The sequence below is a fragment of the Leptidea sinapis genome, chromosome 2 (genome assembly GCF_905404315.1).
Source record: "Leptidea sinapis chromosome 2, ilLepSina1.1, whole genome shotgun sequence".
NCBI classification, from domain to species: Eukaryota; Metazoa; Arthropoda; class Insecta; order Lepidoptera; family Pieridae; genus Leptidea; species Leptidea sinapis.
The window spans coordinates 16,065,155-16,137,243 of NC_066266.1; the positions used below are offsets into that span (position 1 = coordinate 16,065,155).

General features: G+C 38.9%; 1 protein-coding gene across 2 annotated transcripts; it reads right to left on the reverse strand.

Annotated features, from left to right (window-relative positions):
* Window positions 1-507: 507 nt before the first annotated feature.
* On the reverse strand, window positions 508-37,952 carry LOC126977275 (uncharacterized). Of its 2 annotated transcripts, XM_050826036.1 has the most exons (7): window positions 37,894-37,952; window positions 10,613-10,838; window positions 6,604-6,708; window positions 5,328-5,555; window positions 4,999-5,174; window positions 4,699-4,771; window positions 508-2,066 (listed from the first exon to the last, which is right to left on the reverse strand). In XM_050826036.1, exons 2-7 carry the CDS (start codon window positions 10,778-10,780, stop codon window positions 1,839-1,841), a joined length of 978 nt encoding a protein of 325 aa, XP_050681993.1. In that variant the 5' UTR covers window positions 10,781-10,838; window positions 37,894-37,952; the 3' UTR covers window positions 508-1,838. The 2 variants fall into 2 exon arrangements, with proteins under 2 accessions (XP_050681993.1, XP_050682002.1); XM_050826045.1 differs by lacking the exon at window positions 5,328-5,555.
* Between the last annotated feature and the right edge of the window lie 34,137 nt (window positions 37,953-72,089).

The following is a 72,089-nucleotide window of genomic DNA, read 5'->3' on the forward strand; positions in this document are numbered from 1 at the left end:
GTTATTATTGTGCTATTAACTGAAGCCCCACATACATATTATTTACCCGACTTCAAATAGAAGAATATTATGACATCGAGTGGTTTCTTTTAGATTTACTACCTCAGAACTCGCCCGATTAAAATCGATTTGTAAATTAATGTCAGGCTTTTTATGCCATCAAAATGTTTAAACTTTTTTTTTATATAATTAAATTTATTCAATGTTGTTTTTTACGTCTCTATTGGAATTAACCTCAAAAAGTTGCAGAGAATATGAATTTGTAAGAACCTTGTTTAAAAGTTTACCTTGAAAGTTGGCATTTTTTGTAAAATATTTTTGATTCAAGAATTGTTTGTAATGTCAAAAAATATGTATAAAGTACCTTTCCTGGGTCCACCCAGAAATAAGATACATATACTTTGCCTTAAAAAGGAATTGACAACTCAACTTGCCGAGGGGTAAGAATAAAAATACTTATATATAATAATGATGAAACTCATGATTAAATAAATAAGAAAAACAGAATTATAAAAACTAACCGTTTATTCTATACAAATTTCCGCTATAATACATATTTACAAAAGTAAAAACAGATCGAGAATGTTAAACATAATAATAATAATATTATAAAAGCTTGAGCAAGACGGCACGGCCGCCCCATCATAAGTCCGAACCTACTTAATGCTATTTTAACCTAGGAGAGGAGAAGAGGCGCTACCGAGCGACGCAGTGTCAAGTGTCAAACTGGGTGGTGCACTGCGGCGTACACTGACACATAGTGCGACGCATTGTGTAGTATGGTGCGACGCCGTGTATTCTGGGTGGCGCACTGCGACGCACACCAACACTCAGTGCGACGCATTGTGTAGTATGGTGCGACGCCGTGTATCATGGGTGGAGCACTGCGACGCACACCAACACTCAGTGCGACGCATCGTGTAGTATGGTGCGACGCCGTGTATCATGGGTGGAGCACTGCGACGCACGTCAAAATACAGTGCGACGCATTGTGTACGATGGTGCGATATCGTGTAACCTGGGTGCGCACTGTGACGCAGTGCTGAGTTGTATAGCACTGCGAGGCGAGCAGCAGTGACCACTATGAAAACTCACAAGATACTCGCAGCGAGGATCACCACGTGCGTGTCAGAGGTTACGGAATAACAACTACCAGACGGGACTTGTTGCACATTAAAAAAATTCAGCGCATTTTATAAACAATTATTAATCATCATCATAAGAAGCATATAAGTGAAACTGTTATATCTTCTTAGGGTCCATAAATATGCTTGTAGGTAGCTAGCCTCGCAATAAATATAGGTTTTATACAGCATCGCAACCACTTCATATTCTAGACAAACTTTCTCTTCGATACATCAATATTGTGTAATAATTAATTTCCAGTATTCTCGTAACCTCACAAATAAATTAGCAGCTAAATGACCTGCTTTCTACCAACACCACTCGACGTGACATTCAATTATTTAAGCGTTGTACTTCGGCAAGTAAATAGAACTCACTGCTCCCAGTTGCAAAATGAAGCGAGAACCTTGACCCCGCGCGCGATACGTACGGATACGCCGTACAATTTACTAATAATAATAATATTTGTAGAAGCATAAATGCGCTCGGAACACAAGCTCTATTTATTTGCACTCAGATGCAAGATGTTTGGTTACAAGTGACGCTGTACGGTGCCGTCGAGTGGTGGGTGGACCAGCTCGGGCGCTCGGCCTGTCGGTCCGGCGTCGGTTGCTCTGGCGGCGAGCACGAGACGCCGCGGCGCCGCCCGAGCACACACGAACATAGCCGAACACAACCGGACCCTCTCGAGATTGTTCTAAACGCGAGCACATTTAAATGATGGAGGTGATCAGTCGCGCCTTGAAATTGACTATCCTCTCAGACGTCTGCGCGATGCGGAGGATCAGATCCTGGATGAGATTGGCGATACCACGGTTGGCGATGATGAACAGTCGCGTTATGGGCCCGGGAACACCCTCGGTCAGGTTGTCGCCCTTAGCTCCCTCTTCGCCCTCTCCGGCGCCTCCCGACGACGCGCCCGAAGACGATCCGGCCACCAGCTGTAATCATATGGCGAGATTAGCACACAGTCGCGACCTTCACCGGGTCTACTACTCCCGGCGCCACTAGCTACATATCTATTGTCTAAACTATGAGTGCAGAAATATCGCCGTGCGAAATACAATGTCTACTAGTCCGATCTACGCCTATCTATCTAGTCCCACAGCAGCGTCTACAACGAGGGCTAGCGATCTCAACAGAAGCAGCGGGCGGTAGCGACAGTACTTGTGGGTCAGCGGGGTCGAGCGTGGCCGAGTGCGACGCGGTGAGCCCCACGTTCAGCGAGTCGGTGCCCGCGAACAGTCGGAAAGCCGAGCCCGCGGCGCGAGCCACCATCTCTGCGGGCCGCTGCAACAACCAACCCAACCTCACTGTGGCGCTGTCCTCTATTTGGCAGCCGACATTCACGTGCAGTTTCCGCGTCACCATATTGTTGCAGAGTTTCGACCGCTGGGTGCTGCTCAGCTTTGTGTGTATCTATAGCCTAGTAATCGACTCTGTTTGTCTTTGTTTGGCGTTAGAATTTGTTAATCTTTTTAATCGACTTCATAAAAGGAGGAGGTTCTCAATTCGTCGGTATTTTTTTATGTTTTTGACATCAAAACTTTTGACTGGGTGAACCGGTTTTGATAATTCTTTATTTAAAAGCTGGTGCTTGCCGTGTGACAATAGCTACGATGAGAAAACCATAAAAGTCTTAAATTTGCTATAAGTATGTCCGTGACAAATTTACGAATAACTCAATATCGAGCCAACCGATTTCGATTATTCTTTTTTTATTAGAAAGGATATACTTCAAAAGTGGGATGGTTAGGTTCTAATTATGGTATCCACGACAAAGTAACGGAACTCTTAAATTCTTAGGAGCAAATTAACGATACTCGTCCGAAATTTGTAACAACTTTACTTGTGAATGTTTCTGGCAAATAAAGAACTTTGACTTTGAATCTTTTTTATGCTATCCGGATATTTGAGTCACCTACCGTAACGTCGTTATGGTCAAGTAATTGTCGCAGTCGAACATGATGAACAATGGAACTCCTTAACGACTTACAGTAAGGGTGCGATCTGTGGCAGAATTTATCACTGTATGTAATCAAATTGTAAAGCGTTTACGTTCATTGCTGCATTGCAAAATTAAGTAGATCTACACATATTTCGACAAATTATTAGTTACTGTACTTAGGATTCTTCTTGAGTAGCCTCCAAAGTTCGTTATTTGGTCCTTTGTTACTTACAATCTTTAATAATGATATTTCCATCTGCTTTCTAAGCCCTCGCTTGCTTTGTTTCGCTGATAATATGAAGATATTTAGTTGAATCGTGTCACTCAATGATGTCGAGAACCTTCAACCTGACCTAGCTCGACTGAACAACTATTGACTAGCCAATAAGCTAGATAACCTTCCCGGTTTGGAACCATCTATATGATACGTAATATATTAAACGAATTGAGAGTAAAATTTGTTAAGTATATATTTTTTCGACTAATAAATAACTTAAAATCAGAAAAAATCCTACTGAGGTGAGTCAGGAAAAACTTTCACAAAATTGATAAGCCAGACAGCTCTTGTTAAGTAACGAATTCTTTGAATAGATTCTATCAGCATACTTTTCTGCTAGCGCTGACTGTATTAAGTGTTCGTAACTTGTTAAGATTTTATCAATTTGCTATCCGTGAGGACCTTTAATTGTTAACAGTTACCTGCCTGCTGATCTTCGTATGATTGTATTTTTGTCATAATTTCTGTTTGTAGTAGTTACGTTAAGTTTCAACAGCACGCAACGATAGTCCAGCTGGAGTGCGAACACTCACTTTGTATGAGATTATGTGAATTGATGTGACCCTTATTTTATATCATGTTTAAATAATAATACGGGCGTCGATACGATTTGGGAACCTTCGTAACGTATTAAAAAAAAACTACTTACTATGTACATCATATATTTTTTTAGTTTTATCATTCTCTTATTTTAGAAGTTACAGGGGGAAATAGGAAGTGTCTCTCACGCAAACTATTCAGTTTAGAAAAAAAATATATTAAAAACCTCAATATCATTTTTGAGGACCTATCTGTAGATACCCCACACGTATCAGTTCTAAGTAAGGTTTATTGTTTCTTTTCTTTGTGTATAAATCTTAATGCAGTTTACAGAATATATCTACTTACCAAGTTCTAACGGTATAGTTCTTATAGTTTCGGATAAAAAGTCTGTGACATACGGACGGACAGACGAATCTATAAGTGTTCCGTTTTTGCCATTTGGCTACGAAACCCTAAAAAGCGACATTATGCTTGCCGTGTTGTAATCAGTGACGTATCCATTTCGTTTCGTATAGAGATTCTAAGAATTTAATTTGTATATTTATTTGTCTGGTATTGAATTATATAAGTACTACAGGGTCTTCCACTCTGCGCTTTCAAATTCCAATATAATACAGTTAAGAAATGGTAATGGTATAGAAAGTTATTTGAGATAAATTTACCAAAATATTAAAAATAATTGTCAGAGTTAAGACTGAAACGATCATTAATTAAAAAAAAAATAAAAAAGTGGAAGTGCGTCGGAGTCTGTTGGTCATTACTGTCCTACTCGGACGAGGCTACGAGGCCTGTGAGATATACGTACTCTGACGACGTCGAACAAGAAGTTCCCGGAGCCTCCGCCAGAAGATGAGTCACCTCCTCCGAAGCTCAAGAACCTGTCCACAAAAAACAATGGTTAGTGGTTGCGTCACATCGGTTGTTCGATAATGTGGAACAAGCGCGCACGTTACTCGCACAGATAATAACTGGTTACGTGAGGTGATCGTTATTGTTGCTGACAATAAAAGAAATAATTGTATCGTGCGAATAGAAAACTGTGTAAAAAGATAGCGAGTGTTAGCCAACGTGTCGCCGAGCTTACAGTACGGCGGAGGCGGCTCACCTCTTGTTCCTGCTCTCCTCGCTGTCGTCGGCGTCGTCGAGCGAGATCTCGTCGACGGCGGCGGTGTTGGTCTGTGCGGCGGCCTGCTGGTCGTCTCCCTCGCCGAACGCGACCCTCACCTCCTCCTGCTGCGACTCCGCGCCGGACAGCAGCTGGTTGTCGTCGGCCAGGGCGCTCTGTAACCGAACGGGGCCGTCAGCGAGGTCGTGGCTCGGGGAGGTCGTGGGGATGGCCGGGTGAGATGGTGGTGATGATGAAGGCGTGCGGTCTGCGCGCGCCGGCTCTGCCGTCTCCAGGCAGGCTGCGGTGATGTGCGGCGTCATACCGACCGGCAGGATGATCAGCGCGCGCCTGCGTCGCTCGGGCGCGGCGGTGCTAGTCGTGGTCGAGCTCGCTTCGTCGTCGTCGTCTTCGTCGTCGTCGTCGAGCTCGACGGTTCCGCCGCCGCCGCCGTTGCGTCCGCCGCTGTTGCGGTTCCCTAGGAAAGCTCGGAGGAACACCGGACCGAACACCTTGAGCACCATGCTCGTGATCTGCTGGACCTTCTCTTCGATAATCTACAACAGGCGCACCTTGCAATAATTACGAGCGGCCGGACGCCTCGCTAGCGACCGTTATCGCTATTATCATATACGTTAACAATTAAATAATTTTTGTAAATGTTATAATTTATTCTGTTTTTTAGATTCTAAAACGTAATCTTCGATTATATATTTCATAATACATTTCTAATTATAGTAATATAAAAAATATTGCTTTTTTCTTTTACATTTATTATTTTTCATATATAATAGTAAAATAATTATTGCAAAATACAAATAAATTTATCAGGCCACTGAAAATATAAATTCAATATTATTAATAAAGTTAAAACATCCATCAAGCTGCTCGAACTAAAATGTTATCATGCTGAAATCATAAAAGCTAAATATTATTTGCCGATCAGCTGACATAAATGAGCTGGATCACAAAGTCCGTGTTCCTCACGAACTCAGACTAATATTTCATATTTTAACATTTCTACCACAAGGCGAGGTTATAATTTATACGAACTTCAACTACTTATAATATGTTTGTTCTACGTTTATAACAAGAACATTCACAAGAATATATGAGAGGCCTATGTCGAGCGGTCTCTTTAAGCTGTAAGCTGATATAATTTTATCTGTGTATAACAATATTTTATTTTTTTGTAAGTCGACCTGTTATCCTGACTCTATCAGTGTTCTACTATTGTCCCCAACGAATTTTGCCAAAGATAAATAATTTTAATTAAATAGGACTCTTTGAAATGTGATTTGACTTAGTGTTCATGAAGTAAATATTGTTTTCATTGGGAAGAACAATAACTTGGGCGGGGCTGTGTTTCAATTGTTAACAGCTCAATATAATTATGTGTTTGCATAAAATGTAAATGTAAAAAAACAGTTGTGCTGTTAAACACACAATTCGTGTATAAATGAGTCTATTTTAATTGTATAGCGTGGTATACGCTGCACAGCTACAGTACACCTCTCTGGTGTAGGCAGCGATAGTGTTAGCCAATTGGGGAGACATCAGCACTCCACTTGTCATGACACAGGTCTGATTGTGCGCGTGTGTTACCTGTGTGAGCTGCGGGAACAGTTGTCGCAGGATGCCGATGGTGCGCTTGTTGCGCTCGCTGAGCTCGGAGCCCGGTGCGCCCAGGTTGAGAGTAGCGAGCGTCTCCTGGAACCAGAGTAACACATATACATACATACATGTACTGTCACTTGATCTATGACAATACAATCCCTGGCTGTTGCGTCATAGGTAAGACAGAATGATATGAATGAAAGGATTAAGAAATTGTGATAATTCATTGATTTTATGCAGAGTTAACATTAATGTGGTAACACGGATCATATCAGATAAATAGATACATGTGTTACGTCGTAGTGAGCGGCGCGGGCCTCAGTATTTAGAACAGTTTGTCTGCAGCGCTTCCTTTCACTTTAGCCGTCTCAGTTTAAACTTATAGGACAGTTTATAGACATATATATCAATCTATCCTATAAGTATATATACAGTTTATATTAAATTTAAATATATAATTGTAAAATTAATTAACAGCTTCAACTCATAGAAAACTATCAAGAAATTGATCCTTGCCAGGGTACCACATAACTTATCGAATAGTTAATTGTTTAGAGTTTTAAGTAATCCTTACAGACATGTTGCCGCGCTCTTTGCATAAGTTTCTCCTCCATACACATTTTAATATGCCTGATGGAAAAGAAATAAAGTATGGCTGGCAAGTACTTATGGAGCAGCGAACAAACATAATAAATTTTCCACCTTTCCGCTCCATCCGTGATAACACAGCTGCCCATTATAGGGGAATACACTTAAAGATTGAATGTCTCGTGAGGAATATCCTTTGTCTCTGTCTTCTGTGAGTGAGTGTTTTTATGAGCCTGCACGACAAGGAACCGTTGGGTTCGCTGATCACTCAGTTATCTACCAAGTGATCAGCGCCACCCACGGCACACTCCTGCCCTGCTTCACCCGAGGTGTCAAGAGCTCTGCCGACTTAGTAGCTGAATGTGCGTGAATTTTAGTAGTATTGATCATTTTGAACAGTTTTCGTATACACGTCCGTGAGTGCAAGCAGAACTCTAAAGACCACAACTGTCGATGGAAACAAACAACAAAAGATGGCGGTTGACGGTCGACTTAACCCGGCGGAGTTCAGCGCTAACGGCTAGCAGCCATTACCAGCAATTAGTACCGCCAGGGCACCGTCACCTCTACCACGTTACAGTCACGCGATATTATAATCTGCGGCGACCCGGCGACCCGGCCTCATTGTGTCTGTCGGTAGTGCGAATGTGTAAGTCGGCGGCAGTACGCTCTTCCCAATCTTATGTTCAGCCTATGTATGTGGCGGGTAATGTGTAGAGCTCGCGGCCGCGCTCGCCGCTTGTGAAACTGTTTACATAACAGCAGATGTTGCGTTACGTTCTGTGATATATGCGCTCGTTGACGGACAATCTTATTTCCATGTCGTAAACACACTTAGATACTTAAGCCGACCATTAACTGGGTTTTTTGGTCGTCGCTCATTAATTGGGGTCAGTTATATAACTTTATGACTTTTATTTTGGTGTCAGTCAATACTATTGACAAAATATTATTATCTTCATCTTTTTGGTGACGAGAATATAAAAAACTCTTAAGCAATTTGTTATTTTAAAGTGATAGCACTCACTTCTGCGATTAATAATCTTTATATATATATCTTGTGTGCGTGTAACGGCTGTACCGATTTTTCAAATTTAAGACGTGTGTACAGGACAACGTTTGTCGGGTCTCAATTTTAGTTACAAATTTAATGACATTGTTTGTTTTAATGTCAAGCATTTCACCCAATAAGTCTAAATATGTAATGTCGCGGCTTAGTTGCCGCTCAGTTAGATAAGAGCACAAGGTGCGGAGGACGGCCGCTGTGGCTGCAGCGCTGTTGGATTACAATCTGTTGGAATCCAAACATTCACACATAGTTGTGATCCATCATGAGTCATAAACACAACTGTCTCCGCTGCAGCCTCACCTGCCACTATTCTTACCGGGTGTTATCATGGTGAGATCATTGCTCGAAAATTTAATTCGATGTCTTATTGTATCAGACCGTTCCATGGCATCTTTGACTCCTTATTGTATTGATTTAAGTTGATTTAATTTTCCAATAAATAAATACTTAAGTGGTAAGTCTCAAAGGGTCATCACAAACACACATGTTGAAATAACCCATAAAACTATAATGTCCAAATTTAAATTGATTGCTTATCAAAAACAAAGAAGAAGTATTGGTAGTTAGTTTGTATGCATATCAGGAAGAATATATATGTTTGGGCATCCCTAAAGTGCAGCTGTTTGCTGTTCATGGATATTGTTCAAGCCCACAGGTCCTGCCACATATGTATTATTGCTAGATGTTACTTCATTGTATGTCTTCTTGCACAATTATCACGTAAAATAAATATATCCTTTATATTTATATATTTCTAGACTTTGAAAATAATGCAATACATGCATGGCTTGTGATCACTCAAAATAATAATAATTTTCACTCAGTTGAGGTTGGAATGCTGAATGTTTCAGCTGATGAATAACTCGGGGCATGAGTGATTAAAAAAATATTTTTAAATAAAAATATATCTAAACTGAGAATATGTAGATTTTGTAACGTCGACACAAGTACTGAAAATTATTAATTGCCCAATTAGTACAAAATTTATGTCCTATTATAAAATAACAAGGATGTGGTAAGCTGGTACCAGTTCATCGTCACTCATCATTCACCATGATCGTACTGTTGCTAAAGTATCGCAGATGTTTGAACAACGTTTGAGGAAAACTCATTGAGGAAACATCGTGCTGTCTTAAATGTTGGTACTAAACTACTCACGTTGTCGTTTCAATAGTAATAATAATCATTTATGAAGTACCAGACTATCAAACATCCCCCCCCCCAACCCTCCCTCTGCCTTTTCAATTGGATACATTCAGTGACACGTCATATAATTATTTTACTCCTTATATAATTATTCATCTTACTTAAATTTTTCCATTCCGGGATGTTTACCAATAGGATCGATTAACAAAATATCTTCAAATAGTTATAAATCTAGATAAAATGTGAAACAGTGCATGCGGTTTGCTCAGTAGACAGGAAGCATCTCAAATGTAGTGTTAATATTTTCTTTGGCGTCTCAAACACACTTTAACAAAATCAACGACATTGACATTGACATGTATCGTCCTGACAGTTGACACATGCGTGAGTACGATGTACAGATAAATGACGAGCACGGTTGATAAATGTTTATGATGTGATTGTTAACTATATATACATTGTTCACTTTAATATATCTCATACTAATTATTCAAATTGTATAATGAGAATTAAGATTCATGTTACATAAGCTTTTCTTTTTGTTTTTTCTTTATGTATAATGTAGAATAACGCAACTTGCAATTATGAAGTTAATGTATTGTTAATGTTTACTTGAGTTATTGTTGGTTCGTGTAATTAAAAACAATGAACGTAGTATAATATAAATTAATATATAAATACTTGCTGACCCGACAGGCATTGTCCTGTTCATACTAAAAAAAACTTTAATGAACTTTTAATTTAGTAAATTCCGTTCTTAGGTGAGCTGTACTCCACGAAAGGAATATTTCTACGAAATTTCAAGGGCCAACCCCTTTTTTGGGTTGGTTCTGGAGATATCGTGATGAGTCAATACGCAGATGGAAATGTTAGGTATATATATATATATGTCGGAGAATTAGAATATACAAGTTATATGGCCTGTATGATTATATTCTACTCTGTGTTTGAAGTTGTCACTGTGTACGTCAATGTCGGTGACGTTATTGAAGTTAGTTATTATTGTCCATCAGTAGAGCGATAATTTTGAAGTTGCATTCGTCTTTAAGCTAGCGCCCGCGCCGGTTGTGGGCACTGATCGACTTAAATAACATGGTGGATACCAACACCGTGACGCCCGATTTTTAAATCCAAATGAATCTCCGAGAGATATATATATATATATAGATATAAATAAATAGTTATAACGCGTACTTGTGCGCTGTTGGCGGGCGCTATAATCTCTATGATCTCGGGGGTGTTGTCGTCTGCGGCGGGCGCGGGGGCAGGGTCTGCAGCCGGCTCGGGGGCGGGGGCGGCCCCACTGGTTGCCAGCAGGGCCAGCGACACGAGCGCGGTGAGAAGGTGTGCGGAGCTCCTCATGGTGGCGGGGTGAGTGTGGTCTGCTGTCTGCTGCGGCTCGCTGGCTCTCAAATGATATCTGATGGACAAACAACACCACAATGTAGAATTGTTCAAAGATTGTTAATATGCTGTCACGTTTTTGTACTGGAAAATAGCCGAATTATAACAAATTAAATTTTTCAAAAACATTGGCTGGCGTTGAGCGGGGCGAGTATAGTACTTCATTAATAAAATTGTGAATTGAACAAAATTTCTCAATGAATTGCTTATTAGGTGATCATTTCTTGATATTGTTTTTTATTTTTCTTACAAATGTGTTTAGTTATGGTAACCGATGAACCTATCTATGTATATGTAACCTCCAGTTGCCATCAGGAATAAAGAGAAAACTGGATAGCTGACGTACCTTCACTTTCAAATGTAATAAAAATAAAAATTGTGTTTAGTAATAACATAATGTGGTATATTATTAATACACAATCACACGTAACTGATGTTCTGTGATTGTTTCAACGTAAGCCGCTTGCGTCAGTCATAGATGTTCGTAACAGTTTAATATATATTAAAAATCTCTTTAATAGAGTACCTCTACATTCAAAAGTGGCCCATGCTTACTGCTACCTTTATCCGCATCTCACTAAAGATAATGGTAACATATGAAAATGTCATAATATAAGGTTCAATGGTTATCGAACAGCAAGAATTATAACTTCGTTCGATGACTGGTCAGTGGTCAGTGCTGGCCGCGCCGCCGTGGCGACTTTGAACTCAATCCAAATGGAAAGTAAAGCGAACAGCCTTCACGCCTCCGTAAATTATTTTATTAAACCACTTTTATATTTTTAAATAACAACAGTAAAGTGGAGTGTGTACTGTACTGTAGCCAATGTCCTTATTGGCGTACAGAATGTCGAGGTTGGTTTGTGATTGGTCACTATTTTGTCGAACAAATTGAGCGTTACTGTGTACATTCAATAATGTTTAAAACTCATCATATGTCATATTATGACATAATTATATTGTACAAATGTGATGGTTTGGAGTTGTTTAGACTTTACGATTCCGTTGTAAATAATAATATACCTAAATAGATTATTGTTATAGTTAAGATACTTACATATTTATTAATATCCCCAAATACTACTTTTTATATAATATATAAATATAAATATAATGTCAATTTTAAAACATTTTATATTCAATTAAGGGGCTGTTTCACAATTTACAAGGAAAGTTACGAATATGCTACTTGCTGCTTATCTATCGAATAACGATATAATTTGCGTTTGACAATGTATTAATAGTGTTATGTAGCAGATAAACGCCCTTTAAATTATAGAATGGATCGAATAGCAAATATCATAGTTATCTGCTGGATAGCCTGACAGAGCGACAAGCATTTGACAAAATAATGTCAATTTATATAATGGTAGAGGAGCTCAAGAGACTAAACATGGTGTTACTCGAACGTCGTGGGCTCCTATTGGATTGTGTAGGTAGAATGCATCTAGTAAATAAACATAGCGGTGAAGTGATTGTGAAACGCAAACTATTTTATTTAGAACTTCTATGTAGCCATCAATTTATCTAGCCTATGACAATCTTTATGAAACACCCCTTAAGACAGACTTAAAAAAAGATAAGACATTCTAGCACACGAAGTAGTCTACGTGGGCACTACAGCCACGCCTTCTACTGCCGTAAGAAGTAATAATGTGCAAACATTATTGTTGTTCGGTTTGTAGGCCGCCGCACCTACTGGACTTAAGTACTAAGGTTACTGAACTAACAAGACTTATCACTACTTATCAAATGTCTCAGAATGACGACTATATCGATGCCACTCCACTCTTTTGTTTAAATGAAGAACCCTGAGCAGCTGCATGGTGATGGGCGGCCTACCGCTAACTCGAATGGTCAGCTTTTCTGATAAAAAATAAATCCTAAAGTGATCCTAAAGTGATGGAGGGGATAATTATATTTAAGTTGTCTAGATCTAAAAAGTGACTAATGAGCTCAACGAGGTCATTGGTCATTGATGGCGTGCTGATGTGGAGCTGATAGTGGAACCGACTCCAACCAGGCAGCCGCAGCGGTTATTTCTTAAAGAGTCGGTTATCGGAGCGCAGTTCCGTTCCTGTTGCGAGCTACGGACGACCATGATCCACAATAAATATATCCTGTGTGTTGCTAACACTCAATATAAGCTTAAGAAAATTTGTATCAGTAATTGTTTTCAATTTAGCAATCTTACGCCACCGTCCCCGATGTTGCAAATTATAAATTAGATTAGTGTTGCATGGATTAACATTTCATTACAAATTAGAACGACTTGTGCCAACATGGCGGCCTGCGCCCCGCAACCCGACGGCTTACGAGATCTTAACATATAATATTATAATGTGTCAAAGGTAAAGCATTTCTTAAACGAGGTGATGGTATATGGCTTCGCACATCTTTATGATTATTTTAATAAAAATTATTGAGAAACTTGAAGGTGATAAAAAGTTGAAAGGAAAAATTGCAAAATGTTATTTTAAGTGAAGGTTTATGTTTTATGTGTAGAGGTCGCTACATGGTAATTAATTAACACGTCAAATAATTAATTGCGGACCACTGGGTTACAAAATGTCATAAGTTGCTAAAACTATCCCAGCAATAAACATACTCCGTGGGAGTGCCACTTGAGTCTCTCTCTCCCCAAGAGAAGGTAGCCTTCGATGAAGGCTTAGAGGGCACTTGCCCAAAGCCAACCTCAGGTGGTGTTTAGTGGGTAGGGACTTAGATTTAAGGTGAGTCCCACATAACCAACGCAGCCTTACTTCCTTTGTCTGGGCGCAAAAAAATAGTTACTAAAGTAGTACGGAACGCAACACGACAACCTGTGTGCGATCACGTGAGCGTGTCGTGCCACTCTGAGCTGCTGTCGAATGAACCTCATAATTATGTGAACAAAAGTATAATGTCAAAAGTTGGATCACTGTTGTCCGCACCCCCGTTGTCTTTCTGTCAAGACCCTTATTTCAGGACCACGTGGAGGTATCGAGTTGAAATTAAAATGGTCGAGGTATACAGTCTCTTGAAGCTGTATTAAAATGAAACTTCTAAGTTAACGTAACCAAAGATACGGCCGTATATGCTGCAAACGTATACATATACACTCTCCAGGAATCAAAATTGCTTATCGATAATTGGCAAGTAATACTGTCATATGCTACAAATATAGGGCAAAATCTGAAAACTATCCATCAAAAATAATTCTAGTCGGTGTCGCACCGTGTCGATCCTCGCACGACACTTAACAATGTGTTTTCGGATTTCCAATTCATATTATTTACGTTTATATTATTTATTTCGTATATTTAAAAGATCATCAAAGCACTTGTAATTCCTCTGTTGTAACAAGACAGTATGAGATGCGGTGATCACTTACTATCAGGTGACCTCACAATGTTATGTCTCCAAGAGAAGTCAGCGGCCTGACTGCTATGTATAACATATAGCGTTACAATGTTGTCATCACGTCAGATTTGTGGCGGAGTGTGAATGTTTTGTAAGCTCATAATATAATGTTTTGATGTCGACATTCACATTTGAGTCTTAATACGTGCAACGAATTTTACTTTTTACCGAAATGGAAATATTACAAGGCTGCCTTGAAACTGTTGCGCAAAAATATAAAATACTTCCGCCAAATCTAAAGCTCGCAGAGTGAGCTGTCGAATAAAATCAACTCGAATTTTTAATGTTTCCATTAACATACTAATTAACGGGACCTTGCATGTCAATGGGCGCTAACATGAGGTCTCTCTGAGGTTGACTCACGGACAACACAAACATCAATGAGTTTTGTAAAACTGTCTAAGTTTTAAATGTTTATTGGCGAGGAGTGATTTACAGATAATACAATAATCTTTTGTCAAGTAAATTTTTAAAACACTTCTAAAAAAACAATTACCACGGAGTCAGAACTATGCATATTATTTCATTGAAATTGATTGATCCACAAGTCAACCATCGCGAATCCTATCTGCTGCAGGGATCTGCATGGAAAACTCAGTTTTATACATATAACGATATTGTCAATACGTGGGATAGTGAGATATTTTAATCAAATCTTTTCAAACAAATCTTAAGAGGCCAAATGAAATGGAAAATAGGGCCGTAAGGAAATCCTAGAGTTCAAACAGTGTGCTGTCCTTTGTTTTAAGGGCTGAGTTTTCATGATGAAAACGTCTGGCAGGCTTTCATTCAGCATTGACATACGTTGGAAGAGGGTACGTTAGGGTAGGGACCTATCGTCGTGGAGATCTTTGGGGGAGGCCTTCGTCCAGCAGTGGACGTCTTCTGGCTGATGATGGCACTGATGATTCGGAATTTAAACTATGTTGATTTCATGGAGGTGTTGAAACTCAGTACTAGTCAAACTAAAAACCTAGCTTCCATAGCTTCTAGATCGCTTCAACTTGGTAGGCGTTGGTTCATGTTGAAACATCCATTTTGTCGATTGGCGTTTCGTTTCTGTTTCCTATTGATAAATCCAAGATTGATTGCGTTTGACGATGACATAAACAAGGCGAGAGATGCCAACTCCATGTTTACAGATCAAGTATCGACCAATCAACGCGGGCGTTCTACTGAGCACCGGTTAACTTGTGCAGCACCCAACGTGACACTGTCCTTCTTACAAGAAGATGATCGTGTAGAATTTCATAAACACTTCCTGATCTAATCTGAAGTATGCGCTCACTCTCCTGACATGTAATGCGCCTATTTACTTGAATAAACTCAAAGTGTGTGGACCGCGGTCACATTATACCAGCGGACCCTTTACGTGACAGCTTACAGTTTAATATTTCAATGACACTCGATAATTTATACGAGCTCGTCATAATTGACCAGTGAAACATAAAAAACTTTTCTGAAAGCTTTCTGTGTATCCTGGTAGAGTAAAGTTCAATAAAATCCTGAATAATTACAAACCAACCTCGACATTTTGTACTCCAATAAGGACATTCGCTCAATTAAGGGACCAACTTTACTTTACTTTGCTGTTGTTATTTAACAACGATACAGTTGTGGAGTTAATTTATGGAGGTGCGGGCCACAAAGGCAGTAATAAAAATATATAAATATAAAAATGACCACGCCTTTTTAATACCAACATCGGGCTTCTATTAAGAGCTGTGATTTTACCTTTTGATTTGCGGGAAAAGTTAAGAATATAAAAGATTTTTATTTACACCAACAGACTGTCGAAACTCTCGTAGAACTTGCTGTGTGTCGCAACAGATAGCGAATGGTGTTGCGAATGTTCGCTGTGTGTGTCCGGGGTTATAACAGTCAGCACTTGTGACAATGTTAATACAATTTAAAGAACTCAAAACAAATAATACAATTCAAACCAATTGAAATCTGAATAAAAATTAAAATACTTACAAAACCTTTTAAAAAGAAGAGCAAATATTTGAAAAAGGAGTCATTTAGGTTATTAATATCACGTACATTATAATATTATCCATTTATATGTAACAGGTAAGTCGTAGTTATTGTTGTTATACCATTTTCATTTTCATTTTCATTGGTAAAACTTAAAGTACAACTTGGTTAATATATCCAGCAGAGATCATGAGCGCATGGAAAACAATATTTACTTTATTTAAATGTTAGCCAGCAAACACTTCAGATATTATGTTTATTGGACGTCCTTCTGTCTAAATGTCACAACGCGACAAATAAAGACTCTAAATAAGTGTTGAGTGCTGTTGGATCATGTTTGTTAATTGTTATATAAAGGACGTCGTGTAAAACATAAAGCGCTGAGCCTGCGAGCAGAACGACACATTTCGTATTGTTGCTGACTGTGAAATAAGTGTGAAGCGAACGGTCATTTAAAATGCTTAAAAACTATGTTATTAATTCAATTGAAAATAATTATTTTCAATTCCTTACTGCAGAAAATCAGTGTTCAGAAATACAATCCTGAATATACAAATCTAAATAAAGAGTTTTACAAATGTTACGAGGGCTTAGTCTTGTGGCACTTGGCAGCAATGTGTGCAAAGTGACGGCAACGCGAACCTTCTGATCAATACTAAATCACAAGTTACTTGCGGGTGGTCTATTAGTTCTATTACCGATGATATGAGACGGCGTTTTTAACGCTGTTTAACGCAACGCAAACTATTCTAATATATCAAGTCGTGTCGACCCACGACTCATAAAGTAAAACACATTTCTAAGAATATTTATACGGGACTAAAACGAGTCGTCATTATCAACATCAGCCGAAAGACGTCCACTGCTGGACAAAGGCCTCCCACAAAGATCTCCACGATGGTCCTGCGCTGCCCTCTTCCAACGTATTCTGGCGATCTTGAACAGATCATTGGTCCAATTTGTGGGGGGCCTACCAACACCAAGTTCACATTCCCATTACAATTTATTTGATTAATACATTGTAAAAGTGATCTCCGAAAATAAAACAAAAATGCAAAATAATTTACCAGCCATAAACTAAATGAATAAACAGACAGACAATAGCAGGACTCAATCAAAGAAATTCAGCATGGACAGTACAAACTAACAGACACCGCAGTAATAAACGTTTAGTGCAGTAGGAATAAAGGTGTTGTATATATAATATTTATGGCGAGATCGTCAACATCGGTGGTGGTGTGGTCTCTGGTGTCCTCGGTAACAATGCGTCGTAATCTCCGAAGTGTTTCTGTTTCAACCACACCATCTCCCAACTGCAACGATATTGAACAAAAACAACGAGGAACCTTGTTGTAATACACGCGTTACATTATCTCGAGCGCACAATTACCTCGTGTGGTTGCGCTCCGCGTGCTGCATAACAATTTAATATGTACATTCAATATATATTGATACTAGGTACAATTCTACATATCCCAAAACTTTATAATAAAATGTTAAAAAATTCAAATACACTGGCCTTCAAAAGTAAGTATCACACTTTTAAAATTGGGATAACGTTTAAAGTTCACAAGATATACTTTCGAAATAAAAAGGACTCCAAAGAGAATTTAATTTTGTACATAAAAACTTTACAGTCGGTAACCTTCTTTTAAGAATTGGCTGAAAAAAAACTTCAAAAACAAAACCATTCCTTTTTCAAAGTGGACGTTTCCGAATTACAATTTTACCATTCACATTTTTCTTTCTGTTTTAAATTTTTTTCAAGATCGATGGGTCTTGTTTTAAAAATTTATGCCAAAAAGCACATAACATTTATTTATCATGCCTCTTTCCTTTGAAGAATGTGCTAGGATCATGGCTTTTCTGGAACTAGGCATCAGTATGCGTCGCACTGCAAGAATAGTGGGTGTGACGGTACGAACGGTCCAGAAGGTAAAGCGAAGGTACGAAGAGACTGGACACCATCTGAGGAGACCTTGTAATGGCAGACCCAGGTGATGACCTTGTTATGTGACCAAGAAGAGTGGTCAAGAATTTTGTTTGCAGATGAGTCTCGATTCTCCCTTTACACTTCTGATGGAAAGCGAAGTGTTTACAGGCGACCTGGTGAGCGATACCTTTAAGCCTGCATCTCAGAAAGAGTCCAATACGGTGGAGGCAGTGTACATGTATGGGCTGGCATATCTTCAGAAGGTCGCACAGAGCTAGTAGCCATAGAAAATGGCACCCTCACTGGGCAAAAATATGCTCAAGAGATTCTCAATGAGTATGCAGGGCCGTATTTAGCAAATATGGGTGATGGATCGATGCTGATGCATGATAATGTCCGGCCACACACGGCTCATATCGTACAAGAGTATATTCAGGAGGTCGGTATCAGCGGGATGGCTTGGCCATCAAGAAGTCCTGATCTCAACCCGATTGAGCACGCCTGGGATGAGCTTGGGAGGCTAGTCAGAAATCGCAGACCACCACCTACTACCCTCAGGGCACTATAGTAGGCCCTGGTAGAAGAATGGGAGAATATTCCCCAACATCGGCTCCGAAACCTAGTGTTCAGTGTGCCAAACCGACTCGAAGCTGTAATCAGAGCTCGAGGAGGCAATACCAGTTATTAAAAATTAAATAACATGTAATACATTTTAGTTGAATTTTTTTACACTAAACTAAAATGTCTATTTTCATTGTTTTATCTTTTTTAAGTTAAAAATGTTACTAATATATAATTTTAGTTTCTAATAATTAAAAAATTTGCAACAAAACGTTTTTAATCTTAAATCTCTACCTTCTATAGTTAAGAAAAAAATTTAATTTGAAAAGTGTGATACTTACTTTTGCAGGCCAGTGTATTTAATAATTGGCATAACCCGATTACCAATTCAATGTCATGATTGAAGAGAGCATTGTTTACTTCGTTGTACTTAAATTGTTTTGTTTATAGCACATATTTGTCACTAGCTGACCCGGCAAACGTTGTTTTGCCATAAAATTTCTGTATGAATCTTGACTTCGACTGATTTCTCTCCGACGTACTTTACAAATCCGACTACTACGAAAGTCTTTTTCAAATATGCGTTAGAAATAAATTAATAATTTTTATTGTATTGTTTATTGTTATATTTGGCGATAATGGGTTACACTTAAAATATAGACATATGCTGTCGCGAGCTTTTTTCTAGGACTATTTATGATAAATAATTATATTATACATTATAATATTTATAGCTCCTACAGTTTTTTGCAGTGCATGAATTGCTCGCAGAATGCTATTTTATTCCTACATACTGACACTTATCGTATTATTTTAGATAATTCATAATTTAGTTTTATAAATTATAGCCTATGTATTATTCTGATGTGTAAGCTATATTATTCTAAAGTTTCATCAAAATTCATTTAGTAATTTTTGTATGAAAGAGTAACAAACATATACACTCCTACAAACTTTCGCAATAATAATATTAGGATGTATGTTTGTAACTGTTATTTCCGACTTACTTGACACTCATCGTAATATTTTGGATAATTCAAACTATATCTTTATAAATTATAGCCTGTGTTTTAAGTGTTATTCTGATGCATAAGCTATATTATGGTAAAGTTTAATTAAAATCCATTCAGTAGTTCTTACGTGAAGGAGTAACAAACATACATCCATAAATTCTTACAAACTTTCGCGTTTATAATATAAGTAGGTTCCATACATTCTTACAAACTTTCGCGTATATATTAATATTTCTAGGTACTTTAAATACCAGATCCGATAAAAGCATTTATTTTTATATAAGGATCAAAAATTTGTTGCTACCGAATGTGCGTTAGTAATAAATTAATAATTTTTATTGCATTTATGTATCACTATTTCGGCGATAATGGTTTACACATAAAATATAGATATATGCTGTCGCGGGCTTTTTTCTAGGATTATTTAAGATACATAATTATATTATACATTATATATTATTTGTAAATCCTATAGTTTGCAGTGCACACATGAATAGCTCGCAGATTGCAGATATTTTTCCTAGAAATACTACACACTATATCTTTATAAATTGTAGCCTAGGTATGTGTTATTCTGATTACGATTAAGCTACATTATTATAAAGTTTCATCAAAATCCATTCAGTAGTTTAAATGTGAAAGAGTAACAAACATGCAATCTTACAAACTTTCGCATTTATAATATTAGTAGGATAATTCTGAGTTACTTGAAGTGTCACCCGCAAACAATACTACACATAAATGTGAATAACATTATTGATAAGTATTGTGAAATAATATATATATATATATATTACGTCGAATGTAGTTCCCCAGTGATCTATCAACAATAACATTTATGTTTGTTTCTTGAACTTAAGTCACCCGTACCTACATTGCTATATACGTATCGATGTTGGTAGGTGCGGTCGCCTCCTTCTGAATTAATATTCTCAATGTTTATGTTTCAAAACACCACAAGAAAGGCTGGCTTAAACATTTTGCCTAAGTTTGAAAAGCGAGAATTTGGAATAACATTGTCGTTCGTTTGATTATTATACTTGCACGCCTGCATTAGTTAAATGATCATTCTGAATTAGATACAATAACAAACAATCAGTTGCTCCACGTTAAGATAAAACGCCATTTTACTTTATATCAGCAGGTACTTATTGTTTATCAGGAAAATGTAATATTGTTGTACTAACCGGCACCATGCCGAAATGTCACTTGAACAAATGACCTGCACTTCGTTTGGCAAACGAACATAATTTATATTTAATGAACGTTTTATTCCGTAATGAGAACACTTGTGTGACGGCTCGCGTGTTGCGTCACGAGGATGGCAGGTTTAACACGTGCGAGCATCACATTAGATTTGACGCTAATTAGGTTGAGGAGCGGCGAGGGTTCAGCCAACCATAGTGTACCTACTTATGTTATAACTAAAGAAACAATGCTAACAGTGTCACTCGAACCGTGGAAATAAAATTAGTTTAATGTGATCAGAAGATTGCGACGAGACAAGTGACAAGCGACATCCGACAGACGAGGCCGCGGAGCAGGCGGCTGCGGCGTGTAATTACCGCCGCCGACTGTTCTATTATCATAGTAGCATTGATCTTGATGAGGATTCTACTTCCACAGTTTGATGATATAATAATGAAGTAACACGGACAAGTAAAAAAAGGACTCCGCGCCGTGATATTAGCATGTGAAGCACCTTTATGCTGGGTGTGTGCGGTTACGGGGTATACCAGTAACACAATTTTTTCTTCCTTAATAAATCATATATCCAAAAATACTTTTATATTACTGTGTTTACACTTTTTCACAACGCACGACGGCATTTTTAAAATATTTTATTGCAACGCAAACTGATCTGTCACAGAGGATGGCAAATCTCATAATGGCGGCCGATCGGCGTGTATTAGTGTAAGTCTATGCGTGGGGCTGTGTATTTACATGTTTACTGGCTTGTTTTGGTGCCTCACTGTTATGCAAGGTGACATGGACCTTATTTTTTTACTCGTCCGTGTGAAGTTATAATATTGTAGTAAAAGGATGGACTACAGAAATATAATGAATAAAAACTATTAATTTTACATTCATTGATTATTGCAAAGCATTTTTTGACAGCTTTATACAATTTTCCAAGTCTGGAGGAACAAAGTATCGGTGGATTGTACAGTAACATCATAAAAAACATCTATAATAAAAGCAAGGGCTGCATAAAGCTAGAATGAGAAGGAAACTCTTTTCCGATAAAAAGAGGTGTCAGACAGAGAGACCCTTTCTCCCCAAAGCTTTTTTCAGGGTTACTCGACAGCATATTTCTAAAAATACATTGAAATGAGTTTGGCTTAAATATTAATGGTCAACCACTAAATAACCTCAGGGTATCTGACGTCATTGTTTTGTTAGAAGAATCCAAGAAAACTCAAAATTTTGATACAACAGCTTGCGCAGGAGAAACATGATGTGAGACTAAAGATGAATCTAACAAAGACAAAATTGATGACCAACTCAGAACAAATAGGAGTGGAAATGCGATGAGACACTAACAGTGTATGTTAAGGAATATGTTTATTGTTTACCGTGGACAAATCACTAAGGAAAATTACAAAAAAATTGTAACATGTGGAATCAGAAAGTATTGGGTACTAAAGGATATTTTGAAAAGCAAAGACCTAAGCATAAATATCAAAACGAAGACTTACAACACGTGCATCATACCATACATAAATTAAAGCTGCAAAATATTTTCTTTCAGTCAACAACCAGAGAGAAACTTGCAATATGTCAGCAGGTAATGAAAAGGAGTGTGTTGGGAATAAAGATTAAGGACAGAATCCATAACACAGCCATCTGGCAAAGTATAAGAGTATATATCATGACATCCTAATCCGAATAATGATCACCAAAAATGGCTATGGATAGGTCATTAGCTGCGCTACAACCTGAAGAAATGCAATCCAAGCAGGATTCAGGAGGAGAACGGTTCAGAGGACGGCCCTCAAAAACTGGGAGGTCGAAATACACTAGACACTGGGCCCATATTGGATCAGGGTTATTTTGGACCAAAAAAACTGGAGGGGATTGGAGAAGACCCTTACCAATAGGCATTTCGACGAGTCAGGGACACTTAAATTTTTATGTTCCAATCGGAACCAGTTTATTAAAGTTTATCTTTTAAATATTCAAACTTGTATAATTATTCTTGTACTACACCACCCATTCTTGTACCCACTTTACTGAGAAATAAAATATTGAATTACAATTATTGTAATGTTATAAATAAATAAAAAAGTAACCAATGTAAATTATATGTGACTGCAGAGGTCAGAGACTGCTTACATTAAGTAACATTAAGTGGTATTATGTCAATCACTACATTTTATTTTTTATTGAATAATTTATGTACGAAACTAACGTCAAGTGATTTGATTGACTGCTTGTTTCTTATCGCTGACTTAATGATTGGGAACCGGCAATAGATAATAATTGTTACACAAGACACAGCGCAGCAGCCACGAAATGGAAATATATCACAGGACATAACAATGTTAACTTATTGCACTTTGGCTGACAAGAAAGTAATGCCCACGATATGTTGCAAGCGTACGATTGTTGTGGGGGTTACATTTGCATCACCAGTTTGAGCTGCGCCTTGCGACACGCCTGCGTCCCCCTGCCCGATCTAATGTGTTCTACAGCGGCCTTCTCCTGGCCAAGCTATCATCATTTCTGTATTATTTTATGCAACGTGTGTTTTCCGAATATAGGTTTACGAGATATTTTCTTTATAGATGATATTTCACAGAAAAACACGATCGGCATCACGAGTATTTGAGCAGATTTGCATTACTGCGATAAATTGTTTGAGCTTCTAATGATTGTACCCTAGACTTGAGTGCAATATTCTGTCGGTGAATATACCTACGCTATATAGGTAGTACGCCAGCTTGTGGGCCTATGTTGTATTGTCTCGATCTGTCTATCTCGAAACTTAACTTACTTGGAACCACTTTGGCAACACTGATTTCCGGAGTGCTGGGAGGACTTTAATATATGTCAATACAAATTGCCAAAGAATTAATTTTGAAAAAATATTTCATTACCTTTATGACTTATATTATAATAAAGTCGACGAACATATAATTATTGTTACGGAGAAGTAACTGTGTCGGAGATGGTATTCCAGAGTTTACAGGCGCAGGACTATTTATTGATTTATGATTTTAGTGGAAAGTGGAATGGATGACCTCCGGTACCCAAACCTAAAATCCTCTCTCAAATTTGTCATTAAAGTACAAGACATAATAATGCTTTAGGTGTATATCAAGTCTAAACCTATCAGCTCGTAATATCAATGTTGCGTTTGGAGAGTGGACTGCTAATGAACGCACCGTGCAATTTTGGTTTAACCCGTTCGTGATGTTACATTGATTTGAAGAACAAACCACGTGGAAGACCGCCCACAGACCACAGGTGAATAAAAATGAATTGAAAGAGATGATGGAAGCCGATCGGAGCCAAACCACTCAGGAATTAGCAACGCGTGTTGAAACTTGAGTTGCCTTGTTGATTCGATACAGAAATGAAGGAATATTGGATCGAATTATGTATTCGCCAGATCTTGATACAACAGACTGCCATCTTTTCGTGATTTGAACAATTTTCTACGTGATAAAAAGTTAGATGGCAGCAATGTACAGATAATAACTGTAATTATTTTGGTTCAATATATATGTTAAATTAAAAAAAACAAATTTCAATTTTTTTGTACAAATCGGGAATTTCATTCTTTAACCCATTATATGTCTGTAAGTAAGTAAATGAAATTAGAATGATGAGAGTTGAACAAAGCATACAAGATTTTATGACGATACGTCACTTGAACGGTTAGTTGTAGTATATTATTATATTATTACGGTGGTGGGTTCGAGTCTCGCATCGTTCATAAAATTTCGTTTTCAAATTTTGTGTATAAATCCTATAAGTGAGGGCTATCACTTTAAACAACATAAGAAATTGTTAAAAATTAAAAGTTGACAGTGTTTGAATCACTCAATGTGGAACAGAAAACAAAGATTGTCAAAAGATCACAAACTGCATTTTTAATTAGTATGCATTAAGTTATGGGTGGTTTATTTACCAAGAAGACACAATGATTATCGAATTATGTTAAGTATAGAATCATTCACTATTATTAGTATTTATATTAATATCATATTTATTGAACAAAAATATGATGAACAGAACCTTGGACATCATTTGAAATTAATTCAATGTCGGCAAACAGTTTGACAACCTTCATTGAACGCAGACGGAGCCTTCGTTGTCGTATGCTATAACCGTTCACTTGAACACTGCAGTGTCTGCCTGAAACTATTTGTTATATTTGCATATTTCAAACTTTACTACTACTACTTTTAATAGTTTAGAATCTCAATAAAACTAACTAAAAATAACAAATATAAAATACAACAGACATTATTGCTATTATTCTCTCTGCCTCCATCTTTTCGTTATAAAAGACATCAACGCACTCGCAGTTATACGTTTAGTAGTTTCATGCGAAATCTAAATGATCCATAGGTATATGTCTATGTCTGTTGGTGGTTGTCTACGAATATAGATGCGAAACAAATGTCCAAGTGGTAAATTAAAGACAAGTCTTAGCGGAATTAACACACAAAAAGAAACTCATAATTATGGATTTGCTACAGAGACTATGTGTAAAATACAAGCGGGCAATTGATTGTATGATCGGCTCGGAATTCCAAATCCGGTCAGTAACATCTTGTTTCTTTTGTTTCAGCGAAAACGGAAACGCAAAAACCCGAGTCGCGACATTTTTTGTCGAGCGATAGGTCGCTATTGACGCGACGCGAACAGTTCGTCCGTTGCTTCATTACATTTATCATTTATTCTCGAAATCTAACAAGCGCGGGTTCATTGAACAACAGTCTATTGCTTAAATACATTTAACACTTCCACAAGGTAAATCTTTTTGACATTTTGTATTTGAGTTCTGGTGGCATAATATAAAAGAGATCCGCCTTCAATCATATAGGAAAAAATATTTAAATATATTTTAGTTGACAACCATCGAACTCAACGTTAATAGTATAAGCTAAAGTTAACAATTTATTACATAAAAAGTAAATAAAATATTATGACTGTGACGGATTGTCATGTCAATTCAGCACTGTCTTAAAGTATTCATATATCGCTACTCCTTATTTTATATACTATAGTCAATCTAAAGTTAATTGTGACTTATAAAGTTGACGCAATTAAGGCACAGTGTTATATAGCTTTTAAGCATTATTATCTATAAAATTTTAACTTAATGCTTACCTTTCTCAATTTTTTTTAATTAATCTGTGGTTAACGGTGCTGGTGGCACATTTAGTATTACCTTAGACAACCTGTATATCCGAGTGGTTAGCGATTCTACATACTATGCTAGAGGTCCCGGGTTCGAATCCCGGTAGATGCAAGCATTTATATGATGAATATGGATGTTTAACATCCATGACTCGGAAACAAACATCCTCAAACAAACATCATATGTATTTATGTATGTTTAAGAAAGTATATTGTATTAAATATATCGTTGTCTTGCAACCCATAACACAGGCTATATATGCTTAATTTGGGGCAAGATAATTTGCGTAAAAAGTAGGTCAATATTATATTATTAAACCTTATAATGTACTTTAGTTAGTAAGATCTAATATATCACTGTTTGTTTACCCCAATAAATAAAATAAAAATAAGCAAGACTTTGTATTTTTATTGTAATTTAAATAAATTTTGAATAAATTGAAATTGGTTTGACAATTAAATACAGACAGTTATTTAAACGAGAACATCAACATAAGTTAAAGCTTAAGATTTACGAATCAGCAGAATTAGCTTTAGTGTGAAAACTTTCGTATGTTTTATGATACAAATTAATATGAAATATATTGTATTAATTTAGCTAGAGCTTTATAACATAGTAACTAAAATAACTCTATTGTTTAATATCCATCAGATTTTTTGCTTTGGTTTGATTTTATCGATCCATTTAGATATGAACCGACGGAAATGAGCATGTTTTAAATTCTGTCAATTAAGTGTCAAGTTTTATAAAAACAAGTTTAGGTTACAGGATCCCACAAGAGTTCAGGTCTGGTATCAATATTATTTAAACCAATAATATTTGTAACACTAATAATATATTGAAACAAGACTCAACTATTACGCGCTCTCGTAATAGTTGAGTCTTGTTTCATATTACTCGTCGAGGCCGCTGCTAGCTATAAGTAAGTGTTCATGAGTGTTTTGGAAATATGTTAATTTATTTGAGGATTAATTGATGACCCCGAATCTATAGGGACGTAATCAATCCATTTAATAATGACAGATAGTGTCTTTGCTACGCGAGGCTATTTTATACAGACTATAATATATATATATATATATTTATAGTCATCTATCTTAACTTCACGATTGGTCGTAATAAGTCTGTAGATAGATTGTTAGCGCTACAAAGAGCTTTACATTTCATTTTTAGGTACAAGTTTGGAAAGGATGTAGTGTGACGGCGACCTCTAGGTACTCCTTGGTACCAAGCTGATGTTCACACAAGCCTGTTCCACCGTCCAAAACTTTACTGAGAAGACTTTTTAGCTTAAAATCTCCTTTGGAGCGGTTTGATATTGAGTATAATTTTGTATTCTTGTACACACCTACTGTCATCTTGTAAATAATTAAGAACCTGCTGAGTGAATAAACAAAGAACTTGCACAAAAATCTACCACATTCTTGATCACTTTGCCATCAAACTTATTGACAAAGAATTTTATTAAATTATACTACTCGTAGTTGCATAAATTTAATATATTAATAGTATAAGATGTTAAGCATCACAAGTAAGTAAATACTTGAGTTATATAATAATAAATAGTCAACAAAAAACAACAAGTGTATTGCATATTATTTAATGAGTTGAGGTTTAAATAATAATAAGTTATTAAGTCAGCTGGTGAAAGGAAACGAGTCGTTGGAAAACAGGTAATATTTTGTAAGTTCGGTCTAAATGTGTTAGTGATTGCGAACACCGACCTTGCGGGTTGCGCGCCGCTCCGCGAGTATACACAAATATAATGATCTTATAATTATTGTATTTGTTATTGATGCTGGTATTATTGCACTACTCGTTCGTGGTAGTGAAGTTGGGCGGAGGTTCCACGGGTTCAACACCACCACCGACTCCTACAAGGTAGTAATGTAATTACCGCTGCCCACATACTCTTTATAAGAGCCAACAGGTCGCCCTGTTACAATAAAATAGCCGCCACTCTTAAAAAGTGGAGCTAGTCCGACATATAATTAGTTACAACAAAGCTGAAGGAATAGGAATTCCCTACCAAATACATTGCTCAAAAGCTATACTAACAACTAGATATTTGAGTGCCACACAAACACACTGAAATAAACAGTGATTGAAAGGACATTGTACGTTATGAGCTTGTACCGTGGTTCGAATCTCAGCTGTCAACTGGTGATACTAAAGCAAGTAGCTGGGAGTTGAATTGATCAATAGAAGGGGTGTGGTCTTCCACCACGATCGTGCTAGATCACACACATCTCTACCCATTCATGGAAAAATTAAGAGAGGCTGGGAGGTATTGAGTCATCCGCTATATAGCCCTCATTAACCTTCACATCTCTGCCTGTTTAGATGTCTTGAGAATTGTTTAGACAATGTCAGATTAACATCAAGAGAGAGTCCTCTCTTGATCCAAATCCACTGGTAGCGGTTTTTTGATCAGTAGTCTCGGGATCATGTCACTATCTACAGAATGACAAAAAGTGATCGAACAAATCGGCATAAATATGTTGTAAGTAAATGTAATGAACTTTGAAAAAAAAAATTTAACATTTCATATAAATTGCGTAATAACTTTTCCTCGACCTATATATACATAAAAGAAGATTGCCGCCTACTGAAAGCTAATTTGATATTAGTGCAACAGTTGATGTAAAGTAATAATCGAGCATATTTTGTAATAATATCATAACGTGACATAACCGGAGCGTGGTGAGTGTGGTGGCTGACCTCGCCGCTACCACCGACATATTAATATGATAATTTATTACTTAATAATACCCTCAATGTTTATTACTTAATATTAAACTCGATCAGATGTATGCCTTCACACGCCATTTGCCAGTCACCGAGTACAAAAAGTTTTAGCTCAGATCTGAATGTAATTAAGTGATAACGAATACTCAATGTGTCCGACCTGTATCCCGGCCCTCATATGTGACCGCACAGTAACTCTAACATTGGTCCTCAGCCTTCCGCCACTCCACCACAACACGATACGGTGCTGGCTATCGTGGGGCCGCGTAGCGTGTTAAAACTTAATGAACAATTTGTTAAGATAATTAACAAAAGATAATTTGCACAATATAATCTGTCGGACACATAAACAAACTCAGTATAACATTGGAGCCGTTAGTTGAGTTATTATCGCAGTAATATATTGTAATATGTGAGTTATGCTATATTGCGATAGATTACCGGCGGGGAAATGCGAGCGGCGCGGCGTTGTGTGTGGCGGGGAAAGTGCTGATGACGTAATGCGCCCGCGCCGGTGACGTAACGGAAGTAACGCGCAACCTTCTGTATTGATGTGATCCACTCGTGTAACACTAACACCGATCACCAGCCTTTCTGTTCTGATAATATTAAACCGACTTCCTTCATATTAACATAACGGATCATCAAGTCTATATTCTTGACTATATACAATGTACTTATAGTTAATCTTGTAGATAAGTAATTTGTCATTGTGTTCGTATGACGTTAGCGGTTAGTAAGATATAATAGCGACAACTGATGAGTAACGACCACCGCGGAACATTGAGATGTTTAGTTGAACCGCGTGGCTTAGCATTTGGTTTAGTTTCACGTGCAAAAGTTCAAGTTAATGACTATGACGCTCCGGTTGGGGGAAATATTAACAACACAATCAGATTTGAGATGTTAGATCTACAACGGCAGCACGTTGGCTGACGAGAGAGATCTGAGAGCTGAGAGCACAGCTCTTACCAGGCAGCGCATCTAAACAATGTTCCACTTTGCATGCAAATTATATGATAATTAAGTTGTAATTCTCGACAGTAATTATACCTAGAATGGAAAATGTGTACGTCGCATAATCGTGACGTCAACTGCGGAACCCGACAGACACTTAGCTAGTTTTCAGTGAGGTGTCATAGATCCGGAAAATGATAAACCTCAAACACTTAGTTATTTCAATAACAGCAGTTCTCGCTCCACGCACCACACGTGCCGTATGTCAACAGCGTGACGTCCCGGTGTTGGAGGGCGGCCGTCCTCGCGAGGAGACGCGACTCAAGGTTGAGGTCGCCGCCTCCGTGTGTGTTATTGTGTGAGGTGCTTCACTGAACACTGTCCACTACACGACGCGGTGACGTCACTAGCAGTACAAGGAACAGTGTGGACTCATATTATTATTATGACGTACATAATTCATAAAACTCACTGACAATAGTTGATATTGACAATACCCAATCACCACATATACTCGACTACACTCGCAAAAATACGAACAAGCGCTGCTTGAGGTAACTTGTGTCATCACGATTATTGGTGATAAACTTATGTGAAAAATTATTAAATTTTTAATGGAATCTTTACAAAAGTGATGATAATGAAGTGGGTAAGTCGAATCGTTGATGTCTGGATTCTCAAGATGTTGTAAACATGAGGCTCAGGAATGAAAACCTTACATCCAGGTTTTGACCGGAGTGACACAGTGTTATGTATGTCCTGACGGTCGCAAGTACCAAAAGAGATATTTTGTGAAGTGAAAACATTTTGGGCCCACCGAGCAATTATTGATGAGAACTGAATGAGACGGAGGACATGACGCTTGTTGGGGTGGAGGGAGAACAAACAGACCAGAGACATGTATATAGTTATATATGTTATATTGTTAATGTAATTACATTATGAGTGTAGAACTTGTTCTTGACTAGTTGTATGTGACGTTATGAGCCACACTTGGATCATGTTTTAACTTGTAACCTTGCCTGCGTCGGCGGCGGGCTGGTTGCACAAACTCATTACAGCCGCGTGATTGATAGGTTTTCACTTGCATTGTCGGTGGCTCCTTGACTGAAACATTTAACACAAAGCGCGGTATTGTGTCCGACGTCTCGCCCCTATTGTGTCCAAGTGTGTGCACATCAAGTTAGTTAATTCGCTTTTAGTTCACGAGCACTCGTCTAATGCTATTTCGAATTTTTTGGAAAACTTACAACTTACAACAATCTAATCAATTTGTTATTTTTAAAGTGATATCTCTCACTTCTGGGATCATTTACACAAATTAAATTAAACTCTCAGGTTGTGGCCTTATTTTTTGATGCACGGTCGCGGGTTCATATACTTAATATGTGTTACAACAAACCAACAACTTTCCGCCTTTTATATAAGTAAAAATTTTTATGTTTATGAATCTATGATTAAGTTTAGGTTTTTGAAGTTTTGATCAATATTATAAGCCCTTTTTGGTTTTAAAGAAGCTTATCGAGAATTTGTATAGACAACGTATCATTTGGTGAAAGAAACTAATTGAAGAAATGACCGGTTATGTACCTACCTCGTTTTAGATAATATAATATATTATGTACCTTTAAGTTTTAGTACCTTTGTCATTAGTTTAAGTACCTTTATCATTATTTTTGTCAAAGTTTTCTCACATTGTGTATTAGTTAAAAGTTGAATAGGCATTAAATAAAGGAATTCGGTATAAAATAAAAAAAGTTATAAAAATTTATATTTTTTGTTTAATTTCTAATTATATTAAAAACTTTTTTGATGATTTGAACGATTTGATTAATGCCGACTTGTTTGAAAATAATAACTTCAGCATTAAAATTGAAAATGTTATAAACAACAACAAAAATTAATAGAATGCAAAAATAGATCAAACAATCTGAACACTTATTGTTAGTTATAGCACAATATTTTATTATTGTTTCAAGGAAAACGTCTTTTTTTTCTGTGAAATTATACATTTATTAATACAGTCGTTTTTAATTTGTGTGTTTTTATATGGATATCAGTCAGAATGACCTTCATTAGCTACGGATTATATACCAGAGTAATACAATGCTTCTGCCAGAGATAATCGCTACCGCTGATAACTTTATGGACCATTACTTGAAGCTTTCGGTAAGTAGCCCGCTAGTTTTGAGAAGTAACAGAAAAGTAAAAGAAGAAGTAACTATATTTTTAAGTGATCGCTGTTGTTCTGACAGCTATTAACATAATTATAAGTGTCCGCGACATGGTTGTGAGGGCTATGTTCATTTCCTTACATGGCATATTTTTCTTTCGGAAAGTGATTTCTTTGAATTATTTGCTCCATCGCTTTGAACAACTTTTTACATCTACTTATCCATAGAGGAATTGATTGTTCCTAATAGTAAATAATCGATGACAAAATATCTACTTGCCAGGAGATCTTCAACAAGTACAACCTTGTGTTTGTCATTTAAAGGCGTCTGAGCAAGTCGGTTCTGTAGCACCATCCGGCTTCCGAAGGGGGAAGGAAACCAGATCCTAAGGTAGAGCTGAGCCATCGAGGCCTTCTGTATGAATAGGCGAACGCGACCGCCCAGATGAGGCAACGCGCCGCTCGCCGCGAGTGACGCAACAATTATTAAAGAGGAAACGCTTGTTAATTTGCTCGAGAGATGCAAATACTGGCCGGTTGAGCAACGTCTGCATCGGCCGTACGACACGAGAGAGAACGACCGTTATATTTGAGCTCGATACGATCAATGCAATATTAAATGGTTTATGCGCAAACTTACAATTCCAATTCCACGACCCTCTCACCTATAACGATGTCTATGATTTGAGACCAGTGAAGAAGCTGGTTTTCACTAGGAAAAACTCTCGAGTAGTTTCGAGCGTCGAGCCTCTATGACCCTTGACATCATACACCAGAAGATCACAAGCCAATTGGTTATTGACGAAAATATACGTTATACTATCGACCACTGATACGCTGGTGATAGGTAGAGCCTCCTAGGTAGCCCAGAAGCTGTTGATGGTATATTGCAATCAAAGGTTATGTAAAACAGGTAAGTTATGGTTTTTACGAAACTCAATGATAAACTAGAATTCAGCTTTCAGGTCACGCTGTAGTGGTAGGTGTTCTCTTGCAACACCTGTCACTGTAAGTTTTTTTTGGGATCGGTTGGACAAAAACTAAACCTACCCTATCAGTAAGGCCAAAATTCAAGTATTAAATGCTTGAAATTCGCTAATGCAAGTAGAAAACATGTTGAAGGAAAAGATTTTCATCCAGCTGCCAACTAAACCAAAGAAAACCTCTCAAAACGGCGAACTTATAATACTTGAAGGCAGGGATCAAACTCTGTTTCTAACAACGTAATACACTCGACTGTGTGACTTTTTCCAAGATCAAAAGTCGAGTTCAGGGCTAAAGTAGTACTCATACGATCAGGCTTCTCTTCTATTGTTGGGCTATAAGTCAGCAAGAAAGTTTTTCCATAATATGCAGAGAAAGAAGAGTAGAATTTTAAGTAACTAGTCCAGCACCTGAACTGTTAGTTATCTTTGTATCACGGCTGTCTGATGAATCTGACAGACCTTGGTATGAAACTAGCCCATGACACAAACACTGGAGTCACGGGAACGGAAAGTAACAGAATAAGGAACGAGTATTGTACATGATATATATAAAATATTAAATAAATAATGAACTGCGTCACAAGTTCACAGGAGCTGAACAGAACACGGAGAACACACTCTCGGTAAACATATAATAATAATAATTCGTTTCGTTTGTAAACGTTTACATTGTAATTTACTGTAACGTTTACATGCTAATTTGTTCAATGCGGATGATGGTTTAAGTATACTGAGATTATATTTATTATAAATACATATTATATAATACATAATATACGCGGGTCATATGGAAATGTTCTTGCTATTTGAAATGCAATTATTTAAATAATAAGTATAGTATTTGAAAATGGAACACTCCGAAAGTATTTTAGTTTATGTGTTCGTCATTTGTTACACATTATGGCGTCGTTTTGAACATTGCCACTGAAATGAATTTAATTCAACAAATATTTTTGCCCAGATTTTTTCTTTCGCTGTGACTTAAGTGATAAAGTTCCATCTCGTGTCTCCGTTTATTATTAGTTCAGAAACTTCTGACGCGGACGTGGTCATCTTTTATATCGTAGCGCTCGCACCTTGGCCCGCGACTGCTATCGGGGTATAAACTACAACAACACTAATAACTTAAGTATGTTGGTATGAGCCAAGTGCAAAAGATTTTGCTTGAACACCTAAATAAGGAAGCTTTACACTTGGTGTGTTATACACATTACATATCGGCAGAATGGATCTTTTTTTTTGAAGATTTGCATACGAAGGTTAAGAAAGTCTGGTTGCCAATTTTTCGGAAAATCCTGATATTAAACTACAGTAATGCTGGAAAACCAAAGAACAGTTTCTGCAGATTGGGTGTAAATACTTGCCTGACTAAAAGTATTGTCAACTAAAACAATGCGTCCTCACATTCTGACAAGGTAACGAATTAATTTTTGAAGGTCTTAAACGATGACATATCCAACATGTAGTCCGGACTTGACATGCACTTCACGATTTTTTTTTCCGAAAGTTAAACATACGCCATTAGATTTACAAGCCCTGAAGAAACGATGATTGCATTCCAAGACGTCCCACAGGAAGACTGGAACAATTGCTTTAAACAATGGATCCAAATAATGCAAAAGTATATCTAGTGAAGGAATATACTTTGAAAAACAATAAATAAACCATAAACACAATATGTAGCGTAACATATAGTTGATATATAACTCAGACACTTGTCGTATGACGTCGGTAGTTGAAAGTAAATCATTCGTCCTTGTTATATTTATATTATCATGAAATTGATTATGTACGGCTGACTATATAAAATCCGGTACAAATAATACGATATTTAAGAACTAGATTTATACCAAAATAAAGTCAAGGCCTACATTAGTTACATAGAAGTACACTAAATCTCAACTTGCTGCCTCGTTGACAATATATAGCATATTGGTACAAACATTTTTGTATCCAACATTATTAATGCTATCGAGAGCATACATCAATGAAATTATTCTCAGTGAAACTCAATCAAATCAGATGGATGGTTGGTAGATGGTGTGACCGTGTGACGAGAGGTGTGACGTCACTCACTAGGTTATCAATAGCAGCCTAATGGAGAGCCGCTCCAGCGCTAGCTACGTAATTATTTGAACTGTGTTAATTTAACATATGTTACTGACACCGACATTCACACTATGATACACTCACATACACAGAGAGAGGACAGTCAGAAGGAGTCAGGTCAAAAAGTTCTTCGGAATTTTTCCCGTGATGGCCAAAACACGCACACTGAGGAAGCAACACCTCGCAGAGTTCCTACTGGATCCTGAAGGAATTGGACCGGTGGGAAACGTCAGCTACGTACTTGTGACAAAATAAATAACACTCTGTTAAAGAGTATCAGAATCGTTCAATATCAATAAGCTATAATTCAATAAAATATGAACAGAGAATGTGATCTTTACGTAAATTAAGTTCAGCAGCTTCTTCTGAAGAAAGGATTGCGTTTGTTATAGATATTATAGCCATATCCATAGTGTTATGTTGTATGGCATTTTCATATGAGATTGGAGACTGATGTTATGACCGTGTCCGGCCGATCTATTTACTACAATCTCCAATAGACATATTATTTTTTTTTAAACAAGTACAAGCTAAGCACACGAATCAATTGTAAGCTTACAAGTTACAGTGCTCCATAAAAATGGCGAAACCTTCACTTGTAACATTTCTTTTTTTCATTTTACGGTAAATTACCCATAACCGTAACTGGGTTGTAGCTACAATAACTAAATTAAAATCATTTATTAAACGCAGACTCATGTCGAAGGCTTATTACGACATTAATGATTACGCGAAGGACATTACGGAATGGAACTATAAGTATCATGCTTGTTGTATCTTACTTAAGGTTTGACATCTCAGTTTCTCTATTAGATTACATTATATATGTTTCTTTGGGTATTGTTTTAAATTTTATTTTTTTGTGTGAAATTTTGTGAATAATTGAATGTATATTATTGTTTAATATTTGATGTTTGATGTTAACGAGTCATGTTATAATTTATATATTAATGTAATAATAAAAATTTTCACCAGTGGGAGGCTCCTATGCACAGGATGCCGGCTAGATTATGGGTACCACCCACAACGGCACCTATTTCTGCCGTGATGCAGTAATGTGTAAGCATTACTTTGTTTCGGTCTGCAGGGCGCCGACACTCGTGCAATTACTGGGCAAATTAGACTTAACATCTTATGTCTCAAGGAGACGAGCGCAATTGTGGTGGCGCTCAGAATTTTTTGTTTTTCAAGAATCCTGAGTGGCCCTGCATTGTAATGGGGCGTATCAGTTACCATAACTGAATGTCCTGCTCGTCTCGTCCCTTTTCATTCAAAAAATAAATTTTGATTTTTGATTAGGACCGATAAATAACGCGGACAAAGGGGCTAAGCTCAAATGCGAAAGGCAGTGAAGAGACCGGGAGCCGGAAAGGAAGAAACTAACTCGTTATTGGTAAATAAATTTTGAAATAAGTTTAATGTACAATATTTATTTCAATATTATTTTTTTGAAACCTGAATTATGTTATTATGTCGCATTAGCCTGTGCGTGTGTGTTTATGGTTATTCATAATATATCAACAAATACATTTGTAACAATCTGCAGAACTCACGAATCACTGAACGTTACTTTGTAGTGGTTTATTTGAGCGTTATTTCTGTTGTGGCCGCGGATGCCATTGCGGGTGGAGTAACAGTAAGTATTATGTATCGGCGTGTGTCGGTCTGTCTGTGTGTGTGAATGTTGTAACGCCGCGGGTTATGCAAGAGGCCGGCGTTTGTTTCTATAATCGAAGTTTAATCGAGTATCGCGTTCACGTAGAAAGGTGCCGCTTACGTAACTCGGAACTGAGTCAGTGAGGCGAGCTGTGTCGCGCGTGACGTCACCGGGACCACTCTACGTAGAGGTGGCGCGGTGCGGCCAGGTGGCCTGGTGGCGAGGTGGAGGTGTCTCGCAATGATTGCGGCGGGTCGCGCAACATTCCTCGCTTTCCACTCGAGTGTCGAATCGAGAATGAATCGATCGTTTGTGCGCGAAATATCCTTGACCTCCGAGTCGATATCCGTCGCGCTCGTTACCCGATTCAACTAATAATTAAACTTTTCAAATATTACTTCATTAATCACTCGAAATATAATGTTGTAATATTATGATATAAAATGTAAATTGCCCGGGAAAATGTAGTTACGATCCCGCAGTGACCTTGATCTCTGATACGTGTGACCTCTGACAGTGAGCTCACATACATACGCGACACGCACACGTTAAACATTATCCAGCTTAAAAAATATAAAATATTCAGAGAGGTACCTAGATAGCTAATTAAGCTGTGAGAGTTAATCGATGTGCATGACAATATAACCTTCAGTGTTTTTATTAAAACTAAACACAATCAATAGTTTCCACGGCTCTATAATTAGATGTCGCATGGCGATCTACACCAGCGACGGGAATTAGGTATAATTTTGTTCTTATAATGAAAATCTTTAATTCCCGACACGTGGACGCCGATTGAAACCTCGTGAAAGTGAAAGCAGTGTACAGGATCGCAATCAAACGATTGTATCGTTCCCGACTGTTGACACTGGTGCCGGGAACGCGAACCTATAGATAGGCAATAGCCATGCGGCTACCACGTCTCTCCGTTTGTCCTGCCTTAAAACTAAAGCAATCAAATCAGTAATCTACATTATAATATTTACAAGCCTGTTGGCTTGATGGCCAGCACCGACCAAGCTCTGTCCTTACCCCGCACGCTGGTAGCTCACAGGATGAGGTGAATGGAACAGCTTCAGCCCGGCAGGAGTAGCAGCCCGTGGTCTGCGGTAAATGATGGCTGAGTGGTACAGGTTGGGGTCAGAGATTGGTCGGTGGGTGCTGTGTGTTGGTACGTACCGGACGGCTGACGGCACGTGGCTGGCGCGGGACGCGTGCGGTCGTGGTGAGCGCGGGACACGGAATGAACCACGGCCGGCGCACGCGCCTGTGCACACCTGCAGGCCGCCCTCCCCCTCCCCCCTCCCCCCGACCACCGACCACCGCGCCTCGCCACGCCGCGGCCGTAGCCCCGCCGTAGCCGACCTCCACGTAGCTGCTACATGAACTTTGTCCTAAAATATACATAAAGCAGCATTGACTACCGCGCGATCATAAAGAAAATAAAACGCAAATACAAATTCAAAGGACAAAGTTAATATTTTTTATTCAATCAGGTTCATAAAAAACACCTTTTAATGCACTACCACCGATTTGGAAAGCAACTAATATTGAGAAGAATTGGTTACAAAATCAAGACCATCCAACAATCATAATATTTAGACGATCGTGGGCAAAGGGTTCCCGAGTTCGAGTCTCAGTAGGTTCAAATATTTGTATTATGAATATTAATGTTTATGTATTAAATATGCATAAATATGTTTATTGTAATAAAAATACCATTGTTAGAGCGCCATGGCTATGCGTAAAATGCCTAATTTGGGGCTAGACAATATGTGTTAAGAACTATGTTAATAATTAACAATATTATACAAGTAAGTAGTGGTGTTATCAAGTGCAGAGTTATGCATTATATAATATACATGACATTATTACGTAGGTCTCACTAAAAGTTTTGCGTAACTTAAAAAAACAACATGTTATACCCAAAATATTATGTTTATTGCGTTTCAAAATACTCTCCTTTACATTTTAAACATATTTTCGGAATTGGTAAAAGTGAAAACTCTCATCAAATCTTTGATTTTGGGGAAAATACAGAAATCACAGTGTGATAGGTCGGGGCTATATGCAGAATGGATAACGAGTTGTACTTTTTCATGTGTGAAGAAGAGTTGTCATGATGTATGAGAATGCTCCTTTTAAAAACGGTAACCAAATGGTAGAATACCACTAAGCATTAACCCTCTTTCGATCTTCAATTAGAACCATTCCATTCGAGCCCGCTTCTGCTCCGCTGTCAGTTCATGAGGGATCCAACGACAACAAATTTTCCAAACTTTCAATTCTTAGTATAAAATTTTCTGAATTTGGTTCATACCAATCCCCAATAGTCCTCGAATTGTCTCATAGGTAATTCGCGGATTTTCTTCAATTGGCCGCTTAACAGTAGCCACATTATTTTCGTTGACTGCAGTTGAAGGTAGCCCTTCATGAAATTTGTCATGTAAAGAATCCCGACCTCTCTCAAATTCAGCAAACCATTGCCTCACGGTGCTCAAGCAAGGTGCTTCTCTTTCAACAGAATTTTGAAGACCAGCGGAGAGAGAGAACTTTTAAAACCATAAAAACTCATCGCTTTAAAATCTTCTCGACTTAATTCCATTTTCTTTGTGTGCGTAAAACTTTGATGTGTGATAAAAAACAATTGACAAATGATTTCACGCCAATTGTTTCAAATCAATTTAAATCAAATCGACTTTAAGTGTGCCTCATGTATAATAAGATCATGCCAAATCCGCGTCGGTACATTCAATATTGAATGTGGTGTTCATGTGTAATTTTTAATGTTTGTTTCAATAACTTTATTCACAAACTAAAACGTTAAGTTTTAATAACAGACATATCACGTAGAATGCATTCAATGGTTTGTCTCTGTATATAATCATCATTTGAGCAGCAAGTGGTCCTGCTACTGTACACAACCATGTATGGAAACTTTTTTGCTCATATATCTTATAAAAACTTTGTTGGAGCGCACTTTATTAAATGCAGTGTGGTAACTTTTTAAATGTAACATTTACATCATCTCAAGTTATAACATACATTCTGAATTAAGGAGATAAAATTGGCTCTGAAAAAGCATTAATAGATTACTATTACAATACTGCCAGTTATATTTACATTACTTAGACGCTACTTAGATCACTTCGACTGTCTCGGTAACAGCAGCGTGTGGAACTCTCCAGTATTGTGGTCTGTGAGGACATTCGAGTAGTCTAGTGTTGCCGGCTGCTGCTCCAAGTTGGTGAGTATTAGGTCGGACAGGACAGAGGTCGCCTGCACGCGCCTGTGAGATCCTCAGTCTGTTGTGTCATTGTTGATTGCACATGGGGTATTATTGATGATTGTACTCATCACTGAGGATATGTATGCGTGGGATAGAATTTTCTATTCACTTTATGGTATAAAATGAAATATATAAATGTGTGAGTAACTTGAAATTGTTTCTGTCAAAGAAAGTAGCCACGTGACAGCCTACTGCCATCAGGCTTGTAAGGGAAGCTGCTGTCACTCGCCCACCACCCGGGTGTTGTCACCTGTAAGCAGCAACCACAGCGGCGCGCTGCAGCGGTGTGACGTCATATATCACACGCACACAAGTGTGTCACAAAGGGTGACTTCGACATTTCGGCGGTCGGCTTCGCCAACCTTTCACCATTTACCTCACGAGTTAAATTATTTCTTGTTATTACTTGAAAGGTCGTGAAATATCGCTCAAGGTTGATCGCAATTATTGTTACAATCACAAAATGCTCCGCAAGTGTCAATGCTGCCAGCAGCTGGCCGCTAACGAACGAAAGACGAAGGAGGTTCCGTATACCATTAACTAAACCTGACAGATACGCGATGAGACTCGCTGGACATTCGTTGCATATAAACAAGCCCCGAAACAAAAGTAGTACCGGTCATGTGCGAGCTAGACTCTCTCGTAGAGGGTTTCGTATTATTATTATAAGATCACAAATCTGTTTAAGCTTATGCCAATGAAGCCCTTTCATACGAATACTTGACACGGTTAACTCAATTTAAACTTGTTATGCAAGGAACGGCGACCATGTTTTTAATTAACTAAATACAAATGAATAGTTTTCAGACTTTTCCTTATACCTTAGTTATACCTGTATGCGGATATTTCCAAGTCGGGATCGGACGTTGGCTATGGAATCTACGGGGAATTTGACAAAAGTGTCAAATTAGGAAAACTTGCCTCCGTTTTCCAAGCAAAGGTATGCCATAATAGAATTTTGGTCTGAGATTAATCTAAGAAATGAAAAATGAATAATTCTGATGTCTGAATGTAGGTCTGAGAATCGGCCAACATCTTTTTTTCATACCCCTAAATGATAAGGATGACCCACCCCTAAATATTTTTGTGAAAAGTGAAACTACTTTGCGCGCTCGAGGGCAATTTTTTACGGATGAAACGCAATAGAGCGTCATGAAAATGTGGGACATTTTTGTTCAAGGACTTTTGAAGGAGGAAACGTTGGACACGATGAAGCGATTGAGGAAGAGTATTTCTTCCCTACTAGCCTTGTACCGTGCAGGTTTAGCGCGCGGCCGCTAGTAATTAGAACATCTTCCCTACTAGCCATGTATCGTGCAGGTTTTTTTTTAAATCCAAGATGGCCGCTGCATAATGATTACAACAATATGGATATCGAATCGGAGCTTATCGAGGATGCAGAGAACGAATTTGCGATCATTTTTGAAATCCAAGATGGCCGCCGCGTAAATTTATGATATTGGGATGGAACACCTGACGGTGTATGATACAATGTGTTGTTACCTTAGGATTCTTATTTTACTAACGTCGCTAGACCGGAGCGTGATCCCAACATTGCGAGACATATCGTGTGCATGAGGTCCATACCATTTGAAGTTGCTTTCAGTTCTCGTGAAATCAATAATTCTTCACAACGTGCAGCGTGCACGTATCGTATCGCCTGCGAAATTTGAAACCGGTTCGCGGTCCGCGGACCATAATATTCTGACTCTTACGCAGTATTTATCCAAGAAGGGGATTGAGACCGATTGAGATAGAGTGAGAAAGGGCGAATGTAGCATGAAGCACATGGCACCGCTAGTAAGTAAAACAACTTCGCTACTAGCGCATTATCATGCAGGATTAGCGCGCGGCCGTGAGTAAGTAGAACACCTATTTGGTCAAAAATAAATGTGTGATTTCTATACAAAAAAAAGCCAGAAGGTTTTAAACACAAGGTACCCAAATAGACTCATAATTCCCTTCTGTAGAACTGCATCTTTAAGTAGAAATTGTTACAGCATGTCTATGAAAATATATAATAAATTGCCTAATGAATTGAAAGATTTACTTTTCACAGTTTTTAAAAGAAGACTCCATCTATGGTTAATTTTTTATGAATTAGAATTTTTTAATGGAATAGGAGGACAAACGAGCGTACGGGTCAACTGTTGTTAAGTGATCACCGCCGCCCACACTCTCTTGCAACACCAGAGGAATCACAGGAGCGTTGCCAGCCTTTAAGGAAGGTGTACGCCCTTTTTTTTGAAGGTACCCATGTCGTATTGTCCCGGAAACACCGCACAAGGAAGTTCATTCCACAGCTTTGTAGTACGTGGAAGAAAGCTCCTTGTAAACCGCACTGTGGAGGACCGCCACACATCCAGATGGTGAGAATGATATCCTAACTTGTGGCGTGTCGTGCGAAGGTGGAATTCGGCGGCAGGAATTAGGTTAAACAGCTCTTCGGAACACTCCCTGTGATAAATGCGGTAGAAGACACACAATGAAGCGACGTCTCTACGCAACGCCAAGTGATCCAGCCGTTCACAGAGTACTGGGTCCCCGACAATTCGAGCTGCTCTGCGTTGCAAGCGGTCAAATGGATCGAGCTGATACTGGGGTGCGCCAGACCAGAGATGACAGCAATACTCCATGTGTGGCTGGACCTGCGCTTTGTACAGCGCTAGAATGTGGGCCGGCTTGAAGTATTGCCATGCTCTATTAATGACGCCCAGTTTCTTTGAAGCCATTTTGGGTTTGCCCTTCAGATGGCCACAGAATTGGCAATCGCTCGAGATTTCGAGACCCATTATTCCGATACTAGGCGAGGCTTTTAGGGAAGTGTTATCGAAGAGCGGTGATACGACAAATGGGGTTTTTTTAGTGGTAAACGCGCAAACTTGAGTCTTCTGGGGGTTAAATTGGACAAGGTTCAATTTACCCCATTCCACGACCTCCTCAAAAGAGGACTCGATAGAAGACACAAGTTTCTCCCGGCACTGGTTGACGATTTCCCGAGAGAGAACTGCATGGCCCGTGTATACAGCATCACCAGTGCTGTCATCTGCATAGCAATGAATGTTGGGGGTGTCCAACATATCATTGATATGCAGAAGATACAGCGTAGGAGATAGCACACAGCCTTGGGGCACTCCAGCATTCACGGGCTTCGGGTTCGAGCAATGTCCGTCGACAACGACCTGTATGTTGCGCCCAGTGAGGAAGCTGGAAGTCCACTTGCATAAACTCTCGGGAAGCCCAAATGATGGAAGTTTTGTGAGGAGTGCCTTGTGGCATACACGATCAAAGGCCTTCGCCATATCCAGGCTTAACTGCCAGGCCTTCCCCCTTGCTTTCAATAGCCGCTGCCCATCTATGTGTTAGGTATTCCAGAAGATCGCCAGTCGACCGACTATGGCGAAAACCGTACTGCCGGTCGTTGATCAACTGGTGACCCTCAAGGTATACCAAGAGCTGGTGGTTAATTATGCTCTCCATGATTTTGGAGAGTAGGGAGGTAATAGCAATAGGCCTGTAGTTTGCCGGATCCAAACTGTCTCCTTTTTTTTGGATCGGATGGACAAGGGCTGACTTCCATGAGTCAAGGACTACTTTTTGAATAAGAGTGCCGGAATAAACGCGTTAGCACCGGCGACAACTCAGGGGCACACGTTCTAAGTACGATTGGAGAAATGCCATCCAGCCCGCTCGACTTCCTGACGTCCAACAAAAACAGAGCTCGCCGAACAGTTTTCTGCCTGAACTGTACTTCAGGCATGGAGCTCTGACACCGCTGGATGGTCGGCGGTGTTTTTCCGTTGTCGTCAAGAGTCGAATTGGAGGCAAAAAGAGTGCACAGGAGATCGGCTTTCTCTTTGGCCGTATGGGCCAGGGTGTCATTCCTCATGTGCAACTTATTAGCTAAAGCTAATCCGAGTAGCTATAGGCCTATTTACTTATTTATTTATTAAGTACAACCACATTTCACATAATATCCTTACAAACTAGTTTTATGCATACAGGGTAACGTGCCTGATATGTACAACAATTACGGTGTACATAGCTAAACACTTGAAAAATACTAATACTAAGTGACATTAAATTTTACAATAACTATTAACAATAATATAAACTAAATTCTTAAATGCTCCCATATTTTTCGTTTAAAATTATATAAAGAGTCATGAAACACATTCAACTCAATGCGACCATTTATTAAATTGTACTTTTCAAGAATGCGCTTGACCGTGGACTGTAAGCCTAGATTCAATCTACACGGTGGGGTATAGAAAATTTTAGATAACTTAGCTCTCGGATATTGAAAGGGACCTTAATTGCAATACGATTGAGCAGGTACTCACAATTTACGTTTCGAATAATTGTGCTATGGAGAAAACATAGGTCATACATCAATCTCCTGTCCTTCAGTTTGATCATGTTAAACTCAGCCAGTCGTTCCTCATAGAGTTGTCGATGCGAGAAACCATGAGAACTGAATGCTAAGTGACGCGTAAATGATCTCTGAATACTCTCAACTCGTTGTGATTCGTTTGCATAAAAAGGACACCATGCAACACTTGCATATTCGAGATGGCTACGAACTAGAGAGTTGTAGAGTATAATTTTAGTTTTGGGGAATTTGAATCCTTGGGTGTTTCTTTTAAGAAAACCCCACATCGGTGCTTTAGTGGTACAATGGTATATATGAGAAGTGAAGTTCAGCTTGTTATCTATAATAACGCCTAAATCTCTAATTTCTTTGACTTCCTCTAATTCAGCTCCACCAATCTCGTACCGATAGACAAGTGGATTTTTCTTTCTAGTGTACCTCACCAAAAAACACTTCTTCAAGTTGAGAGTCATAAGGTTAGCGTCACAACACTTTCTTATCTCGTCGAGGTCAATCTGAAGTAAGGTGCAGTCGTCGTGAGATTCGACTGGGCGTAAAACTTTAAGATCATCGGCGAATTCCTATGCCTTGCAATGATTGATGTTATTTGTTATATCATTTATAAAAATGGAAGAAAGTAAGGGCCCCAGATGGGAACCTTGAGGCACACCAGATGTTGCAAGATATGTCTGAGAATTATGTACGTCAACGAAAACGCACTGAGGTCGATTCTGCAAATAGGACTCAAACCATTTCAGCAGCGAACTCTCGATGCCGTGATGATTTAATTTAGAGACAGGTAGCGTATGGTTCACTTATGGCGCTGCTGAAGTCGGTGTAAATTGCATTAACCTGAGAGCCATGATCTATTTCATCTGACAGCTCCGAGACAAATGGAATTAAATTAGTCAAAGTAGAGCAGCCTGGTCTAAAACCATGTGATGATGTACGCTAATTTGGTCATTAATAAATTTACAAATCGAGGAATACACAGCTAATTCAAATAATTTTGAACAGGACGATAAGATTGAAATTGGCCGGTAATTTTTAACTTCTTCGCGATTTCCTTTTTTTAAAATTATGGTATAGGTATATATAATTAGGTATGATTCTAGCTTTTTTCCACTCATCAGGAAAGATGCCAGATTTAATTGAGTCCTTAAATATTAGAGTTAACGTTAACGCTAAGGCTGGACAACATCGTTTTATAAACATGGAAGGTATTGAGTGCGGTGAAAAATGCGCTTAGGTACGTGTGTATCAATTACGGTATTCAAGATCTTATAGAATGCGACGACCTTTTCCTTTACATCAATACAGTCAGAAAATTTATTAATCCACTCAACACTCTGTAATTCCTTGGTAATGTGATCGTAAGCACCTCTATAAAAGTTATACGTAAGTTGTTTCTTGGGTCTTAAATAGACTATCTTAGAGGTAAAGTTAGAAGCAAACCCGGGTGATTAGAGTAGCTCTTGGTGAGGTGGTTCATGACCCCGATACATATGGTGAGTTACAAATTATTAAATCTAGAAGTCGATCATTGCTATTCTTAATATAATTAACTTGACACAAATCGTTTGATGTCATAAAATCTATCAAAGAATGTCCTAAAGATACATTGAAATTGGAAGACTTCATGTAAGAACAATTATCAACTGGAGTCCAGTTAATAAATCCAAGTTTGAAATCTCCCGAGATAAGAAAGTCATCGGCTAAATGTGAAACATCGTCGACACTCTGCAAAAAAGAGTTCAATGTGTCGCTTTTTACTGGAGGAGGTAAGTAGACTAAACATATGGAAAGATTTTTTACTGTATATTTAACTTTCATCTTTAATGAAACCCACAGATTTTCAACTTCACTTTCCCAGCACTGCATTCTGACTGAAGGAATATCACGTGACACAGCCAATAGGACTCCTCCTCCATCTTTTTTTGTTTGAGCTGAGCATACTCGATCTCTACGATAGATAGTATACGAGTATCTGTCATCAAATAATTCCGCGTTAGATATTTTATCGTTAAGCCAAGTTTCAGTAAAGGCAATTACTTTAAAATTACTGGTTATTACATTTCTCAAAAGTTCATTAGTTTTAGTTCTTAGGCCTTGTACATTCTGATAATATATATCAAGCATTTTGAAATTATTTCTACCATCAAATTCACGACTTATGTATGAAATATAGAAATAATTCGATACAAAGTTTTAACCTATTGCCTTAATACTATCTAAACTTTATATCTGTAGGGCCTGTTGAGTTTCGTCTTTACGGACGTAGATTCGGCCATTACGGACCCACACAAATTTGTATGACATCTCTTTAGCCTTTTTCCGTGCCCAAGTGTTGAGAACCAAGCATTGAGATCGTAGTTTAACAATAACTGCTCTAGGCCGATTATTTTCACGGGATAACTTAGCTAATCCTTTAGTCCACGTCATGTAATCGTTTCACTCCACTCACACTCACACACGGACTGACATACACCACTTACTCAATCACAAATACACTCCACAAACAGACACAAACACAAACATACATGCACACAAACATTTACACTACTTACATACATACAAACATACATACATACAATAATAAACACATATATACACACTTACATACATTACATAATACATCACTACACTCGTCGGCGAGTGTGTTCCTCTCATTTTTTTCGTCTTTCATCTTCATTTTCATTCTCTCTCCTTCCCACAAGGACATAGCCGGTCCTAGGTTCGAGTCTCCTTAGGAGACGCCCCGCGACTGTTGTTGCGTAGTCTTCGCGGCCTCCACGGCCCACGTCCTATGTCACTGTAAAAGCCTTCAGGGCTAACAGCATAGAGGTTTTTAGTCGGTAGGGGGCACTTGAGTGCGACATATGGGCCCCGATTCGGGCATACAATACGAAAATCTATTTTCATCCTCTCAAAAAAAAAGCCACGTAGGGCCCAGACATGCGACTGTCCTGCTCTGCGTTCTGCTGTATCGCCGGCACAGATATCTGCGCGATGCGTGCATGTTTTATTCAACTTTGTACACATTTTTTCTCCAGCTGATTCTTAATTTTGTTACAATGACAGATCATTTAATTGAATTAGTGCGATGAAAACCTTGTTTGTTCTAATCATCCAGAATATTCAAAAAAGACATTTTAAGAGTTATAATTGTTAATTATTGCCGAGAAACGTTAAACGTTTTTCATATTACATGTGTATGTTGAAAAAAAACCAAGAGGTGACTTCTCGCCATAGCTTCAGCTTGCGAAGAAACTGCCCCTTGTGTATAAAAACTTATCTCGCTCACCTCACCCTAATTCTATGAACTCATTTTACTTGTCAACTCGAACACGTCTATTATTAATACTAGACAAAGCTATAATGTCTCGGTGCGTCGCAGCACAAGCTCGCGGCCCATGTCTGCCTCTCCTGCCCTGTCCTGTTATATCTGTACTGTGAAGTGCTGCATCACCTGCGTCTCAGCATACGCTTAGCCTGAATGTGATCTTTAATGTGTAGACGAAGCATCTCTTTGTGAAGACGAATTCTTCAACCAATTTAGGTCCGTCAGCTCACTGTAAAAGATATAATTAGATTCATGAAAACAATCAATCATAGTAGTGAGCTAAACAGTGGCTATCACAATAGATAAAACTTTGGTCGCAGTGAAACAGGCCTGCACTGAACTGCGTTAAAGCCGCTTTACAAACGTTAACAATAACCATTTACCTGTAGTATGAGGCGGTATTTCTTGCCAAATATCATAGTACTAGGTCAACGGAAAATACCCTATAAATTATGATTCTCTTCAGAGTGTCGAAATGTACGTTGTTTGAGTCATAAACGGCCGTATATTTTTTACGATAGCATAAAGGTTTGATGTTTTCAAAGCTTCAAGAGATCGTGGACTGGAGTATATCGTTTTAATTTCAACTCGATACGTTCACGGGTTCTCGAGGTAACGAGTACAATCAGAAGAATGTGCGGTACGGTAAAATGATATTAAGGGCTCCGTTTATTTCCCTTTGACGTACGGAACCCTAAAAAGAAAAGTACGTTGTTCTTGGTGTAGGTATTATACACATGTGTGTGTGTGTATGTGTCGTGTGTGTGTGTGTATTAGAATGTTATCGTTGCTCTTCTAGTATATAAGTGTTTGTGAACATATTTCACAGGTCTAATTTAATTAAAGATGGGTAGTATTAATTTTGTGTAGTACGCACAATTGCAGAATACAATAATAATAATAATAATATAAGAGTTCCTTTGAATGAGAAGAGAAATTTGAATGAAGCAAAGAGTCACTGAAGCGAACTGATCCTAAAACAACAAACATATTTGGATGAAGTGCGGCGCTGAATACAGGTGGGTCCAATAAAGGCATAAAAAGGCATATAAGGCATTTATTTTCCCAAAATTGATTCCTTTACAATTCTTTTTAATGTAATTTCTAATATACTAGATACTACTACTGCTTCGGAAACAAATGGAGCTCTGAGAGAGAAGAGCGGTGCAAGAAACTCTCCCAGCATTCTTTTTTTGCGCTCTTTTCAATAAAAATATACGATATTGTACAGTCATTTCTATCGCTATAAAATAATCACAATCTAGTCCCAGGCTGTCCAATATTTGGATATTCAGCTGTGGAGTAATAGGATTTACGACAGAGCCATTTTTTTATAAAACATTTAAATTTATTTATAGATAATGCCTGAACAGTGGCTGGAACTTTATTAAAGAAGTGTATACATTTACCCTTCAAGCTATTATGTATCTTATGAAGCCTACTAGAATTAGTTACAAGCAATCCCTTATTTCTAGTGTTATAATAATGAAAATCACTATTAAGCGCAAAAAGTTCACTATTTTTGTGAACGTAATGATAACTTAATACGTGACAAACATTTAATAGTAGTAGTAGTAGGTATTATTTATAAAACATGTTTATTTAAATAATATTCTGTATCACCTGTCATATATACATATATAAATATATATATATATATATAACATACATTAGGAATGAGATTCGTAGCACATTAGTGGCAATATGAAATATCGCAGTTTTATTATAATGAATGGTGTGATGAGTTTTATTAAATGTTACGAGATATTTCAATAAAGTTAATTAATAAAGTGATATCCTGAATGTTACACTAAATGTTGAGGTCAGGCCGCGGGGGGGCACGCGCGGGGTTGGGGGGAGGGGGCTCGAAGAAAAACTAAACCGAAAGGATTTGTGGGTCGAGGCTGGCGCTGGATATTGTAATTAATTTAAAAGCGAATCGTGTTCTTAATTTACTTGAAACATTTCGTAATCGACATAAGCTGCTAGAGTTGAGACCTGACAGCTGACTGCACACTAACACACCTGGCTGTCTGTCGGTCTGTCTGTCTTAGATGGTTACTGTCACAACTCAGCATTGAGCGTAAATGAAAACAAATTGCAAACTTCCAATTAGAATAAAGCGATACAGGGATGACTTAACCGCGTGGTAATTTGTAATTCCAACAGTTGGAGCGAGCGAACTTAAAATCAGTGATGATATAAAGTAATTGAAAAGTGAAAATATTTTCTTATATAGTTTTTACACAATATAGTTTGATGGGCTCCAAACTGTTGAACTCGTAACCATCTCTGGTAAGTGACGGACACGACAAAGCACATCGTTGTCTGACATGCTTCGTGTTCTGTCATTGTTATTAACGCAAATATTGTTGACTCATGTCGCAGTTCTCGTGTTGCCAAGTTCTCAAAGCATGAGGGTGATAGACCAGCCGACCACCTTTAGTTAAACCTGCGTACTTATTACACACTTGGCGTTCAGTTGTGAAGACTATTTATCTGATTTCAACTCAACATCGAGCCACCGCCTGTAACACATATGAGCCGTCCAATGGAGTTCCCATTTCTGGCCGGCGACTCCCCAGTACCTATCTTACTCCATTTGACCGCTGACTATGAAAAGCTCAAATCATCTATTTATCGCAATAAGTCATTCCTTGCGTGTCAAGAGGGGTTGCGTAGAGAAGTGCTCTAATGCATTATTGTATAATATATTATAATATTTCACTATTGTATATAACAAGTGATGTCAATATGTGAGTATTGTTTCTTTAGAAGTCTTTTGTTTGTCCTAAGAAGTACACGGATAGAAGGCAAGGACCCTGCTGGTACTTCTCTCTCTTCATCATATCTTAAGTAAGGGAAGCAAACATAATTGTCTGCCTGTCGTATTTAATTTAGTATGACAAGAAGTCATAATTCCTAATATTATATATATAATTATATCTCATCCATAAAGCAAGTTATTTGTGAAATGTTACTTTTTGGTTCAATAATATACAAAAAATTAAGGCCTTTTAATAAACGAGCGTACGGGTCACACCAGGTACCCATGTCGTATCGTCCCGGAAACACCGCACAAGGAAGCTCATTCCACAGCTTTGTAGTACGTGGAAGAAAGCTCCTTGAAAACCGCACTGTGGAGGACTGCCACACATCCAGATGTTGAGGATGATATCCTAACTTGTGGCGTGTCGTGCGAAGGTGTCATTCGGCAGCAGGAATCAGGTTAAACAGCTCTTCGGAACACTCCCCGTGATAAATGCGGTAGAAGACACACAATGAAGCGACGTATCTACGCAACGCCAAGTGATCCAGCCGTTCACAGAGCACTGTGTCCCCGACAATTCGAGCTGCTCTGCGTTGCACGCAGTCAAATGGATCGAGCTGAACTGGGGTGCGCCAGACCAGAGATGACAGCAATACTCCATGTGTGGCCGGACCTGCGCTTTGTAGAGCGCTAGTATGTGGGCCGGCTTGAAGTATTGCCGTGCTCTATTAATGAAGCCCAGTTTCTTTGAAGCCAATTTGGGTTTGCCTTCCAGATGACCACGAAATTGGCAATTGCTCGAGATTTCGAGACCCAGTATTGCGATACTAGGCGAGGCTTTGAGGGAAGTGTTGTCGAAGAGCGGTGATACGACAAATGGGGTTTTTTTGTGGTAAACGCGCAAACTTGAGTCTTCTGGGGGTTAAATTGGACAAGGTTAAATTTTCCCCATTCCGCGACCTTCTCAGGAGAGGACTCGATAGAAGACACAAGTTTCTCCCGGCACTGGTCGACGATTTCCCGAGAGAGACCTGCATGGCCAGTGTATACGGCATCACCAGTGCTGTCGTCTGCATAGCAATGAATGTTGGAGGTGTCCAACATATCATTGATATGCAGAAGAAACAGCGTGGGAGACAGCACACAGCCTTGCTCAAGCTCTCGGGAAGCCCAAATGATGGAAGTTTGGAGAGGAGCGCCTTGTGCCATACACGATCAAAGGCCTTCGCTATATCCAGGCTAACTGCCAGGCCTTCCCCCTTGCTTTCAATAGCCGCTGCCCATCTATGTGTTAGGTATACCAGAAGATCACCTGCCGACCGACCATGGCGAAACCCGTATTGTCGGTCGTTGATCAACTGGTGACCCTCTAGATATACCAAGAGCTGACGGCTAATTATGCTCTCCATGATTTTGGAGAGCAGAGAGGTAATAACATTAGGCCTGTAGTTTGCCGGATCCGAACTGTCTCCTTTTTTTTGGATTGGATGGACAAGGGCTGACTTCCATGAGTCAGAGACTACGCCTTTAGAATAAGAGTGCCGGAATAAACGCGTTAGCACCGGCGTCAACTCAGGGGCACACGTTCTAAGCACGATTGGAGAAATGCCATCCGGCCCGCTCGACTTCCTGACGTCCAACGAAAACAGAGCTCGCCTAACAGTTTTCTGTCTGAACTGTACTTCAGGCATAGAGCTCTGACACCGCGGGATGGTGGGCGGTGTATTTCCATTGTCGTCAAGAGTCGAGTTGGAGGCGAAAAGAGTGCACAAAAGATCGGCTTTCTCTTTTGCCGTATGGGCCAGGGTGTCATTCCTCATGAGTAACGGCGGCATGGACGGCTGGCTGAAGTTACCAAGAGCAGCTTTCGACAACGACCAGAACTTGCGTGTTCCGGTCGGGTAACTGGAAAGCTGCTCACCGATTTTGACGACGTGTTTTGACTTTGCACGGGCGATTTGCCGCTTAAAAAATCTGGAGGCACGGTTGTATTTCCTCTTAAGAACTGTGCAGTTCGGATCCTTTGTGCCCAGCGCCGCAACCCAAGCTCGATACGCCTGTTTTTTGCAGTCAGATGCTGCTTTAACTGACGCATCGAACCAGGGCTGTGATCTGCCACCGATGGGCACTACAGAGTTTGGTATAAAAATATCCATACCCTGCAGTATCACATCGGCTACTGCAACGGCGCAGGCACTAGGATCATCCGAAGGGAAACAAACCCTGCCCCAAGGTTAGGATGCAAAAAAGGAACGCATCCTATCCCAATCTGCTGACTTGTAGTGCCAAACGCGACGGGTCGCTGGTGGTCTGCGACGTGGGCGTCGGATAGGCACTACACTTCTGACCAGGCAATGGTCGGACGTTCCGAGAGGGGCATCGACAATGACCTGATAACCATCGGGATGTGAAGTCAGCAGAAGATCTTATAAGGACGGCATGTGGCTATCCACTTCCGGGAGCCGCGTTGGCGACTCAACCAATTGGGACAGACCGTACGCCAATGCAAAATTATGCACAGATCGCCCTACGTAGTCTGTGGTACGTGATCCAAGCCATTCGGCATTGTGCCCGTTGAAATCACCCAAGACTACGATTTCAGCGGAGGGGATCTGTGCAAGCACGTCGTCAATTGCCGCTTGAACGCAGCCCATGAGATGATCGGTTTCTGCGTTACCACTATGGGACCTGTAAACACACGCATAAATGCGGACGCGGTCCTCTAAATCTACGCGGAGCCAGAGAGTGGACTTCTCCCTTCCCTCAAAATTGCCGAGACGGTGACAGCAGATATCCTCCCTAACGTACACACATACCCCGGCATGAGACAAAAAATTGTGCTCAATTTTGTACCCGGGGTACGTTAAATATGACATATCGCTAGGGCGAGATATCTGCGTCTCCGTAAGGAAACACAAGGCCGGCTGCGCCGTCTCAAGGTTTTTTTTTTATTTATGAAAATAAGGGACAAGACGAGCAGGACGTTCAGCTGATGGTAATTGATACGCCCTGCCCATTACAATGCAGTGCCGCTCAGGATTCTTGAAACCCCCAAAAATTCTGAGCGACACTACAACTGCGCTCGTCACCTTGAGACAAGATGTTAAGTCTCATTTGCCCAGTAATTTCACTAGGTGGTGGTGGACGGCGTTTAAATTGGAGTGAATTCCCCTGATATTGCAAAAGTCCACGTTGAGTGTGGAGCGGGGTGCCGTGGTGTTACTGCCTCGTTTGTCCTTGGTCATGCGTGGTTCTGTGCCCTCCCCAGAATACGAAGGGCAGCCCGAGCTAGGGTGCTCGGGGAGGGATTCTCTGACTCTGGTAGAGCCGGTACCCTCCTGGGGTAAAATCTTTTTAGATTCCGCTGTCATATTCGGGTGGAGGGGGGGGGGGGGGGGGAATGGCCACCGGTCCTCGACACTAACCTATGCGAAACATAGCGGCACAAGGCCGCTACTTTACGCCGGTTCTGTGCGAATGTGGTAATTAACCCGGACGAGTCTGGCCCGATTGTGCTGACGTCATAAGATGGCAGCGTGACTCTCCCACTTCTTAAAAGCCCTTAGTCGCCTCTTACGAAACCCATGGGCCTGGGACTCCCCTATTCTTTTTACGCCCCGGGAAAAGTACAGGGCAAGGGTTTAATCATCTTGTTATTTAAATATTCTCACATGAATTAAGTAAGTAAATATTTACATCTTAGTGCATGTTCCATAAGCGATAGCGATAAGTAAATAAACATTAATTCCAAAAACTAATGTGATGATAAAAATTTATAAATATAATAAATAATCATTAATATAGATGGGAGTTTTTTAACCGACTTCAAAAAACGAGGAGGTTCTCAATTCATCTGTATGTTTTTTTTTATGTTTGTTACCTCAAAACTACTGGGTGAACCGATTTTGATAACTCTTTTTTATTTGAAATCTGGCACTTCCCGTGTGGTTGCATCGTAATAATTGGTCTACCAGATCTGACAATGGCATCCACGAGAAAACCATAAAAGTCTTAAATTTGCTATACGTATGTGGATGATAATTCTACGAATAACTCAATATCGCGCCAACCGATTTCGATGACTCTTTTTTTATTGGAAATCATATACTTCAAAGGTTGGTTAGGTTAGTCTCATTATGGAATCCAGGACAAAGAAACGGAACTCTTCAATTTTGAGGAGCAAATTAACGATACTCGGCCGAATCTTTTTACGTTATTAGGATATTTAAGTCATCTACATAACATAGTTATGGTCAAGTTATTGTCGTAGTCGAATATGATGATCAATGGGCCTCCTTAGCGACTCACAGTAAGGGTGCGATCTGTGGCAGAATTTCTAAACGTCTGTAATCAAATTGCAATGCACGAACGTTCATTACTGCATTCAAAAATTTAGTATATCAAAGTAGTTACACATATTTAGACAAATTGTTAGTTAGTTTACTCCAAATTTACTAAAAATAAAAAATAAATAAAAAAAAAACAACCGACTTCATAAACACTATTCCAAAACAATAGATATAATATGCACTAACAGGTATAAAAATATGTGCGTATTTTTATACAATCTAATTAATTAATCTGATTCTAGTTACGATTATTGTAATTTTTGGAGTCGGTGTCATCCAAGATAGGTTTGTAACTACGAGTCGTGAGGAGGCGAGAGCGGGTCGCGGCGGAAGGACACCAATTCCAAAAATTACAATAATCGTAACTAGAATTAGATAAATTAGATTGTATAAAAATACGCAATTATTTTTATACTTTTAAGTGCATATTATATCTATTGTTTTGGAATAGTGTTTCTGAAGTGGGTTGTTTTATCCTTATTTTTTTTTTATTTTATGTTTTTGTAACTTGACTTTTTGTCCTGTCCTATGGATGTTTTACGCCTTTAATTATTTTTTTATCCATGTTTACGTGAATTGTTTTTTTTGTATGAATAAACATGATATCGAATTCTTATTTTACGGATTTAATTACTGTTACATATATATTATAGAAATAATTAATTATTTAAATTGAAAATACCCCTTTTTAAGAGTGTCTCACGACAAGTGGCATTCAAAAAACATAAAAAATCGTTAGGTGTTCATAAGGAGCATGGTAAAACTTTTTTTAAAGCTTACTTTTAAAAAAGTACATTAATAACTGTATTTATCTGACTTCATTGCATTGATTTTTAGGTCTATTTCTATACTGCACTTGCGTGATGACATTTTAATGTAAAAGATTTTAGAGTCGCATGGAAAAAATGTATCTCAGTAGAAATAGACATTATGAAAACAAAAGGAATTATATTGTAACTCAGTAGAACATTAAGATGCTCAAGCTGAGACTAATTTATAACATTACAGCAATAATCAGTTTCCTTTTTATGAGAACTTTCAAAAAAATTTAATGTCAATGTCAAAAATTGAATTGACTCTGGTACATAAAAATAAAAACGCCCAGATACCTATCTATTCACCATGTGATTTTTTTATTAATATTCTGGTCAGTAGGTGTAGTGTGTTATGAAAACCAAAATCAAGTTGGGTATCACTACTGCATGTCGAGCAAGCATTTTATACAGTGAATAAAATTGTTCGGTGCGTATTATGCTTTTTTCTTGGTCTGTGGTGAGCAGAACAGAGATAAAGTTTAACAGTTCAATACTCTTAATTAATTTTAAGTTACCCACCTTACATTCTACTTACAGAAAGTCAGAGACAGTACTGAGCTCCATCGATTCACGCGTCACCACATGTCATAAGAGTCAGTGGTGCAGCCGGAACACTAATAGTTATTGCCACTATTATGCCGCCTGTTCGATCCTCGCCCACCGTGTACCAATGTACGTTCATTTGATGCTCTATAAGGTCAGCAACGCTCCTGTTATTCCTCTGGTGTAACAAGAGAGCAAGTGTTTTCTTACTTACGTTTGTTCTCTACTCTAAGGCACGCATCGAATAAAATATATGTTTTTCAAACAATTTGGAAATTTTGAAATATAACTTTAATAATTATCATAGCGCTGAACATTATAAGCTCATAAAAGCACAATTACCATACTTTCTGTGTACTGATATTGTGACGATGGTTTAATCAATTAAAACATTTATTAGAACAGTTATCATAGCGAGTCCTCAACACTTATTGGCCGATATCTAAAATGGAGCCCCTGTTTCTTTATAAATTAAATAGCTTAGTTTCATTCCTCTCACGTGCCTATAGCCACTACCAGCGTGAGTTATCTGCGTCAGCTATCCGCTACAAGCTACCCGCTTCCCGCGCCTCGCTGCGCGCCACAACATGGGCGCGGTCGCTGATCTCGCGCTGCCTTGACTCAGTTTTCTCCTTCAAACAGCCATAAAACAAAAACCAGATTCGTCACAGTGCCGGCTCGTCGCTGTCGTGTTGTGGTGTCTGTCACTGTGATCAACTTATATCATCAAACACGATCATACCAAACGCTAACTCTTCTACATTCAGATATTATAATTGAAAATGATTTCCAAGTACGCGATATACTTACCACAATTTTACCAATATTAATACCGTCTTTGTGTTGCAGAAGAGGGCTATTTATAACCTAGGTTTAAAGAATCATTAATAACACAAACTTGTTTTGATTTTAAAGAAAAATCTTTTTTTTATAACCTCAGAATTTCTGGCTTTCTTTTTACGGGAAGATGCACAATTTGTGCAGTATTATGGTCTGACAGGTGTAAATTTTCAACACTTCCTTTTATGTCTTTTACATTACTTATTATAAGATCTATACACGAAGATCCTCTTGTCGCTGTATTTATGTGTGAAGTAAAATTATAGGTATCCAAAACACTTTGAAGGTGACACTCAGGCTTTTTATTAATGTTAAAATCGCCTGTAATCACAATTTTTTCCTTTTGTTACTATTAATAAGATCATGCAGTAAACACTCCAATTTATATAAAAAATTAAATGTGAATGTTTTATTACTATTGTTTATACAAATTATGATTTGGTTAGTTAGTTACAGCAAGTAACGTCAACAGCACAGATCTCAAAAATATTATTTTCTAAGTATTTATCTGAAATATTTATTTGCTTGAACGGTATTCCCTTTTTAAAGAGTATACATGAACCTCCTCTTTTAATATTCTTTCTAGAATAAATGGCAGCAACTTCGAAGTTGTGGATTTTAATATTTTTTTTCTCGTGGGGTGGGTTACTGGGGTGCGCCAGACCAGTGATGACAGCAATACTCCATGTGTGGCTCGACCTGCGCTTTGTAGAGCGTTAGAATGTGGGCCGGCTTGAAGTATTGCCGTACTCTATTGATGACGCCCAGCTTCTTCGAAGCCAATTTGGGTTTGCCCTCCAGATGGCCACGGAATTGGCATTCGCTCGAGATTTCGAGACCCAGTATTTCGATACTAGGCGCGGCTTTGAGAGAAGTGTTCTCGAAGATTGTTATACCTAGAGGGTCACCAGTTAATCAACGACCGACCAGCTTTCGCCATGGTCGATCGACAGGTGTACTTCTGATATACCTAACACATAGATGGGCTGCGGCTATCGAAAGCAAGGGGGAAGGCCTGGCAGTAAGCCTGAATTTAGTGAAAGCCTTTGATCGTGTATGGCCACAAGGCGCTTCTTGCAAAACTTCCATCATTTGGGCTTCCCGAGAGCTTATACAAGTGGACCTCCAGCTTCCATACTGGACGCAGCATACAGGTCGTTGTCGACGGTTATTGCTCCAATCCCAAGCCCGTGAACGCTGGAGTGCCGCAAGGCTGTGTGCTATCTCCCACACTGTTTCTTCTGCATATCAATGATATGTTGGTCACCTCCAACATACATTGCTATGCAGACGACAGCACTGGCGATGCCGTATACACGGGCTATGTAGGTTTCTCTAGGGAAATCATCGATCAGTGCCGGGAGAAACTTGTGTCTTCTATCGAGTCCTCTCTTGAGAAGGTCACGGAATGGGGTAAATTGAACCTTGTCCAACTTAACCCCCAGAAAACTCAAGTTTGCGCGTTTACCACAAAAAAATCCAATTTGTCGTATCACCGCTCTTCGACAACACTTCCTTTACAGCCTCGCCTAGGCGATACTAGTATCAGAATTCTGGGTCGATTGCCAATTCCGTGGCCATCTAGAGGGCAAAAGTGGCTTCGAAGAAGCTGGGCGTCATCAATAGAGCACGGCAATACTTCAAGCCTACATTCTAGCGCTGTACAAAGCGCAGGTCGGGCCACACATGGAGTATTGCTGTCATATCTGGTCTGGCGCACCCCAGTATCTGCTCGATCCATTTAAACGCGTGCAACGTAGAGCAGCTCGAATTGTCGGGGACTCAGTGCTCTGTGAACGGCTGGATCTCTTTCCGTTGCGTAGAGACGTCGCTTCATTGTGTGTCTTCTACCGCATTTATCACGGGGAGTGTTCCGAAGAGCTGTTTAATCTGATTCCTGCCGCCGAATTTCACCTTCGCACGACACACCACAAGTTTAGGATATCATCCCCACCATCTGGATGTGTGGCGGTCCTCCACTGTATGGTTTTCAAGGAGCTTTCTCCCTCGTACTACAATGCTGTGGAATGAGCTTCCTTGTGCGGTGTTTCCGGGACGATACGACATGGGTACCTTCAAAAAAAGCGCGTACGATTCCTCTGGTGTTGCAAGAGAATGTGGGCGGCGGTGATCACTTAACACCAGGTGACCCGTACGCTCTTTGTCCTACTATTCCATAAAAAAAAAACAAGGCCTGACTTCCATGAGTCAGGGACTACGCCTTTGGAATAAGAGTGCCGGAATAAACACGTTAGCACCGGCGTCAACTCAGGGGCAAACGTTCTAAGCACGATTGGAGAAATGCCATCCAGCCCGCTCGACTTCTCGGCGTCCAACGAAAACAGAGCTCGCCTCACAGTTTTCTGTCTGAACTGTGCTTCAGGCATAGAGCTTTGACACCGCGGGATGGTCGGTGGTGTTTTTCCGTTGTCGTCAAGAGTCGAGTTGGAGGCGAAAAGAGCCCACAGTTGATTGGCTTTCTCTTTTGTCGTATGGGCCAGGGCGTCATTCCTCATGTGCAATGGTGGCAAGGAAGGCTGGTTGAACTTACCAAGAGCAGCTTTCGACAACGACCAGAACTTGCGTATTCCGGTCGGGTAACTGGGAAGCTGCTCGCCGATTTTTACTACGTGATTCCATTTCCCACGGGCGATTTGCCGCTTAAAAAATCTGGAGGCACGGTTATATTTCCTCTTAAGAACTTTGCAGTTTGGATCCTTTAAGCCCAGCGCCGCAACCCAAGTACGATACGCCTCTTTTTTGCAGTCAGAGGCTGCTTTAACTGACGCATCGAACCAGGACTGTGATCTGCCACCGATCGGTACTACAGAGCTTGGTATAAAAATATCCATGCCCTGTAGTATCACACCGGCTACTGTAACGGCGCAGGCACTAGGATAATCCGAAGGGAAACAAACCTTGCCCCAACGGTGAGATGCAAAAAAGGAACGCATCCTATCCCAATCTGCTGACTTGTAGTGGCAAACGCCCGCCGCGTTTTGCTGGTGGTCTGCGACGTTGGTGTCGGATAGGCACCACACTCTTGACCAGGCAATGGTTGGACGTTCCGAGAGGGGCGTCGAGAGAGACCTGGTAACCATCGGGATGTGTAGTCAGCAGAAGATCTAATAAGGACGGCATGTGGCTATCCACATTCGGAAGTCGCGTTGGTAACTCAACCAATTGGGACAGACCATACGCCTATGCAAAATTATGCACAGATCGCCCACCTGTAGACACACGCATAGATGCGGACGCGGTCCTCTTAATCTACGCAGAGCCAGAGAGTAGACAGGTCCCTACCCTCAAAATTGTCGAGACGGCGACAGCAGATATCTTTTTTTTAATATATTATCCGTTATAAAATGCTCACAGAATATCTTTATTTATTTACGGTGTGTGTGGATTATGCAGCTACTGTACTCAATAACTTTTGTATTAATTTACATTTACTTTTTTGACTTACTCGTGTAAAGCATTGACTACGAGTATTTGAAGTTTTAGTATGTTTGTTTCATCACTTTACATATTACATTGAAATTGAAATGATTTTTAAACCGATGAAAATGTAAATCTTTATAAAAAAGAGTGGAAATGAGTTTCTTGATACTTCTTCTCATTAGCTCAACCCTGTACGAAATCGCAGTAGATTCAATAAGAAAAAATATTTTTTTGACATTCTTAAGTGTCATTTCCGTGACCTACATGAATAAAGTGATTTTGATTTGATTTGATTTGAACCAAACAACTACTTAGTTTCAGTAGTTGATAGTTTTTCAAAAGCTGACTTTTGTCTTACCGCCGGAAGCTGTAAGAGATCTCCTAAAACTACAAGATGTTTTTTCTAAGCCACTAGGCTTCCACCACCTTTTTTCAGGCAGTAGGCACAGTACGTGGCTACCAAAGCGTCCGTAGTCAGAGTGACTTTATCAAGGCTGAAGCCCAACATAGGACGACTGAAGCAGAGTAGGAGTGCGTTACTGTTCGAAGTAATCTCCGTTCCTCTCTACACATCGTCGCATTCGATGGAACCAATGAGAAAAGCAGTGGGCCTATTCTTCCATAGGGGTCTCTTCTATGCCATTTTCGTACGCTTTCACCTCATTTTCAGAGCTCGTAAAGCGAATATCTCGAATTTTATCTTTAGTTCTTGGGAATAAATAAAAGTTGCAGGGCTCCAGGTCAAGACTATGGCGGATGACTCATTATGTCGACACCTGCCATACACAACTATTCAACAGTCCGTTTTGCGGAGTGGGCTGAAGCATTGTCGTGGTGAAGGAGGATCCTGCTTCCAGGGCGCTGCTGTCAATTTTTTTCCAAGACAACAGGCAAACAGTGATTGACATACCAGTCTGCAGTAACTGTCCTTCCATCTTCTAGCACAACTATCACGAAATGACCTTTCCGACCAAAGAATGAGGCAATCATATATTTTTCTTGACATCTTCCTTTCTTTACCTTAGTTGGCTGATCCTCGAAAGGAAATACCCACTGAGCTGATTGTCTTTTGAGCTGGTTTCGGGTTCGTAGCAATATATCCAGCTTTCATCACCTGTGACGATGTCAAATACAGAAATTAAGTCACCGCCGTTGAACTTATCAAACATTTGGCGACAACAGTCCATGCGAAGGTTTTCTGGTCGTTGGTTAAAGTATGGGGAATCCATTTGGTACAAAGCTTCCTGACGCCTAAATGTTCATGTAATATTTTTTGAACTTGACTCATACCAATGCCAAGGTTTGCCCGTATCTGCTGATATGTCACTCTCTTATCTTCCTCTATCATGCGTCGCACAGCACTGATGTTATCTTCAGTAGTCGCTGTTAAAGGACGTCCCGCACGCGGATCATCATTGAGATTGCTACGTCCATTCTTAGACTCGTTAAACCAATTGTAACTAGTGGCACGAGATGGGGCTACATTAATAAATGCTAATCGCAGCCTATCATAGCTTTGTGATAAATCATTGACCGAAAATTTTCTCGCGTTAGGTTCATTTTCACGTGTAACAAGAGTTTTAGATTTGGCGCCAATTCACAAAAACAAATGACAAATGAATGTAATATACTACATTAGGTTACCAAGGAGTTTTAAAATTGAAATTCAAAAAAGTTTTCATTAGCAATGTTTCTAACTGGCCAGTTCTAAACATTTTCAATGTTACCCACGTATGCGAATATTGGGGTTGAGCAGGTTATCAACTGTAAAGTAGATCCTGTAGACGAAGCCACAAACTGACAGTTGAACAAAGCATACAAGAGTTAATGACGATACGTCACTCGAAGGGTTAGCTCAGTTGGTTAGAGCACTGGCACGGAACGCCGCAGATCGTGGATTCGAGTCCCGCATCGTTCAAAAAATTCTGTTTTTCAAATTTTATTTGTATTTCTTATTTTATTTTATTTCAGACAGATCGCCGACAAAGGTACAAAAGGTTTCTTACCCCGCTTCTCTCTCAGAGCGCCATTTGTTTCCGAAGCGGAAGAAGTATCTAGTAAATTAGAAATGACATCAAAAAGAATTCTAAAGGAATCAATTTTGAGAAAATAAATGCCTTTTATGCTTTTTAAGGTTAATACCTGTAGATCTTTTTTACATAAATCCATGTTGCTGAGTTTTAATAGTGTTGCTTAAATGGACATACAGAATCGGATACACCAGAAGGTTATAGGCATATAGCTTATGACGAATTAAGGGTTGCCGCTCTTAAAAAATTGCAAAACAAGAGACTGTCTCCATGCAGATTTAAATACGCTAGTATCGAAAGATTTATTTATGGTAATCGATGGAGGCAGTAGTAATTAGCACGTCTAAGATTGACGGAATTCCATCTGCGCCCACTTCCTCTTTAACGTCAGATCTTTTTAACACTTTAAATACTTGACAGCACAACATGTGACGGAGAAGGTACTGGCTGCAGTTGACTCATGAGACCCAATTGGAACAGAGATGGTATCCATTATATTATAGAAGAAAAATTGTGAGGCTTCCATATCCGGGGCACTTTTGTCGTCGACGAATGTGATAACTTGTTGCCAGAACCGAGTGTGAAACACTTTAGCGAGCCCTACATTACACCTCTACGTCCGAGTCGATCCCGACACCTACGCAACTACACACACGCTGCACAACGCGTTACTCACCTCTCGCTACACCATCCACGCGGCCTGCGGTTCTTCACCTGGAACTTAATGTCTGGAGGGGTTTTGGCAGCAACTCGTTAGTACTCCTGCGATACTGTCACTGTGGGGCGGCAACACGAGGTGATCTAAACATGTAATTAAGAGACATTCCAAGTTGACGAGTTGCTAATCTGGGCATCGCTGCTGATTTAGGAAATTACTTGAGAAAAAAAGGTTTCCCAAGTCGATACACATCCGGCGCGAACCGATGTGCAATAGGCGCGAAAGAACAAGTCAATACATAATTGTTATGTCTGTGTGTTTGAATACCTGTGTGAACTTTGTGCAAACGGAACATGTGATTTACTAATATTATTTTAAAAACAGATAAGCAATATAAATAATAGTTGAGCGGAAAGTGTTGCTTCACCCCGCATTCAATTTTGGGTCAAATTATAACTAACACTTGTACGTTGCGCAAACCTCGCGAATAAATTTAAACTTGACAATAAATTAGTCGACAGCCTAACTCTAATTTGTTACGATAAATCACATACACACATCAGATGGAATTAATTATTATAATCAGGCTCTCTGGATTTATGACACTAATTAATAATTTACTAACGAATATCTAACAATAATTATCTATTTCTTTATTAAAACTCTAATGGTTTTCAAATAAAATAAATAATATAATAATCATGTCTCTAAGATTATTCAAGCAAAGGCCCGTATCACCCCGCAAGTGGGGCAGGTGGTAGTTCTGAACATACATCATCATCATTTTATCCGGAAGACATCCACTGCTGGTTTTGACCAGCAGTGGATGTCTTCCTGGCCTCCCCCAAAGATATTCACAACGATAGGTCTTGCGCTGACCTCATCTAAAGTATTCCGGCGATCTTGACCAGATCGTCGGTCCATCTTGTGGGGGGCCTACCAACACTGTGTCGTCGCGTACGTGGTCACCATTTGAGGACTGTATTGTCCCAACTGCCATCTGTCCGTCGAGCTATGTGCTATCTATTCATCACACATACTGTTGGAGTAAAGAGCTGTTCACACAATATGGCTGATGTGCTATGAATGACATGAAATAAAACTTTGATCACAAATAACAAACTATATATTCATTTTTAAATGTATTATTAAGGAAACTTTATGGACGGCTAATGAATTCAGATTTTTTCAAATTATTGTAATGTGTATCCATTGGAAAAATACGTTATAAGTAATAGTTAAGTGGTTGTATAAATATGCATTTTGATTGTCAGAAACAATTGTGGGAAGTAGGCCTGTCATTAAATAATTAAACTTAATCAATATGTTTGTAGTAGAATATGAAAATATATACAAATATTAGTTTATTATAAGTTTAAGAATCAATCGTTAATTTTTTGTTATTATTTGTAAAGTTTCATAACGCGACTCCCGGTTGAGTGGATTCATTCACCATCAGTTTATTACTCCAAGTCCCTTCAATCCTCAATGTGACTTCTTTACTTTTGAAGAAAAAGAAACTTTTTAAAGACAGAAAAATAAACAGGTTGATGTACTCATGCCCTACAAAAAGCTCAATAACGTTAACTGGGTCGTCGTCGAGTTTTCTTCTCAGCCCATGAGTGAGAACGATAATATGACCATTAAAAAAGCGCCTCAAAGGCCGGCAACGCTCCTGTCATTCCTCTGGTGTTGCAAAAGAATGTGAAGTGCGGTGATCACTTAACAAAAGGTACGCTCGTTTGTCCTCCTCTTAAATAAAAATGCGTCAAGGAGCTGTGTACTTGAATATATCGTTTTAATTTCAACTCTATACGTTTCAATTATTTTTTTATTAACGTAGGAATCATAGAATGCTTTCTTTCTTAATTATTGTAATCAAACATAATATTTGAATCTTTTATATAAAATGTACATATCGTTCACCCTTTATAATAATTTGTGGGTAATGAAGTTAGTTCCACAACTACTTAAGCTCTCTGGTGTTATAATTAATTGACATCAAAATTATAACTTGTTAAACAAACAAGTAACGCAACTCAGTTCTTCCGTTCAATTTATTTAGTCCCTACTTAAGGGTCCTTTTATCATAAGTTATTAGATAATTAGCTAACCTAACATCATCTTAGTGACCATATCAATATTGAAAATATTTTATGTTTTAAATTATATAAATTAACATGTAATAATTTTTCGAAATTCGGACGGGAAATGCTTCTTACTCGGTAGAAGGTTAAGGATTATTACAGTGACGTACGGAACCATGAAACACAATTATGTACCTACCTAACTATGATGGATATTAAATTAAAAATTATCAGTTAACAACTTTGAATTGTATATCAGCCACCTCGAGGATCTCGTAAGCTATATTTGTACTGTAGTGATATATGAACGCTGCTGCCAGATTCGAGTTCAAAATAATTTCTAAGTAGTGGTCTCCGCCCCGTGGAACCTTGAAAATGACATCCATATTGTTGAAATCATATTTGTGCACACGACGATTTTAGATTTCAATAATGATCCTTCATTAATTTACATCCACACCACCACACACCGCTGTAGTGATACTGGCACGGCGCCCATCTAACTACACGATGCTACTCCGGGAACACAATATGATTCTCCTTTCTTCGTTCGTATCTGTAAGATGCGCGCTTGTCTAACTTTATGTTATTGGTAAATACGCTTTGCAAATGACCAGCGACAATCTTACAAAACTTAAATAAAAGGTAATTAGAATGTAAGCACTCCGCGGCGCAAAGTCCTTAACACCGTTGTCGTTAACGTTGTGTGTTCTGACACGCAAACCCGGGGTCACGAACGAGTCTCTAGCACTACACACATATGCTCACACTTACTACTGTTATAATATAATATAACTACAGGATGTCATAAATAGCAGGGTCAATGACATTGTATATTTAATGTACCAAATTAATATTATGACTATATTATTAATAATAACATCATTTTGCAAATATTTCAATGAACAATACGAGGTTAATAAATAATCAAAATATAAAAACTTATTGACCAACAGAAGTATGACCAAGGTCACCAACATTATTTATACTTTTGTACACACGCCTCATGTGCATGATTTTTTTTATGATAATAAGGGACGAGACGAGCAGGACGATCAGCTGATGGTAAATGATACGCCCTAACAATGCAGTGCCACTCAGGATTATTGAAAATCCCAAAAACTTTGAGCGGCACTACAATTGCGTTCGTCACCTGGAGACATATGATATTAAATCTCATTTGCCCAGTAATTTCACTAGCTATAGCGCCCTTTAGACAGAAACACAGTATTGTTTACACATTACTACTTCACGATAGAAAAAGCAGTTGAGATTCCTTGCCGATATTCTATACAAAGTAGCCAAAGCTAAATTAAAAGTTTAAATTAATAACATTGCTATATTATTAATATGCTAAAAAAATAATGGTGACTTTTAATTACTTGTATCATTATATTCAAATTTAAATATTTTTAATTAAAATTGGTTATGAAATCATTTATTGAGAGTAAAATTCACAGTCACCGCCACAATACGCGCCATTGTGGTACCCATAATCTAGCCGGCATCCTGTGCAAAGGAGCCTCTCACTAGTATGTGACGCACGTGATGGTTTGAGATGCTTAAAGAAGATACAGACGCTACGGGAAATGCTGTGTGGCTGAGCACAGGACGCTGGATGCAGGTCACAGGACGCTGCATGCAGGTGACAGGACGTAGGATGGTCCAAACGAACGCCCGGACATTTGAGGGGCACGCACCAGCCCGTGTCACCTGCATCAGTTAACATTATGTCATGAATGCTTTCAAGGTGAGATGGAAGTCAAGCACCGGACAGCACTCGAACGGTGAAACAGGCACGTTGTTTAAAGTCAGGTAGCGGTACAGGTGCGGGAACGCAAGGATGGGAACAACAGACAGATCGCGAAGGACAGCTCACCTGTCTCTGCAACTCAATACCGCGCACGGCGGCGCTGTCAAGCACGTCCCGTGCAGGAAGCAGTAAGCCTTATCAAATGTTATGATAAATAAACATACGCAAAACCGGCTGGCCGTAAACACATTACAATTGTTGTTTTATTGAAATGTTTCACATTCAAAATCATTGATAGTCAAGCTCGACCAAGTGTGAGAAACAAAAACTGTATCAATTATGATTGAAACCAAGATTAGTTGTATATTGTAGAGTGTGCTTGCGTAACCCGCTCGGTTTGTAGTAATTTTCCATTGCTGGAACTAACACTAGATATCGATCTGTTGCTGTGTGTGTGGGTATGTGTGTGTATGACACATTTCTCAGAGCACACAATATTGATCGAACGAGCGTCGCTGTGGTCGCGGTGGCGCACACTCTACGATATCGTAAAGCTCCCATCACATCAACCGGGTTGCGTAACCATTAATTTATCAAACATGACGTATAGGAATTAAACTCATGGCTTTACGTTCTGTCATAAATAAAGTTTCTTCTTTTATACTCAGGGAACTATAGGAGGAATAGCAACTATTTAATTGTTGTGGTGCATTAATATGTTATTTACAAGGCTATTTATAATAAAACAACATTCTATGGTGTTTGCTAACGCACAATGTACTTCTCTCCTGTCCGGCGGGAGAGTCGGTGTGTACTGTGGAGGCTCCCCGCTCGACCGACATCCGAACATTGTTGTAACGGCCCGGGTTTGTTCATCTGAGGAACGTTTTTTAAGTTTCTTAATGTAACGGACTGAATTCGCTGCGTGCCTCACCAATAAAGGTTTATCTAAAGGTTGGCGGTGCGTTACACAATGGCTGCTGTGTCGACACTCTCATCAGTCGGACGCTCGGTACGTCGCAGACTGATCATCAGTGTGTGTGTGTGTTAAGATACGAAGCACACACGTGACGCCGCTTAACACCACATCACAACAGCATCAGTCCATTCTGAGTTTCCCTCCGGAGGTTATAATGCACGTATCCCGAGTCTGACTCCCGAGTTCAGACTCTCCCGCGTATCACCGCGCCCAGTATCCTAGTTGGATATGAGACGACTGCCAGTTGGTCAGTTTGGAATGAGCAGCAAGCCGTTACCAGGCGCATTGTCACAGCGAAACCAAACCTCGTGAACACATACAGAGTGGGACGAACCACCCACACTCTCCCTCGTCTGCCGGATCTCCTGCTGCGATGTTCATTGTTGTTTTATTTACTTTTTTATTCGTTCTTGTTCATCAACAAGAACATTCTCTTCAAACTTACATACAACACATCACTAGGTCTTGTTTCCAGGAACACGTATACATAACGTTGTAATTCCTATGAAAAATTTAATACTATTATTAATGTTCACGATACACATATGTTAAATATAAACTGTCGTTTCATTCATTCGCTGCTCGTCAGGTGCAACACGTAACCTCTGGCCTCACTCAACATAATTAGCCTAATCTTTAAGTCTAGCGCAACTTAATTATGTATTCGATATGTCTTTCGATTTAGTGAGAGAACTTAAGCTGAAATTAGCAACATTAGTTATTTTTTTCAACTCATAGTAATACGATATCCAATCAAACTAAGCCCACCAAGCTCGCATACCATCACATATACGCTGGAAGCATGGTTGTACAGTTACCAGTGCCAGATCCCGGAGGAGGGCAAAATGTGGCGCCTCTTGCATGTCAGTGTCACGGTGGTGAGTGTTGCCCAAGAAGAGGGTACCGAGTGCGGAGTAAAGAGTGTAGAGTGCCGACCACTAATCACTAACCTGTTAATAAACTACTAATTCTCTCTCTTCCTTTCTAAAAGTAGGTGATGGCAGCTTGTATCCTCTTCATCGTCCAAGTTATCACTTATATTTATTCAGTTTGTGTTGTATGCTTTTTTAAGTATCTATAGTCCTCATTTAAACAATGATTTATTTTTACTATTCGCTGTTCAGATACACACCGTCACCGCACCAGTTTGCCCTGGCTTGTGTTTGGTGTGATCTTACTAAACAATCCAACCGCGAGATATGAGCAAGGTGACCTCTCAACTTATCTACTTTTAACCACGTTTTCCAGTCCGAGGGTTCCGTACCTCACGCCGACCATCAGGATCACTTTCGTTCGCCGGCAATCCGTCTGTCATATCTCTCATTCTGAGGAACGCGTGGTTTGAGTATCCTTCAGGTGTCAAGTGTGAGTTCCAAGCCAAACCAAGCAAAGTATTTGGCTTCAATCTAATATTATAAATGTTCTGTAATACAAAATCATTACTATGGTTCCCATCTACCATCAACATTGTTATATCGCCAGAGATTCCGCCTCACAGTAAGGTGACTGAAAAATTTTGGGCAATGTTATTGGTTGTAACAATTATAAGATTATTGGAGTGTGAAGTTTTAAACTTTAATCCCCTAAATAATATTAATAGCAAAGTATGTTCTATACTGTTTCATTACTTTTATAAAAGGAATTTTTATTATATTTATTATAATATCGGAGCTCTGTGTCACTCTCATCAGAACTGCTCCGCTCGCCCGTCACTGAGGACGGCAGACATCGCCACGACGCGCTCCGATGCGAGCGTCGTTCATACATCTTACATAATATGTGAAAGATAATTCGTTGCCACGGTGGAATTAAATTATAAACATTCCTAATACGAGGACTAAAAGTGGAATGTATTGCAAATATTTTCGGCTGGCATTAAGCCTGCGTGCGACCTGCAACCTGTGGCTCAACAAGCTGACGGGTACTTCGGCGGAAGACATTGTATAATCTCGAATTGTCTGTACGCGGCGTTAAGCAATTGAGCCGGTCACAGAATACTGAATCCCTGATTATGAATCAGAAAAGGGAACAGGACTCCATATGTGGTCAAACTGCATCTTAAGGTATTGAAATATTGCCTTGCATCGTTCAATACACTATATTATTTTCGATTCCAAGTTGTGGTTGTGGTATTCTCATACATTTATACTCTCTTATCTTAAGAACAGAAGGAGCACGTTTCGGAATTATTTAATTCAAAAAAGCCGGTAGAACATAGGAGAAGAGAACCTTTTAAGTTACATCAGTAAATGTGAACAATTATCATGGTCTTTATCATGATGACCACTTGACGAGCAGTGGATCAGCAGGCGCTGCCCTTTCACATATTACGCAAGATATGCTTCTTCCATATGTGGAAGAGGTCACGGATAAATTATCTAGAACATTAAGAGAAATATTACATCGTTGTAATTTTTACACTATTTTAAAATTTGATGCCTGCCTGCGTTAAACGATGAAAACTTTTCCATATCAGTACCCCAGTGTCTTTGAACTTACTTCGAAAACATTGAACGAACAAAATCAGCCATTTCAATAGTGAAGTAGAATATTATAAGCACAGTCATAAATAGTTGTTTTCAAGAGAAATAAGAGAGGAGAGAGTATGACAGTCGCAGAAAGTGTTATTAATAAAGACTGAATCACATCGTAATAATACACACTAAGACGAGCCAAGTGAGCTGTATAACTGTATACGTCAGTTCATTAATTGTCTTTTCCTTTTACCATCTTTGCTGTAGAATTGGCTCTATTAGCCAACCCATTATATTTTGAATCTACAACGAAAATATAACAGATCCCACTGGTTTCAGGTTCGGTCATGGTAACATTAAATATTTATTTTACCTGATATTTATTGTGTCTAATAGAGCATTGTTTACTCTACCAAAAGATACTTGGTTTATTTTTATTTTAAATATAAATGCCATACAATACTATATAATGTTTTATTTCCTACTATATAAGCTTTATTATTAATATAATTTAGGAAGAGGATCGTTCCGATAATGGACCCTTTAGGTATCCACAAGTTATTTTTATTTTATTTATTAAGTTCTGGATCTACCAATAGCTTAACATACAAAAAATACAGTGTAATCATTCTATATTAAGAAAAATATTGACTGGTATGCAAGCCAATGACAGGTGTGTACATCTTGCTCTATACTAAAGACAGTCCCAATTCTAATACAAAATATTATATATATTTTTACGAAATAAAATGTAGGTATAGTAAGTATTAGTATAAGATAGTGCTTATTAAGACAATCTTATGAATATTTACAGAGATATATTATTAGATGGCGATTGTAAAGTGAAGTCATACCAAAGTGTTTTAAACCAAGGTCGTAATATGTTGCTCTGTGAGATATGGCAGTAGAGTTAAAAGTACTGATGATAATTATACTTTACTGCGTACCAGTTAGTTGAACATATTATTGTTCAACTAACTGGTCTTAGGTGACAAAACACCTTTAGTTGTTTAACATTTGTGTCCACGTGCGTTTTGAACTTTAATTGTGTCCATGATAAAACCTAGATTTCGAATCTCATTAGCTGTATAAGTAGGTACATGTACATGTTGAGAGGATTTCCGAGAGATCTCTTTCTATTTACATCTATCATCTACTGATTATGATTATTCATGATTAAGATTTCTACTATTTAAATATGATATGACTCCGTTTTTATAATATAGTGGCATATCTTCCTGACCAGTATTAAGGGTAAAACACAATCTGTAGCTTAAGATATTTTGAAGAAAATCCAAGTTCAATTAGGCTCTCCACGTAGCTTTCAAAGAACTTCTTCATCAACAGTTGAAGAATCTTTTGTAAAGCAACTTATACGTTATATTATTATACTTAATTAGGTCAGGAAACAAAACCATTGTAAAAATGAACCAGATAAACAACAAACAGCTTCGGAATCCAGATAGAGCAGTTGGAGGCCCATTGAAATTATAGAACGTTGAATAATGAACATCGTTTATGACGCCACCACATAATATAAGTAGCAATAAAGTAATCCTAATCAAAAAATGAAAACAAAACCTACATACACCAAGCGATGGCAAGAAAACACAAAGAACTACAGTCCCAACT

What these genes read in the sequence shown, in the direction of transcription:
- LOC126977275 (XM_050826036.1), bottom strand. Translation starts at nt 10,780, where the DNA reads ATGAGGAGCTCCGCACACCTTCTCACCGCGCTCGTGTCGCTGGCCCTG. An exon ending in CGCCCGCCAACAGCGCACAA is followed by an intron (nt 6,709 to 10,612) that starts GTACGCGTTATA and finishes CTCTGGTTCCAG; the next exon opens with GAGACGCTCGCTACTCTCAA. An exon ending in TGTTCCCGCAGCTCACACAG is followed by an intron (nt 5,556 to 6,603) that starts GTAACACACGCG and finishes CGCCTGTTGTAG; the next exon opens with ATTATCGAAGAGAAGGTCCA.